General features: G+C 35.6%; 2 protein-coding genes and 1 pseudogene across 3 annotated transcripts; 2 read left to right on the forward strand and 1 right to left on the reverse strand.

The window, feature by feature from the left end:
- Positions 1–35,681: 35,681 nt before the first annotated feature.
- On the forward strand, positions 35,682–37,534 carry LOC149533050 (cytochrome P450 94B3 pseudogene; annotated as a pseudogene). The gene has a single exon (XR_016357130.1). The product of XR_016357130.1 is annotated as a cytochrome P450 94B3 pseudogene (transcript).
- A 4,843-nt stretch (positions 37,535–42,377) lies between these two features.
- On the reverse strand, positions 42,378–43,085 carry LOC149533051 (histone H3.2). Its single transcript, XM_089805358.1, has one exon. It carries the CDS (start codon positions 42,982–42,984, stop codon positions 42,574–42,576), a length of 411 nt encoding a protein of 136 aa, XP_089661484.1. The 5' UTR covers positions 42,985–43,085; the 3' UTR covers positions 42,378–42,573.
- A 23,600-nt stretch (positions 43,086–66,685) lies between these two features.
- LOC149533052 (protein BIIDXI-like) lies at positions 66,686–69,610 on the forward strand. Its single transcript, XM_089804267.1, has 3 exons — positions 66,686–66,956; positions 68,281–68,793; positions 68,967–69,610. Exons 1-3 carry the CDS (start codon positions 66,821–66,823, stop codon positions 69,548–69,550), a joined length of 1,233 nt encoding a protein of 410 aa, XP_089660393.1. The 5' UTR covers positions 66,686–66,820; the 3' UTR covers positions 69,551–69,610.
- Positions 69,611–72,089: the final 2,479 nt, after the last annotated feature.

Raw genomic sequence — 72,089 nt, forward strand, 5'->3', positions numbered from 1 at the left:
CGAGTCATTTGTATAACATATATCCCAAATTTGACCATAGTTGTACTCCAAATACTCCAACACTACACCTAAATCTCATACTTCCTTTAACTTTGTCCCTTATTTTAGTGTAACATTTAACCACTTATTAACCCTAACCATAACACCGAGTGTCATATAAATGAAATTGTAAACCTTGGATCCTAACTTTAACTCTTACTCTATATATGATTGTACTATTCATTTAGTAAATTATATACCTTAGCCTAACCCTATATGTACAAGTAATTAGAAATAATATTATATTTTTTATAAGTGATAATATGTATATACACATACCCAGAGAGAGAGAGAGAGAGAGAGAGAGAGAGAGAGAGAGAGAGAGAATACCTGTAGACAAGAAGGAGCTCATATTATGTTTCTTATAGAGGCATGTTTTATGTAGAGAGTGAGAAAAAGATATTATGAGGTGTATCTAGAGAGAGAGAGAGAGAGAGAGAGAGAGAGAGATTAGGGGTGTATCTAGAGAGCATAAAGGGAGAGAGAGATTAGGAGGAGTATCTAGAAAGTAGGGTGGGAGAGATAAGTGGGTGTATCTAGAGATTAGAGAGACAAATTAGGGGGCATTAGTAGAGACTACAAAGAGAGGGTATATTTAGATAGTGGGGGGAGATATTAATGGGTGTAGTTAGAGAGAGAGAGGGAGAGAGAGAGGGGGGGAGGGATTACATTATTAAAAAGGTTAATAACTTGTATCACAATAGCACTAATCATGGGCACTATAATAGAACTAACCCATATTAAAATTTAACCTGTCAGTTATCCTAACACCAAGGTAAAGTGTAATAATAGCACTAACATTAGCTATAATATGATTAGTAACCCAAAAATTATCTTAACTGCAATAATAACATAAACCCTAACTCTAACTAGATAATTCTAATTTTAACCCTAACCCTAACCCTAACCCTAACTCTAACTCTATCTCTAACTTTAATTCTCCCCCTAACCCTAACCTTAACCCTTTATAATCCTAAATCTAATGCTAATTCTAACCTTAACCCTAATTCTAGCCTTAACCCTAAGCCTTACTATAACTCTAATCCTAACTCTAATTCTAACTCTAATGCTAATTCTAACCCTAAATCTAACCCTAATTTTAATCCATATTCTAACTCTAACCCTAATTCTAACTCCAACTCTATCTCTAACCCTAACCCTACCCCTACCCCTAATTCTAACCCTAACGCTAACTCTAACTCTAACCCTAACTATAATTATAACTCTAACTCTAATTGTAACCCTAACACTAACCCTAACTCTAACCCTGATCCTACCCATAATCCTAATCCTAACACTATATATAATGTTAATCGTAACCCTAACACTATATGTAACTCTAACTGTAATCCTAACCCTAATTCTAATCATAAACCCAATCCTAATTCTAACCCTAACTCTAACTCTAAACCTAAATCTAACCCTAAATCTAACCCTAACTCCAACCCTAAACCTAAACCTAACCCTAACCCTAGCCTCAATTCTAGCCCCAATTCCAACCCTAACACTAAAACTAACACTAATTATAACCCTAACCCTAATGCTAACCCTAACTCTAACCATAACCCTTATGCTAACCATAATCCTAGCCCTAATTCTAACCCTACCTCTAACTCCCACTCTTGTTCTAATTCTAATTCTAACTCTAGCTCAAATCCTACCTCTAAATCTATCCCTAACCCTAACCCTAATTCTAACCCTAACTTTATTTGTAACCCTAATTCTAGCCCTAACCCTAATTGTTACCCTTACCCTAACTCTAGCACTAACTCAATCTGTAACCCTAATTATATTTGTAACACTAATTCTAACCCTAACTCTAATGCTAACTCTAACACTAATTATAACTCTAATTCTACCCCTAATCCTAACCCAAACCTATATAACCCTAATTCTAACCCTAACCCCAATTCTAGCTCTAACCCTAACCTAATTCTAACCCTAACTATAACTATGTTCCTAACTTTAACCCTAAATATAACTTTAACTCTAATTCTTACCCTAACCCTAATTCTAACCCTAACTCTAACTCTAATGCTAATTCTAATCCTAACCCTAATTCTAACCCTGATTCTTACCCTAAATCTAACTCTAACTCTAAGTCTAACCCTTACTCCAACTCTAACTTTATCTCTAATTCTAACCCTACCCCTAACTCTAACACTAACTCTTTTTGTAACCCTAACCCCAATATTAACCCTAACCCTAACTTTGACTATAAACCTACCCCTAATCCTAACTTTAACACTATATATAACTCTAACTCTAACAGTAACCCTAATTCTAATCCTAATCCTAGCCCTAACTCTTACCCTAACTAATTCTAACCCTAACTATAACTTTAACTCTAATTCTTACCCTAACCCTAACCCTAACCCTAATTCTAACCCTAACTCTAACTCTAATGCTAATTCTAATCCTAACCCTAATTCTAACCCTGATTCTTACCCTTGATCTAACTCTAACTCTAAGTCTAACCCTTACTCCAACTCTAACTTTATCTCTAATTCTAACCCTGCCCCTGGCTCTAACTATAACTCTTTTTGTAACCCTAACCCCAATATTAACCCTAACCCTAACTTTGACTATAAACCTACCCCTAATCCTAACCCTAACACTATATATAACTCTAACTCTAACACTAACCCTAATTCTAATCCTAATCCTAGCCCTAACTCTTACCCTAACCCTAAATCTAATCAGGTAACTTTAACCCTAACCCTAATCTAACCCTAACCACAATTCTATCTCTAACTTTAACTCTAACTCTAACTTGAACCCTAACTCTAACTCTAATTCTAACTCTAACTCTTATCCTAACACTAACACTAACACTACCTCTAATTTTAACTCTAACTCTAATTGTAACCCTAACCCTAATGCTAATCCTAACCATAACCCTAACACTAACCCTAACCCTAACCCTAACCCTAATGCTAACCCTAACACTAACCCTAACCCTAACTCTAACACTAATTCTAATCCTAACCTTAATTCTAACCCTAAATATAACTGTAACTCTAACTCTAACTCTAACTCTAACCCTTATTCTAACTCTAATTCTAACTCTATCTCTAACCCTAACCCTAACTCTTATTCTAACCCTAACACTAACCCTAACTATATTTGTAACCCTAATTCTAACCCTCACCCTAATTCTTACCCTTACCCTAACCCTAACTCTATCTCTAATCCTAACTATATTTCTAACCCTAATTCTAACCCTAACCCTAATCCCAACTCTAACTCTAATTTTAAACCTAACCCTAACCCTAACTCTGACTGTAACTCTAACCTTGACCCTAACTCTAGCTCTAATTGTAAACCTAACCCTAACAAGAACCCTAACTTTAATTCAAACCCTATCCCTTACCCTAATTTTCATCCTAATGCTAACCCTAACTCTGACTCTAACCCTAACCCTAACCTTAACACTAACCCTAACCTTAATTCTAACTTGAACCCTAACCTTAACTCTAACTCTAACCCTAACCCTCACCTTAACACTAACCTTAACCATAAACATTAATTTGTCCCTAACTCTAACCCTAAATCTAAATCTACCATAATTGGACTCTAACCATAACCCTAACCCTAACTTTAATCTTGGCTCAAAACTTTTCCCTAACCATAACTCTAGAACCTTAACCCTTACTCAAGCCCTAGCCCTAACCCTAACCCTAACCCTGGCCCTACTATAACCCTAACCCTAACCATAACCATAAGTCTAACCCTAACCTTAACCATGAGCATAACTCTAACCCTAAACTTAACCATAAACATAATTATATCCCTAACTCTAACTCTACCATAATTAGACTCTAACCCTAACCCTAATCCTAACTTTAATCCTAACTAAAACCCTAACCCTAATCCTAAATCTAACCTTAACCCTGACTCAAACCCTAACCCTATCCCTACAATAACCCTAACCCTAACCATAACCATAACTCTAACCCTAACCTTAACCATGATCATAACTCCAACCCTAAATCTAAGTCTACCATAATTGGACTCTAACCCTAACCCTAACCCTTTAATCTTGACTCAAACCCTAACCTTGACTCTAACCTTAACCCTGACTCAAACCCTAACCCTAGCCTTACTATAACACTAACCCTAACCATAACCATAACTCTAACCCTAACCTTAACAATGACCATAACTCTAACCCTAACCTTAACCATAAACATAACTCTAATCCGAACCTTAACCATAACCATAACTCTAACCCTAACCTTAACCATAAACATAACTCTAACCCAAACCTTAACCATAACTCTAATAATAACCATAACCGTAACTCTAGCCCTAACCTTAACCATAACTCAAACCCTAACCCTAACTCCAGCCCTTACCCTAATGCTAACCCTAACCCTTATTCTATCCCTAAGGTTAACATTAACTGTAATGGTAACTTTGTCCCTAACCATATATCTATGTTTTACTATAACATTTACATTACAATATGCCAAAAAGAAAATTACTTTTTTTTAACCATAATCCTACCCCTAACTCTAACCCTAAATATAACCCTAACTATAAATCTAACTCTACTATAATTAGACTCTAATCCTAACCCTAATCCTTAGTTTAACCTTCACTAAAATCGTAACCTAACCCTAACTCTAACCTTAACCCTAACTCAAAACTCTAACTCTAACCTTAACCCCTACTTTAATCTAGATGAAAACCATAGCCCTAACCCTAACCCTAACCTTAACCCTGACTCAAACCCTTACCCTAACCTTAACCCCAATGTAACTCTATATACAACCCTAACTCTAAATATAAAGCTAACCTTAACCATCACCCTCAAACTAACCCTTTCTCTACCCCTTTCTCTAACTCTAACTATAAATCTAATTTTAACCCTAACCCTAATCCTAATTTTAACCCTAATTTCAACTCTAACTCTGGCCCTTATTCAAGCTCCAATTCCTACTCTACCTCTAACTCAAACCCTAACTCTAATTCTAATCCTAACCCTAACTATATTTGTAACCCAAACCCTTATTCTTACCCTCACCCTTACCTTAATCTGAACCCTAACTATATTTGTAACCCAAATTCTAACCCTAATCCTAACATTAACTCTAACTCTAATTCTAAACCTAACCCTAACTATAACCCTAACGAGATTCGTAATCCTAAAAATAACCCTAGCCCTAACCCTAATGCTAATCCTGACTCTAATTGTAACTCTATTCATGACCGTAACTCAAACCCTATCCATAACTCAAACCCTAACAATAGCCCCAACACTAACACTAACCCTAACCCTAACTATAACTCTACTCTTCAATATAACATTTTACGTAACAATATGCTTAAAATAAAACTGAATTAAAGTGATGCAAATAAATACCGTATATAGAATTAAAAAATAAAATATTCAAGAATAATTTTATAGTAAGTTTACACTATTACATTTTTATAGTAAGTTTATACAATTGTATTTAAAAAGAAATATATAATTCAGCACTAACCTTAAAAAAATAGAAAAAATTTTAAAAATACTTTTCCTATTGCGCCGCGATTGCCACTAGCTTATATATACCTCTATATATATTACGTCGAGAGTAATCATTCTCGAGGCACCTATTTTCATTTTCATAAATCTTAATTGTGATTAAAATAAGCTTGGGATTAAATGAAAGTAGGTGCCTTGAGAACGATTACTCTCAACGTAATATATATAGAGGTATATATAAGCTAGTTAAAATTAATTGGTTTGCTTTGTTATTATTCAGCTGATAGGTTGTCACTTGGGCGAGAGCCCACCGAAAATTCCTCACACTATAGCTTGTGTTGGATCGAAAGTATCAATTATATGAAATATCAATCATATTCATCATATATGTGTTTAATTAAGAATGCAAATAAAATGTACATAACAACAAGACACATAAACACATATGTTTATCTTGGTTCACCACTAATCATGGTTACATCCACAATAAGAGTAGAGGAATTATATTGATGAAATGGAGTGAGTTTACAAATAGATGCCATCAGCGTTTATAGATCACAAGTGATCAGCTGAAGAGACACAATACAAGTGGAGGGAAAAAACTCATGACTGTTGGCCTTCAAATACTCAACAATCTCCCACCTCAAGACAACAGATGCATCAGTTGATCACTCATTACCCTACTCTACATGCTGACCTACTTCCTTTTAACAAGGCCAAGAGAAATCTTGACACATTCAAACTTCTCCTTGGCAAAAAACTTCATCAACATGTCTGTCGGATTGATCTTTGTATCAATTTTGACAACCTTTAGTTTCCATTCTTCTACCACATAGCGAACATAGTGAGCATGCTTGTCAATATGTTTGGAGTGTCGTTGAGAGGAATAATTGTGAGCCATAAAAATTGCACCCTGAGTATTAGAAAATAAAACATAATCATCTTCTTGCCGATGTAGATCGTTGAACAAGAATTGCAACCAAATCATCTCTCTAGCTCTTTTGAAAAGAGCCAAGTATTCGGCTTCAGCAAAAGAAAGTGCAACACAATGTTGCAGCCTTAAGGCCCAACTAATTTGGAAGCCCCAACAAATATGACAGCATAACCAATAGTAGACCTACATTTTTCTCAATCTCTAGCAAGATCTACATCATTGAATCCTTGCAGTTGAGCATGATTTCTACCAAAACATAATGCATAATCAGAAGTCCCCTTGAGATACCACAATATCCACTTGATTGTTTCCCAATAAGGCTTCTCGAGATTGCTCGTGAATCTACTAACTACTCCCACCGCATGAACAACGTCAGGACATGTAGAAACCATAGCATACATTATGCTACCAATCGCTAATTTATAAGGAACATTATGCATAAAGCCCTTCTCTTCTTGTGTTTTGGGACACAAATTAGAAGTTGGGCGAAAGTGAGGAGCAAGAGGAATAGGAACATATTTTGCTTCAGCCATACCAAACCTCTTTACAACTTTGTCAATGTATGATATTTGTGACAAAGTAAGCACATTTTTATGTATATCTCTAGTGATTGTCATTCCAAGAATCTCTTTCTTTAACTTGCTGACTATTTGAGAAGAAGAACTAGCAACTAACATGTCATCAACATAGAGTAGAAGAATGACAAACTCACCACTAGAAAGTCTTTTATAGTAGACACACAGATCTGATTTGCACCAGGTGAAGTTGTGTTCAGCCATGAACTGATCAAATTTAATGTATCATTGCCTTAGAGCTTGCTTAAGCCCATCAAACTTTGCTTTAGCCAATAATAGAGATGTCATTTCCCTTTTTGAACAAAGACTTTTGGTTGTTCCATGTATAATTTTTCATTGATGTCACCATTTAGAAAAGTTGTCTTAACATCAAGTTGTTCTAGCTCAAGATCCCAAATGGCTACCAATCCCAAAACTGCTCAGATTGTAGTCATCTGCACAACTGGTGAGAAGATTTATGCAAATTCTAGCCCCTTTTTTCTAAGCATACCCTTTGACAACTAATCAAGCATGGTACCTCTTTCTATTGCCATCTTTCTCTTTCACCTTATATACCTAACGGTTGTTAAGAACTTTACGGTTGGGTGGCAGTGGAACTAAATCCCAAGTTTTATTGGTTTTAAGAGAACTCATATCTTCTTCCATTGCAATCATCCACTGATTTATCAGTACTTCTGCAAGCATCTTTGAAATTAGCTAGTTCAATCTAATCATAGATTAAAATCTCAGGCTTTGCTTCCTCAGAATAAAGTAACTCATAGTTTGAATACTTGGCAAGCATCCATCTCTGCCTTGTAGATCGCCTTAAGTCTAAAATGTGATTCTCATTCTCATAATTGCTTCTTACCAATTCATAGTCATTGCACTTTGTGGATGTGCTAATTGTCCGAGAGACATCCAAGTCTCATTCCATATGACCATGATGTGTTTTAACATTCAAAAATTCACACATATGACTTCTTAAATCTTCTTTTGATTGTTGTATAGTAGGGAAAGTGCTAGGAGGGACAAAATTAGTCTCATCATGGACTAATGTGGATGAAATACCCAATTCCACGGGGTTCTTAGAATAATTTTTCATCTTATTTGTAGATGACCAAGGCCGAACAGGGGTAGTTCTATTATTAACCTGCGAAAGATGGTTGGCTCCAGTGTTAGTGTCCACGCAAGATCCACCATGGACATTGTTTTCATTAGGCATGGATGAATGGAGTTGTTGAGAAACTCCAGCGCCATATTTGGAAGAATTTGGCACCCAAGAAGATGCTCCATGATGGTGAGAGAGGTTCAAAGGAGACCAATTATTTGGCAACGACTGGTGAGTGTGAGCAGCTTGTATGGAGCAGTCTACAAGAGCTTTTCAAAACCATCTCCTCTAGCATGTCGATGAAGATCTACACCCTACGTATCATAATAGTGAACTTGCAATCGATGCTCTGCCTGATTGCCATGAAGTCTAGTATTCTTTGTCTCTGCCTGATGTTGGGAATGATCAAGGCTATGATTGACACTCTCATTGCCAACATTTTCATCCCGTGTCTTAGACCCATGTGGGTTTATTACACCATGGTTTGCATCCAACATAATGTTGTTGGAACCATTATAGTGATATATTTTATAATATTGTTCCCTGTGTGAAAGAGTATTGTTCAATGGCAGTGAGCTTCCCTCAAACAATTCTTCACACTGTTGATTAGCATGATAAAGATCCATGCTATCAGAAATAGAGGATGAAGATAGAGAAGGATTTGGTGCCAAAATGGAGGTAGGAGTATAAACCATAGGCTGAGACTGTGGATTTAATGAAGAATTATTCTTATTAAATAAAGATATAGGAATAAATTCTTCAATAGGTACTTCCTGAGATGTTGATTGAAGAGCTGGAAATTTTGTCTCATTAAAGACCACATCTCTACTCCACATAATATTCTTTGCAATAGGATCCCATAATAGAAATCCAAATTGATCTTCACCATAGCCCATGAAGATACACTATTGTGATTTTGAATCGAGCTTGCTCCTTGTTTCTTTAGGAACAAATGCTTGACACCCAAACACTCAAAGATGTGAGTAGGAAATCCTTCTACCCAACCATTCCTCTTCTGCAATTCCAAAATCCAAACTAGATGAAGGACTTTGATTAATTAAGTACACTGATGTATTGCAAGACTCTGCCTAGAATTCTTTGCCTAAACGAGCATTAGATAGCATGCATCAAACTTTCTCAAGTATAGTTCAATTTAGTCTTTCCACTGCCCCATTTTCTTGAGGAGTGAATGGCACAACTTTCACCCATCAAATACCTTGATCTACACAAAATTTATCAAACTCCAATGAACAGAATTCACCTCCATTATCTAATTTTAAACATTTGATTTTGTGCCCACTCATTTTCAACAAGATCTTTAAAAACTTTAAATTTTGAGAAAACTTTAGACTTTCTAGACATCATATAGATTTTCTAGTACAATCATCAAGAAAGGAAATAAAGTAATTTGTGCCTCCATGAGAGATTACCTCTATCGTGTCGAAGACATCTAAGTGCACTAACTCCAATGTTGTTGTCTTCTTGTCATGGTCATTCTTCAAAAAGCTGACACGTTTTTGTTTCCCATGAAGACAATGCTCATAGAATTCTAAATAGGTTGATTGGAGACCCAGAATTTGATCTTGATTAAGCATAACCTCTAGCTCCTTTTTGCTCATATGGCCTAATCTTTGATGTCAAAGTGCGGCATCACTGTTTGGAATAGTCATTGTAGCTCCCACCTCATCATTTATTTCTACAACATATAGGCTACCAGCTTTATCCCCTTTGGCGATAACTATGGAACCCTTGGTAATTTTCCATGTGTCCATGAGAAGTGTAAGAAAACCTTGAGCATATAACTAACTAATGGAAATCAAATTTCTTTTCAATTTGGGAACATGCCTAACATCCTGAAGCAGCAATTGAGCACTTGCTTCTATTGATAACAAAATATCACCCTTTCCTAAAATTTCACAAGCTTTTTTATCACCTAAATAAACATTCCCAAATTTACCTTCCTTGTAGTTTGTGAAAGCTTCACTAGAAGAAGATGCATGAAATGAAGCCCTAGAGTCAATTACCCATGAATTTGAAGTTTTGTCACTTGTCACAAGAACCAAAACACTGTCACCTAATCATGAATGATGTTTGCTCCACTGTCCAAAACCTTATCTTGAGAAGTTTTATATTTTTTACAGCCCTTTTTAACATGACCAGCCTTTCCACAAAACCAACAATTGCTTTGTCTACCTCGAGACTATGATCTTCTAGCTGATTATGACATTCGATTGTTGTTATTTCTGCCTCTATGTTGAGTTCTTCCTCTATTTTTTGTACTAGCCATCATTAGCACATCATCGAATGAAGACTCTTTATTGGTTCTCCTCATGTCTTCGCTAAGAAAAGTAGAAACCACATCATCATAGACCAACTTGTTTTTGTCGGTAACAGAAGTGTTGACCGATGTTACCACACCATTCCAGTTGTCTGTAAGGAACATAATAAGATGATTAATTTATTTTTGTCATCTTGAGGCATACCAATGGAGTGTGCCTGACATTAAAGAGTATTCAACTCATTTATGTGATTTGACATCTTTGTTCCCTCCTTCATCTTCAACTTGTAAAGCTTCTTCATGATCAAAAAAAAATTGTTTGCAGTAGATGTCATTTAGTACATACTTTGAAGCTTGTCCCATACCTCCTTTGTTATTATTTCATTTTTCACATTAAACAACATGTTCTTAGACAACAACAGAAAAATACTTAACATTGTCTTTTCATCATTTTTATTCCAAGTCTCATCTGTCATGGAGGTTGGTTTCTTCGCTTTACCTCTAATTGTTATTACAAGATCATTCTTGACCAATAATGATTGCATTTATACTTTCCACAAACTAAATTCTTCCCCAAGAATTTCTACACTCTTGATTCCTCCCTGAATTCAAAATTTGATCACCGAAATTGATCGCAAGCTCTAATACCAATTGTAAGTTAATTAAGAATGCAAATAAAATATACATAACAGAAAGACAAATAAACACATATGTTTATTATGGTTCACCACAAATTGTGTTTGCGCCCACATTGAGAGCAAAGGAATTATATTGATCAAATAGAATGAGTTTACAAATAGATGTCATCAGCATTTATAGATCACAAATGATTAGCTAAAGAAACACAATATAAGTGGAGGGAAAACACCATTGATTGTTGGTCTTCAAATACTCAACAATATGTTCTATTAGTGGTAACTAAAACCTCCAAATTACTAGAATATTATTGATCCTTCCATTATGATAGAATACAATCTTCCTTCTAGACTCTTCATCTCTGCATTTAAATATCAATCTCAAGTGATCAAAACTGTGACAGTTTTTCACTAGTTAAAGAAAAAGTGGGTTGTATTATCGAGTTCATGTTTTAATCAGGATTTGGCATCAATTAGTTTATTCATTCCCAAGTTTTAATCAAAAAATTGGTTTCCAGGAAATGGTCTTTCAGAATTTAAGAGAAACACCTCAAACACCTTTTATGGTTACTTAGCTTCCCATCCAAGGAGATATCTCTTCTACTCTTCTCCTAAGAATCAGATGGAAGTAGTCCAAGTAAACCTTGTTCCTCTAATCATCCAACAAGAAACTCCTACACCCCACTACTTGTAACTAGATATAAACGGAGGAAGCCATTATGGGATCCTATGGTATTACCTATATCAAATTGAGTAATTTTGGCTAAATTTACATTCCTCAAAATTCCTTTGTCCCTAATAACACAACATAGACATCACATACCATTAAACTAATTGTCAGAAATTATAAAACCATGTGAATACTAGATGTATATAGGCATCATATATTTATGAATACCCTATGCCTTGGTTGATACACAATCAAATAGCAATGTGATAAGAGTTCTAATGCTAAGATTATCAATAGATTCATCCAACTTAAAACCATCATTTAACGAGAAAAAAGGAGATTTAACAAAAAATTGCTCACTCTTTTGTTTTAGTGTTCTGTGGTGAATAGTAGTCAATCATGTTTTCAAAATATGTCTTATCATTCAATAAATTACAAGCTGAAAATTTTTATACATCAATGGGAATCTCAACTTTATGGTGCTTTCAAAAAGGAATACCTCATCAAAGTGATCATCATTGACTATGAGGAAGTTAAATCAACAATCCATTAGTGGAGAAGAGCTTTAGGATGTTTACCCTCTTCATTTTCTCAATATTTATTTCCAATTTCTTTGATTTGGTTCAAACTTTAGGTTGTCCTCTTCATTTAACTATTGAGGAATATTACATAAATTCACTTATTAACAAGAAATTACATAATTCTTTAATGTAAGTGAATGGATAAGAGGAATTTTCTCTATTTCTACTTGAAGAAGAAAAATAAATTACAAAGAGGTGTATGGGGCTACAAAATTGAGTTTTGACATAGAGATTACAAGGCCTTTTACCATGACAATGGAGATTCATAGGGATTTGTTCAAAAATAATGTAGCAAATCAATTTCTCTAGAAAATTTTGTGCTCTCCATTACCTCCTTAATCATATCCACCACCCTCCAAGAACCTCACATAAAGACATTGAATCTCTTCCAAGAAGAAAAAAAATGATTAATATAGCTATTTTGTTTGTGTGTGTGTGTGTGGAGAGAGAGAGAGAGAGAGAGAGAGAGAGAGAGAGAGAGAGAGAGAGAGAGAGAGAGAGAGAGAGAGAGAGAGAGAGAGAGAGAGAGAGAGAGAGAGAGAGAGAGAGATATTCATATTCATATACATATACATGTGCATGTACACTTATGCATGCACGTATACACATATATACATGCATATATGCATGGGTATATGGTGTAGAAGCACCTGAGTGTACCAAGAGGTCAAACATCATAGTATGATAAATTTGATTGTTTAGTTATTTATGATATATGTTAGTCCCCCTTATGGACCCCCCATTTAAATTTCAAAATCAAATTAGTCTTCCTATTCAGAATGGTTAAAAATCAAGTTTGTGTCATTACATAATAATCTTCTACAAAGAGAAGCATTTCAGAGATTATTATATTCAAGTTCAAATGGTTTCACAAAAAGGTTCATCAAGTTTAAACACAGGTCATTGAACCCCTTGAACTAGTTAAAGGTTCAAACTAGTTCAAAAGGTTCAGAGTTTCACCAAGTTCAGAGTTCATGTTTGAATACTTGACTCATCAGTTCAGATAAATTGGTTCAAATAAGTTCAACAAGGTATAAAGGATTCAAAATGGTACAATTGTGTTCATTCATGTGTGAACTATTTCAAAAAAGTTCACAAGTTCAATGGTTCAATCTGGTACAATTAATTTTGGTTGTTTAGCAACTTCCCTCAAGCTCAAAAGTTATTATTCAAGATTCACAAGCTCCTCCAACATTTCTACTAGGTGAGAGGCATATGACTAGGAGTTGGTTAGCCTTTACAAATAAGGCAAAGTTAAAGAAAAGAAAAAAGGAGACAAGTTTTTTCAATATAAAGAAAATATTAGAGGAATATTAATTTACTATTGAAAATATTTTTTTTAAAATCAGTCTTGCACGAAATGATCCAAATTGTGGGGGAAATTGAATTTTTTCTTCATCAAATTAGCATGCATCAATTGGGAATAAACTTTATAAAATGGTGTCCTATGTTTTAAATGGAGAAAGACATATATTTGCTAAGTGGAATGCATGATTTTCTCATAAAAATAGTCATATTGTGAGGGGCATAACTTTCAAATCAATCATTGGATCATGCTCAATTTTGGATATGTTTTCAAAACCCTAATTATATAAATCCTCACAAAATTGATTGTCAAATTTTGGATAATTTTGTGAGATATGAATGATTGTGTGCAGCACTATCAAAACTATCGATGATAGTCATTAAAGGATAACAACACCTCATCACCAACATGTGTTTCCTATCACTTTAAGATAATGTTTGATTTTAAATAATATAATGTATGTCAAGGGAGATATGTCACATGTTACATGTATAAAAGCACACCTTATATGCTCATGACATTAAAAAGTTATGATGAGACAAAAATCAACAAGGATAATATTCTATTTCAAGATTCAGTTATCAAAATTAAATCATTCTCTCATGAAACTTATTTATTGTAAAGGTTTGACAAGGAGAAGGGTTCCGATTCTGGTAAAAATACTTATGTGTTGTAGAGGAGAGGAAACAATTTTCTACATATAATTATAACCTGGGGAGAGTGCAGATTTTCTTTTTATGCAATTGTTGAACAAGTTATGAGTTTGTGAGCTCACCTTCTTTAGGTAGTGAATAAATGAAGGAAGCTTTTGTGAATTTTTTTATTGCTCCCTTTAGATTATATTGAATTGTATTTTGGATATGATTATTTTCAGCACCATTGGCAAATGTAAGTTTAGTTGATTCTGGAACTTAGTTTTCAGATTAAGCTAGTTGTTGAAAGGGATATGTACTCTTTGTGCTTTCCCTTTTAAGTTGTATTTTGTGAATTTGATAAAGTGATCTATGTGTCAGTTTCTTGTGTTCATTTATCTTTGTTTAGGTCTTTCACATCTATTTTGTGTTTACTGGTAGATGTTTGTGTACCTTATTTTATTTCAGGTTAAAAGCATTGATGTAGTTAGTTTTGTAATTTCATTGCAAATCTTGTACAAGGAGTTGTACCCATGATAATTCATAGGGTGCTTATGTATTCCAATTGCAAAGCAACTCAACTATTAGTAGCATAATCTTGTCTTCTCAATCAAGCATTTGAGAGTCATTTTTAAGGTTTTTTTTGTAAAAGACAAATATGTTTACTAAAAATGTATTGAGATCATACAAAGTGTTTGAAGTCATAATATGTCATGATACAAGTTATGTAATACAAGATGTATAAGATGTATAAGCTGTCCATTCAGGACCTAGATTGGTCAAAAGATCAGAATGATGTAACTCTGCCATTGTAACGCCCCGCCAAGGGATCCAAAAGAATTAACCTAAAGTTTTACTAAGTTTGCTAAACTTTTTTTTTTTTTTTAACAAGAAGTATAACGTACACATCAAACACATAGTAGCGGAAGCAATAACATGTAATCATTGACAACATACATTGTAAGTTACATTTCTTAAAGATCCCAAGACGTTGAGTCACGTTTAAATCCACTACACAAGTCACAAGGTATGAAAGGTTTAAAAGAATATACATATGTAATAATAGAAATACATCAACCTCCATGAATCCATGATACAAAGTACAGTAAAGATATATACAAAACTATTCACCATACTTGATACATCCATACATCCATAATGATAAAACATCTATCATAAAATCTAACCATCCATCATAATAATCCAAGAACATAGTGAAGGTAAATGCCAATCACGAACACTCCAGCCACGGTGACCATGGAACGGATCTCAATGGTAAGAGTAAAAGCACTACCACCCGACCGCGTGGAACCTAAATGGTCCACTCCCATCGCGCTGAGGAGATAGTCTCAAGTCCCAAATAGGATAACAAAACCTATAATCATAAATACTCTCTAAGTCTAGGAAATCCTATAAGTATGCTAACTCAAGGGTTCCTAAAAAGATCGACATCTAAATCCCAGAGGTACCACAAGACACGTAGGAAACCTAATATGCAAGCGGGAAAGTGTCATCGCAAAAGTCACGTAGAAGTTACCCGAGCAATCCCTTAGGAATCTCGGGTCCCTACTGATCCCTGCGGCCATTAGTATCCTCTCGTACTGACGAGGCATACTATGGAATGCAAGGTCGTAACCAAGCGTTCTCTCTACCCCATCCTAGTCTGTACTAGCACTCAAGGCATGGGAGAGAACATACAATTATCTTATTAGGTTCATTTTCCCTTATTTAGTGTAAATGTTTTCACTTATTAAAACAACTTACAATGGGTTACTCCAGGCAGCCTCTTAGGGCCCCGATCCCCATTGCAAGCCACTTCCCAACTCTACACATAGATAACCTACCCTAGGCTCATGAAATCACAAATCAAGAATCATAATAAAATCACCTCAGTCCTATACAAGCAACTAAAAAACATCATAAAAGATAAGCCACAAAATTACATCAGTTCTTCATGAGCAACAGATAAGCATCCAATAATAATCATATGATCACGACAGTTCTCTATCAGCAACTGAAGGCATCAATGATAAATCACAAAATCCAATGGTTCTCCAATGAGCAACCAGAAAGTATCCCAATAGTAAATTACAATACTGATTGAAGACTCCAAAATGGTCAAGTCAAAACATGACATCATCAAGAACATAACAAACACTTCAGTCCTCTCAAGCGACCGAAAAGCAAACCAAGTATAACTGATCGAGACTCAAAAATGGTTATCAAATATAATTGATCGAGACTCGAAAATGGTTAAGTCAAGTATCTCAAATACATACACCTCAGCTTCACACAAGGAAATTGGAAAGCAATAACAAACAGTAAATACATCCATCATAGAGCTTACTATCACATTACCTTGGTTGGTTTGAAAAGATCGAGAACAAATCATCATAACATCACATTCACAACCCCGAGCCTCTGGGGACAACCTAAACTGGTCAACGCTAAACCAACCCCATAACACTCAAACATAAACAATATATAGAAAACATCATAGTCTCACAATTGGTTTTGATTTGAAATATACAGTTGAGTTAAACAATAAGGTTTCAATTTTCAGTGTTTATTTTCAAATAAAAAGTTTTATAGTTCAATTTAATTGACTATATACTATTGAGGTTTCCATTTCTAGTTGAACGTATGTTTTAAACAGATAGAACCCATAGTTCACCTTTACAAAGTAACCCGTTCCTAACTCCAAATGAAACACCTAATTACCCTTAATTGATTTTAAGTCAAATTCCTAAAACAATCTAAGGTAATAATTAAATTATTAATAATCCTTGTTGATTATAATAATCTGAGCTTCCATTAAAATCGATGTTATAATATTAAACTTGCTTACACAAATATTCGATTTAATTAATCTTAATTAAGTCAAACTATAACTAAGATTAATTAATGATACATAAAGAATCATATTATATTTATTAATAATTTATTTATTTATAAAATTATTAATAAATAATAATAAAATTTCAATATAATTTAAAATTTAATAATTTTAAATTATCTAATAACAATATTAAATAAAGTAATTCTATTTAAAACGTTTTTTTTTTTTTTTTAAACGATTTATAAAAATTTAAATCGTAATATTATTTTTTTTAATAAAACAATGGCATTTTTAAAGGCCCGCCGGCCTGCCGTCGACCTGCGGCCGCAGGTGTTACTGCTACCGCAGGCAGCAGTACCACCTACTGCGGCAGCGTGGGAAAGAGTGTGGGGCGTGGGAAGTGGTGGCCCCGCCCCACCCCAAATATATTATTATTATTATTTTTTTTATTTTTTTTTTAAACAAATCTCCATTTTCGATTTTAATAAAAGTATTAAATAATTAATTTTATTTTAAATAAGATTTATTTAATTTTATTAAAACAATAAATATATATATATATATATATAATAAATAATGTTTATTTTAAATTTAGTTTGATTTAATTTTCATTAAGACAATATCCTCCAAGGAATATATATATATATATATATATATATATATATATATATATATATATATATATATATATATATATATATATATATATATATATATTTTTTTTTTTTTTTTTTTTTTTTAAAACTTAGAACTTTCAGTTTTACATTCAAAATCCTTACCTAAATAAATCTTAATTTCTAAATCGAGAAAACAAGGGTTCTAATAATTCATCCAGTCTCCATGGATACAGAAATTATTGACGAACAATTAATAAATTCACAATATTGAAAGCTTAAAACTTTCATCACAGAGAATTCGGATTTACAAATCCCAGACACGAAGAAGACAGGAAAGGATAATTGCGTATTTAATCGATAATCAACAACACAAGACCCTACCTGATCCTGATGCTATTATGAAATCCCCTGGAACTGCAAGAGAATTCGCTCCTCTCAATAACCTTCTTCCCAAAATCTTTCTTTGGTATTTGCCTTCTGAAAATCGCTTCCAAAAGATGTCTCCCCAAAATTTTCCGTCCAACTTCGTATCTCCCAAAAATTGCCGTCCAAAAACGTGTCCCAATTCGTGTCCCCCAAGAATGAACCCCCAATGTTGTGATAAGCAAATTTTCTCCTCAAACTGGAGCACTTAATTGTGCGTTCACCCGAGAAGACTCTTTGCACAATTGAGTTAACTCCAAATTAACCTTTATTATCTTTTCTTATTCTTTTGCATTCAACTTTCATGCACATTAAGTTGAATTATTAAATAACTTTATTTAATATTCCACTTGACTTCTATTTTTAATCTTTATTACTTTTAATCCCATGCGCACTTTATGAAATTAAAGTAACATTATTATTTTCACTTATTTTATCTTTTAATAAATTTCTTTTATTTAATCTTATGCATAAGTCATGCGAACTAGAATCTTTTATTAAATAATTATATTTTCACTTTTTAAATTATTTTAGAAACTAAATTGATAAAAATATTTATTAACTCAAATAATAATAATATTTAGCATTTATTTAAAAATGAACTCTAAATATATTATTATTAAATTAACTAAATATTATCACGTTCTAAATTTAGACTTAAAGCTTTTATCTCCAAATTTAATTCTTTTATTTAATTAATTTCTCAATTAATTAAATATTAAAGATATCATAATAATTCTCTATTAAATTAAATCATTAATTAATCTTTTTAATTAGACTTAATTAATAGAAAACACATCAAGGACTCATATAACAACATACGAAAATCCTACATAGAAAAGCATATACTAAATCAAAACAAAAAGGGTTATAATCACGAAATTACATCTTTTGATGCATTTGGAGGGTACTTAACTTAGATACTTGTCCTAACTATCAATTAGGACAATTGGCTAAAGGGTTTAGAAATTGGACTTAAGAGTTTATCTCCCCTCTCTTACCATTGAGACAATGCGATAGGGTACGCTCATCCTGGCAATTCAGGGAAGTCGATACCCGGTACCTACAACCTGCATAAAATCCACGCATGTACAAACACAATATTCTAAGCTAAACAGACAATGGCAGGAAGTGGTGCATCGTGTAGATCCCGACTAGTAGGTGACTACGACTCCCTTCCTTAACCACATCAGAAACACCATATATAAATAAAAACAAACATGCACACCATACACATGCAGTATGGGGTAAGTATCCATAAGAAAGCACGTGTGATAATAAACCATCTAACTAATCATCATCGATAACTGAAAACATTGAATAATCATCATACATGCATGAAATATAGAGTACCAAGTAATCTCATCATATAATAAACTGAGTGTAAAACAACATCTGATAATCTCTAAAATAATAATACTAATCATCAAACATAAATTGGCCTAAAAGAGTTTGGCAAGGATGACAGAAATGCGACTTAGGGGCAGGCACTACAGCCATGAAAAGGGAAAAACATGCAAAGAATGTGGTTGGATCCCATTTGATTGTATTTTGATATTTTATACAAATTCTAAGGTCTTTTTTTTCGAAGATGCAAAAGTTGTAAAAGTGCAACTTTGCAAAAGTTGCAAGAGAGAAAATGAATAGTAATAGGTTAGTGGAATAGTTGTAAAATTGTCAAGAAGTGTTATAAAAAGAAAATATTGGTTGAGTATGTCATGGTGTTCAAGTTGGAGAGTGAGATTCGTAAAAATTTTATCATTAGATTCTCAGACTATCAGTAATATGTAGGTGTATGGTGATAGTCATAAAGATTGTATATTTCTAAGGTGAAGAATCTTCATGTACTGAAGAAGGAGAAAGGTGTGTGATAACCATCAATGCATTTGTTTGTTAATATATATTTTTTAATGGATAAATTGCAATTTTGATATTTGAGAGCAGTATGTGGAGAATCCCTATATCAGATCGAATTTCTCACTATTTTTTTAGCATCTCTTTGATTGTAATGATATGAATGATTAACAAACCCTATTTGAATGTAAGCTATGGTGAATAATCTTTCATTAAATAACTTCTAATTGTTATCCATGATGTATGAAAGAAGATCCAACTAATTCTCTAAAAAGTATCATAAAACCCTTATTTGTAGACTTGTTCAAGAGGGTTTGTCATTATCTCATGAATCCACAATTGGAAAGTTTTTCTTCTTGGTTGGTATGAAAGTATACTCATAGTGGTTCCTCATGCACTTGGTCTTGCATTATATCATTAAGGTATGTGTGAGAAAACGGAAGTCTTAACAAGCAAAACCAATAAATTCCTCAATTTGACAGTAAACAATAAAGATTGTGTTTCTTTTTTGAAATGGTATCAATTGGAAATTGATTGCAATGGAATAAATGTCTAAAAGTGTTAGAAATTAAATTCCAAAGGTGTTAGAAAGTAAATTCCACCAAGATAACTGCAAGGAGGGGGTGAATCAGTTATGCAATTAAAACAACTCTCAATATCCTTAATTCCAAAACATGTAAATAGTAGATGCAATAACCATAGAAATATCACCATATACAATAACACTAGATTTTTTAACTAGTGAAACCCTTGATCAGAGGGAAAACCCTAGTGGGGATGGTACCCATAAAATGATGTACTACTATAAATGTTCCTTGTAAGAGGATGGACCATATTAGGAGCCAATGACATGCATTCAGTATATATCAATCCATGTTAGGAGACTTTGAAACCCTATTAGGAGATACCAAACTTGTTAAGAGTTGTGCTAACCTCATTAGGAGTCATTAAGGAAGACAGATGGATCCACTTTTCAAATATCTTTTGGGCAAGACTGCCTAACTCACTATTCAACTGGCCTTAGTACTATCTTTCTCACAATAATACAAGTATACAACTATCCAACAAGAACTTCTTACCAAATAAAATCACTTTTTCCACTCAATGTGCCTTAGTGCACCAAATACTTCTCTAATCAAAATATATTCACCATTAGGCTCACTGGGTCTCACATACAAGTTTGTATACTCATATGTACACCAATATCCATGTCGGATGATTACAACCAAGGAAATCATTGTTCCTTTATACTAAGTCCTAAAACAAAGTATTGAGTTTTCCCTAAGGCTTTCCCAGTTTATAATAATGATATAGTACCAACTTAAGATATTACATTAACACATTACTTTATATCTTCACACTTTTCACAATTACAAATGATTATCAGCTCACAATCTTCCCAACTCTTCACTCGATGCTCATTTAGATGTGCACATTTGACCACAAGATCTTCATCCTTTCTTATACATCTATCCAAGTGCACATGACCAAATTATATATTTTTATGATATACAATCTAAAAAATAGTAACTGTTATAGAGGAACTCTATCTGAATGCTACCTTCACTAAATCTTCAATAACTCTGTATTATCTTCATATTTCCATACATGCTCTTAACTATAACATAAAAAAACTCTTTAGAACATTATCCAAGGTTTACATAAGCTCGGCTTCATTCCTCAAGCCTCACAAAACTAACATCTATTTGTTGTACCTCTAGTCTCCATAGGATAACTAGTATGTTGACATCAATGACAAACTCTATCATGAATGCAACACATAACCTTTGTACCATGTCTCCAAAAATTCTAGGATACTCCCCCATAGGGATACCATCAGCATCCATGCTTAAAAATCTCTCCATTTGGAATTTATGGCAACATAGATGAAAAAAATATGAGTTCCATGAGTACCAAATGTATCTACTACAATTGCTCCCCCATTCATGCTAACCATGAATGTCCATTGTATTGTAACCATCATGCATAAGGAAGATGTTTATCTCCCCCATACATCAACATATTTTCAAATCCTCATCATCGATCAAATCTCTCTCTCTCTCTCCTATTGTCATCGATCAGTATACAAAGATATTTCATGTATTTCTCTCTCCAAACATACATACCAAATAATGGTTCATGTAATGTTCTCCCCCATTGATAATAATCAATATGAAATGATTTTTTTCATGTATTACTCTTCTTCCCCATTGACATCAATGAAAAAGGTATCATTATGTCAATTCACTTCATAAGATATGCAATAATATCAAGTGTCCAAAGATATTATTATGTATTAATACCAAGAGTCCTTAATGACTTAGCTAAAACACAAATACTTCCCCATAGAGGAATCATAAAGCATCCAATTGAAATAAAAGAAATAGTGATATATTGGTGTAGGAGCATCGAGCTTGGATTTTGGTGGATTTATGATTTTAATGGTTATGGATGTGTTGGAGACACATTGGAGAATCTTTCCTCATGATTGCATAGAGATTGGATGGATTGAGTTGGAGTTCGTGTTATTTTTACCTTGTTGTTGGAACTATGTTTTTCTGGTTTTTGGGTGCCTGTTACAAGATGTGTAACAAATTTTTCACAATGAATGAGAGGATGTGCATTTCAAAGATTAAAGAGGGCCTAAATTAATATCTCTAGTTAAAGGTTCAAGTTCTCATTCCTTATATGTTGGGAGATATTATAATTCTCTTAGATTATCGATTTCTGGCATTTTTGCACAACAGTTTTATGTGCTTAACTTTCAGGATGGATGTGCACTTATCCTTGGTGAATTGGCCTTTTTTCCTTTAAGGTGTTGTAGTGGACCTAAATTTCTACTGTTATTTTTAAGCACGAGTTCTAATTCAATTGGAGCTATAAGATATCATGATTTTTCTCGAATATCGATTTGTAGACATTTAATTGTTGTTGCAAGCCAACTTGTGGCTCTTCAAGTACTTAATTTTAGTTTTTAGAATTTTGGGCCAACTTGTGGCTTAGATTAGTATAATTAGGGGTCTTTTGGAGTCTTTTAGTCATTTATGATGGAGTGATTCATTCAGTTGAGTGTGGGGAGCAGCTGAAGAATGAGATTTTCCTGAGTCTGTGGGCAAATCGCTGAATGTGAGGTAGTTTATAATAGGATTTTGATTCAGTTGGAATGAAGGATAGATTTGAATTTGAAGAGCTAGAGTTGTGGCTTAGGAACCATAGGATCTCTTGGTGGACCTAAGGTTACAAGTGTGGATTCTTCTTGGTGTTCTTATCCAGTTGTGTATCTAGACTAGCTGAGATTGGTTTTGTGAGTTAGATCTTTTTGGATCTTGCAGAACTAATTTTTTAATTGTTGTTTGTATTTGGCCCTAACCCAGAAGACCTTATAGCCAGGCATATTGCATTTAATCAGTTATATTTATGAACAAATTATTGTGAGTTGGTATCAGATCTTGCATTGTTGTTTCTTGTTGTTGTGTTTTCGTTGTGTGGTTATATTTGTTGGGGGCTAGGACATCTCCTTTGGAGATTCTCTTGCCTTGCCCTGTGTCATATATTACCATGGGACTAATGCAATCTCTACATAAAATACTCAAAAATAGGTTAGGGAATAACCCCAAGCATACCTCTCAAGTACTCAAAAGTATCCTTTAGCGAAGGTTTTGTAAATATTCCTGCTACCTATTCCTTTGTGCTAATATATTCCAATCTAATCTCTTTCTCTTCAACTTTCTTTCTCAAAATGTGATACTTAATAGATATATTCTTTGTAATTGAATGTAAAAGTGGATTCTTTAACATACTCATTGTACTTGTGTTATCACAATGTATGATAACAAGCTTATTAAACTCAATCCCAATATCTTTCAACATTTGTTTCCTCCAAATAATCTAATCACAATTGTTTGTTGCTGCTACATACTCTTCTCTTGTCATACTCTATGAGATATAGTCTTATTTTTTTTAGCATGAATATTGATTATATTCATATGTGGGAGTATCCTATCATTGCTAGAGCATTAGGAAGATTTTGGCATGATTGTGTGTTGCATTCGTGACTATATTTGTCATTGATGTCAAAGTACATGTTATTCTGTAGATGATTGAGAGAGCTATAGACTAAGATTGAGGTCAATTAGTTCAAGGAGTTTTATTGAGGCTATGCATAGTTGAGGATGTTTCCTACTAAGTTTTATAATTATGTGGTTAATTATACATGTAAAAAGATTATTACAGTTGACTGTTATTTGAGATTTATTGAAGATAGTTCAGACAAAGTTCCTAAGAAGCAGTCACTAATGTTTTGATTATATCACCTAACAGAGATAGAATCTAGTTAATCCCACTTGTACAAAGGTATAATACATGAGGATGATGGTGTGGTTGATCATACTAAGTCTATTGTTACACGTATGAAGGATTGTGAAGACTGTGAACCAACAATTTTATGAAATTGTGAAAAGATGTAATGTAATGTGTATCATATTATCTTAATGTGGTCCTATATTGATTGTAAATTGAGAAAGCCTCAAGGATGACTCAATAATTACTTTGAGGATTTGGTATAAATGAAAGCTATTTTCCTTGGATGTATGAGTAGAAAAGTGTGATTTAAGTGTATGGATGTGTAATGCAAGTATGTGAACTTCAATGTGAGATCTAGCAAACCTAATATTGAATATTTTGAGATTGAAGAAGAGTTTGGTGCAATAAAGGAGCGAAGAGCTAGCAAAGAGATTGTATTTGGAAAAGAGGTTGTTGTGGACAGTTGTAAATATTGTATTATTATATGAAGGATAGTAAGATCAGTTGGACAGTGAGTTCAGGGATCTTGCCCCTAAAGTTTTTTGGACAGTGGGTCCTTTTGCCTTCCACAACTCCTAACAAGTTTGGCACAACTCCTAACAAGGTCAAAATCTCCTCACAAGGATTCAAAATCTCCTACTAGGGACTGATATGTACTTAATGTATTTTATTGACTCCTAATAGGGTTCATCCTCTTGTAAGGAACTTATCTATTAGTACATCATTTTGAGGGTAGCATCCCCACTAAGGTTTCCCCTCTGATAAAGGGTTTCCCTAGTTAACAAATCTAGTGTTATTGTGTATGGTGATCTTTATATGGTTGTTGCACTTATTGATCACATATTTCAAATTTAATAAGGTTGATGAAAATTCTTTTAATTGGATAAATGATTCACATCCCTCCCCCCTTAAATTATCTTGGTGGACTTTACTTTCTAACAATTGGTATTAGAGCATCAAGTCCTTGAAGGATAAGATTAACAACTTAAGGAGATCTATAGTGATTCATTTTAGAAAAGAAAGTTCAAAGTTTGATGGAGTTAGCTATGACAATTGGAAAGAGAAGATGAAGACACATCTACTATGGATGGGTCCAAGATATTGGTTGATCACTAAAAATAAGAAGGAAATAGTTGATGAAGACAAGATTAAATCTTGTACAGAAGGTCAGAGAGATTTATTTATGTGTAACATGCTTTCCAGGGAAGCACTTTTAAAAGCTCTTCCTAAAAATGAGTGTACACAGGTAAAATCATTAAATTTGGCAGAATAAAATTTGGAAAGCTTTGGAATCTATTTTTGAAGGTGATATGCATGCTAGAAAGGTTAGACGACATAATTGGATTTGTTTATGTTGAGAAGATAAAATGATGGAAGATGAATCTATAAGAAGTTATTTTGGTGAAATATCAGAAATTGTTGCAGGAATTAAAGATTGTGATGGGAAGAAGGATGGAGATGAAATTATATGGAAAATCTTGAAAATTTGACACCTACATATAAGCAGATAGAGCAGATGATTGAACAAGTCATACCTTGCACAGAAAAGTTCACAAGAGAAGCTCTTCTTGGAAGATTAGAATCATCTAAGATAAAAGAGCCAAGCTATTATTGTTTACAAGCTTTCTCTACATTTTCATTTCTACTCTAGGTGGACAAACTAGACTCTTTTGCAATGATATTCTCATTACTTCAAATAAAATCTCATCAACCATAACTCTTCGATCTTCCCATAAAGTTTAAAATTAGATGAAAATATTTTCATAAAATCCATTATGTATTCAATAAACTATCAGAGATCACACTCTGAATAGATGTTCCAAACAATTCTATCATCCTTAAAATTTGGAGTGTATTTGGCTTAATCTATACTTTGTCACTTGCCATGTTTGTAATAATAGGAGTAAACACTAACTTAGTATTTTTCTATCACATCAAAATCTAACAAGTAGATAAAAAAGGAAAAAATACAAAAGGTTTAGAGGATAGGATGTGCATCGTGATAATAAGAAATATTACTATGCACCACCCAAAATAGTCACCAAATATTCCACCCAACTCCCATCATATAGAGAAAAAAACATTGGTTAAGGAAAATCTCATGTTAACCATCACAATGAAATATTTAAAAAATAAAGTTTACATTGCAAATGTGGTGATTAATTAAATTTTGGATCCCTTTGGAGATATATACTGCACAATGTTTGTCATCTTAATATTACCCCCAAATGGGAACCACACGAGAAATTCATCCAAACAAGCTCCAAACCAAAACCATCATACTGGCACATCACACTACCAAACATACATGAGCCAATGGTGCGACACAACCATTCTGAAACTATAACCATGTCCTCAAAGTGACTCGTGCATCACCCTAGAAATTTTGATGAGGTGACCTCCCATTGATCCTAGTCTTTGAAACCATCCAATTCAAAATTTCCTACCAATAACTTTAAAACATTTGATTACAAAGCATAATGATCATCTCATCCTATCCACAAGCCTAAGAAGATAATGGATCCAATAAATCCAAACATTTATTTTTTGTTATCCATCATGGCTATTATTGGTGTTTCACTCCTCAAATAAGAGTCTTTATAAATTTTGTGGCAAGAAAATAAAGTTTTTCCAACATCGAAAGGACCCAGTAACCAACCCTATTGTAGCCATTACATCAAGAACCTTATTCCCTTCTCTAAAAAAAATCATCTCAAATTATTCAAGTCTCATAATAAGTTACAATTGTCAATGAAAATATCTTTTGAAGTCTAGCCCAAAGTGTTGAAACCTTTAACAACATCAATAATCTAGGATTGTTATCGTTACTTTGAAATAGAGGACCTATTAAAATGAGTTGAACCTATAATCAATGCTAAAGGGTGAGACACACATTGGTCTGCATAAAGTACCATACCAAGAGATCATGTGAGTGTATAGTTAATGTCTAATAAAGGAGGAAGTGTAATACGTACTCTAGGGAATTGCAACCACATTATTAAACACATAATACTTTATGTATTGTCATAAATTCTACTCCTTAATAGGTAAGTCCCATTTCACACTCTCCTAGAATTAATTTTAGCTTTCTTGCTCCTCTATGTATTATTTGGGGTCATATGAATTATCTAGGACCATTTCCATAAATTTATTAATACTTAATTTTAAAAAATAATAATATTTAATTTTAAAAAATAATAATATTCTAGTTTAAATCTCAACACACTCCTCTTTAGGCCCCTATTTTAGTGTGCCCTTTATTTTAGTTTATCATAAAACTCAAATTGGGTTTTATCCTCTTGTAATGTCCAGTGTAATTAAATCCCTGCTCCAATTTCATCAAATATTTGAGCCAATTTGGACTAGATTATTTTGATAACTATAGATTATGTCCATGATTGGGAGGATAATTTACAAGCCTTGGTGTTCCCAAATATATTCTTGAGATGGAAATATGATCTTTGTAGGTAAAAATCCATTTAAGTCAAAATATCATATAAATGTTAGCTAGCAAGTTTGTCATTTGTAATCAACCATAAGGAGATCAAGTGTATTCTACATGAAGATGAATATCTACAACAAGTATTCTAGGGAAAAATATTATATGCTACTAAATTGAGTTCAAAGGGAAAGAGAGATGCTAACAAATACATGAAATGTTTATACCTTTTTCTAGTTACACAAAATTTACAAGTCTTTAAATATCACATAAATGTTTAGAACATTTGTAATTGTATGACTCAATATATTTTTCATCAACCATGCATATTTTATTAACACATACATGTCAGAACAAAATAAGAAGGTGATACAGAGGAATGGTGGTGGTATACTGAACACAAAGAAAGTTAAAAACTTAAGAGACTTTGTGCCTATCAACAACTTTAAATTCTTCAAGGAATTAACTTGTTCAAGACTGTCACAATATCCCTAGATACTGGTTTGGATTCATAGACACCCAACTAACATTGGATACAGAGACCTTTAAGACTCTATCATAGTGCCATACTCCTATTTCACAGGCTTTCTCAAATTGAACTTAGAAAACCCAATATTTTTCCTATCAGTCCTGCTGCATACTAAAATGCCAGTGGTTTAGTCTCCTCTCAAAGTACTTGGCAACTTAAGTTCAGCTATGAACACCCTTTTCAAAGTATAGTAACATATCAAAACCTTGTTATGACTATTTTGCCAATGTTTCAATCTAAGACCAATGCTCTGTTTTGGCTATATGAAAAATGACTAGGTTAACAAAGGAAGTTTGACCAATGATATCCTATCGATTCCAGTTCTAGAATCCAAACCCGATTGACTTAGAGATTCCTCAATGCCTGATCTTCACCCAATCCAATCTTGCATTCAATATGTAAATGTGTTCCAAACCTAAACTCCACTCCACATTCGGGCAGATCACCCACTACAACTCCTTAGTGCCCAATTTCCAAAGACTCTTCTCACTTTCCAGACTGTGATCACTTTATTTCACTATTTATGCATATGCATGGTTAGTGATTTATAATACATGTTAAAATTTCATCCCATGAAGGTTAGGCCTCTACGTTCATTGGATGTTCCTTATTCTATTTCAAACCAGGCTATAGTGGTTAAAAAGAAATGCACGGTTCTGCAACAATTATAGCAGTCAATCTAAAAGGACAAGAAACTCATCTGTTGAGTATTATATGATCAAGAATCAATAACAACTATATTTAGAAATCAAAACATTCAAATAGGAATTCTAAAGGAAAAGAATTGTGTTGCAAACCAAGAGTTTTATTGCTGTAACTCACAAATTGACACCCTATACACCCTACTATCTCGTAACAGAGACTCCATCTTATACAAAAGACTCCAAATAACTAAAAAAAACTAATTCAACCACCTTGCATCAGTTGGATTGAATAAAAGGAGATAAACTACTAATTCCCTCTATAATCTAAATAGCCGTTGTTATTTGAAATTTTGAATTTTTAAAATAGATTTACTTAACATTTTCTAAATATTCCTAATGTGTTCATCTATCCCATAACCCAATCTATACTTCTTAAAACATTAACAAAGCTTGGACAACATTTAGTCCATCATAAACAACTATTTGTCCATTGAGGACATTACAAGTATGAAATTGCATTATTTTAATATCATTATAAGTTGTAGAATCCTCCAATTGATTTGAAGCCCTTGATGATGCATTCTATTATCCTAATCATCATTAAGGTTCATGAAAGTCTCCATGTTCTTTATCTTTTGCTTAAATGTTTGAGGTGCTTCTGCACCATACACCCCACCATGGAAAGAACTCTTGTCCCAAGAGTGGAATTGGTGTGACCCGTTGCTCCTTGTTTCAAACTATTGTTGAGTGAGGAAATAGTCTCTCAAAGTGATCTGCTCCTTCATTTGAGTTCCTACAGTCACAGACCAAGGTTTAGATACAAAAATATTTGGTTTAGATTGTCCTCTTGCCAAGCAGGACTGTTGCTACACAATAGACTGCTGAAAAGTCTTCATTGATTGTTGCCTTGTCACCATATCACCTTCATTTGCCTACCCATTCAAAGGACACTTTATTGCTCCTATCAAAATGAAAGGTAGTTCAACCAGCCCTGCCACAATTGGACTGTCTTACACTTGGCATTGCTTCCAACCAGTATCATAATGTTGACCCTGCATTGGAACATCTCCACCAAAGCACATAACCATAGTTTTCATTCTACTGTCAATAAGTGGGGTCAATTTATATCTAACCCTGCCCTTATGCACTATATAAGTATTTGTGAAACCATCATGTATAGTCCTCCTAGACCATTGCCAAGGTCTACCTAAGATAACATGTCCAAAACTCATTTCCATGCATGACATCAGATAAAATACTATCAACATATTTCCCAATTGGAAAATTTAGAATAACTTGCTCATTCACAAGTAGGTTTTGATCCTTACTCACCCAAGTAGCATAGTATGGATTTGGATGTGGAGAGGTTTGTAAATGCAACTTTTTGATGACCTCCTTTGAAACCAAATTATGTGAAGCCCCTGAATCAATAAGCAAACTAAAAACCTTACCTTGAATCAGACATTTGGTTTTGAAAATGTTGGTTCCTTGCACAGGTTGTCCACTTCCAACCAACAAATGTTCACCTTCTTCTGGATAAATTTCAATGGGTTGTTGTTGCTCATCCTTTCTCGGCTCTTCATCAACCAAGTGCATTCTTATATCTCTCCCTTTCTCTTCCTGCCATTTAGGACCCCTAAAGGATTGATGGCCTACTTCATTGCAATTAAAGCATCTCCCTGTAAATACTCCACTTCCTCTTCCTCCACTTCTTCCACCTCTATAACCCCCTCTTGATTTCAAAAAGGTTTTATCCTTGTCCTTATCATTGTTACTCTGAAAATTAGTAGTACCTCTTCCCCCTCTTCCTCTCATGGAAGATCCACCTCTATTGTTGCTCTACTTTTCTTGTCTCCTTCTTATCTTCTCTTCAGCCTTCAAGGCTAACTGATAACATTCATCAATCGACCTCGGGGTAGAAAGACTAAGGTCATCCTGAATGTTGAGCCTCAGTCACCCCGTATACCTTGAAATCTTTTCTTCCATCTCTTCATCATGATCCACTCTAATATCGAGCTTGTGGAATTCCTCTATGTACTTCTATACATCCAACTCCGTCTGCCTAAAATCTCTCATCTTCTTGTACAATTGTACTCTATAATCCTTTGGCAAAAATTTTGCCTTCATTTTTTCCATCATAGTGTACCAAGATGTGATCTTGGGCCTATTATTCTTCCATCTATCTGCTTGAATACAATCCCACCACAACAAAGCATGTCCCTTCAACCTAGACTTTGCTATCTTCACTTTGTCCTTCTCTTCTATCCCTTCACATTCAAAGCAATTTTCAATTTCTCCAAACCAATCTATCAATTCTTCATCATCCATCTTTCCTCCATACATAAGCAAGTCTGTCCTTACCCTTACATCTCCACTTTTTATAGCCTTCACTAGTTTAGCCATCCTTGCATCATCAGGGTCTATTGGTTCCTCTGCTTGGGGTCTTTCTTCTTTTTCTTCTTTGGGTTCTCCTTCCTCTCCTTCATCTCTGATTCCTTCATCCAATCTTATGCTCTTATCCTTCTTCTCTAGTGTTGACAGCCTCTCCAACATAGACTTTATCAATCTATCCTTTTTAGCATTCTCTTTGTCCCTTTGTTCTAATGATGCCCTTAACTTTTTGTTATCTGCCACTTGTTCTTTCACTATCTTTGCCAACTCCATATTTGTCAACCTTGCAGAAATCTCTTCTCCTCCTTCAGACATGGCTGCTTGATCAACTTGGTACAAGAATCTCCTCTAGAGCTACTCCTCCCAGGATAATTCAACTGTAAGAGCTTTCTAAAGGATTCAAGGACCAACTTCACAAGACCAATGCAATTTCCAAAAAAAAAACCTTTCCCCGGCTCTGGTACCACTTGATGCAAAGGAATGGTGGTGGTATACTGAACACAAAGAAAGTTACAAACTTAAGAGGCTTTGTGCCTATCAACAACTTTAAATTCTTCAAGGAATTAACTTGTTCAAGACTATCACAATATCCCTAGATACTGGTTTGGATTCATAGACACCCAACTAACATTGGATATAGAGACCTTTAAGACTCTATCATAGTGCCATACTCCTATTTCACAAGCTTTCTCAAATTGAACTCAGAAAACCCAATATTTTTCCTATCAATCTTGTTGCATACTAAAATGCCAATGGTTTAGTCTCCTCTCAAAGTACTTGGAAACTTAAGGTCACCCATAAACACCCTTTCCAAAGTATAGTAACATATCAAAACCTTGTTATGACTGTTTTTCCAATATTTCAATCTAAGACCAATGCTTTGTTTTGGTTGTATGAAAATGATTAGGTTAACAAAGGAAGTTTGACCAATGATATCCTATCGATTCCAGTTCTAGACTCCAAACCCAATTGACTTAGAGATTCCTCAATGCCCGATCTTCACCCAATCTAATCCTGCATTCAATATGTAAATGTGTTCCAAACCTAAACTTCGCTCCACATTCGGGCAGATCACCCACTGCAACTCCTTGGTGCCTAATTTCCAAAGACTCTTCTCACTTTCCAGAATGTGATCACTTTATTTCACTGTTTCTGCATATGCATGGTTAGTGATTTATAATACATGTTAAAATTTCATCCCATGAAGGTTAGGCCTCTACGTTCATGGGATGTTCCTTATTCTATTTAAAACCAGGCTGTAGTGGTTAAAATGAAATGTACAATTCTGCAATAATTACAGCAGTCAATCTAAAAGGACAAGAAACTCATCCATTGAGTATTATATGATCAAGAATTGATAACAACTATATTTAGAAATCAAAACATTCAAATAGGAATTCTAAAGGAAATGAATCATGTTGGAAACCAAGAGTTTTATTGTTGTAACTCACAAATTGACACCCAATCTTGATGTCACTTCCGTACACCCTACTGTCTCGTAACAAAGACTCAATCTTATACAAAAGACTCCAAATAACTTTAAAAAACTAATTCAACCACCTTACATCAGTTGGATTGAATAAAAGGAGATAAACTACTAATTCCCTCTATAACCTAAACAACTGTTGTTATTTGAAATTTTGAAATTTTCAAATAGCTTTACTTAACACTTTCTAAAGATTCCTAATGTGTTCATCTATCCCATAACCCAATCTATACTTCTTAAAACATTAACGAAGCTTGGACAACATTTAGTCCATCATAAACAACTATTTGTCCATTGAGGACATTACAAGTATGAAATTGCATTATTTTAATATCATTATAGGTTGTAGAATCCTCCGATTGATTTGAAGCCCTTGATGATGCATTCTATTCTCCTAATCGTCCTTAAGGTTCATGAAAGTCTCCATGTTATTTATCTTTTGCTTAAATGTTTGAGGTGTTTCTGCACCAGAAGGTTAACGATTAGGTTCATCGACATATTACCTACTCTTTAGAAAGGACAAAGAAAATAAACAATGAGAGTTCTTTAAAGAGGAATTACTTTGTAGAGTTCAACCCTATAATTTAAGTTTACTTGTAAATGTAACTTTAATTAGACTCGTGAAGAAGGGCACGTCTCATTCTCATTTACATACAATATTAATAAATAGGATTAGAGGTATGTCTAATTTTTATCTATTAAAGTAAGGATATGACTAAGGGCACATACAAGTGAAACTATGAACAAAGGTGCATCATGTTCCCATCCTTTATCTATAGATTATATGTGATCGAAATTGACTTTATAAATACAACTTCTATTTGTCTTATTAAGAGGGCACATCACATTCTTACTCACTATTAATTATATTAATAAGACTATGAACAAGCAATTATATCATTCTCATCTAGTAATAGTGTAACAAGCAAGGCTCTTAACAAGGGCATGTACAAGTAGACTCTTGAATAAAGGTGTATGTTGTTCCCATCCACCAAGAATTTCTATACATCCTACGTGATTGAAATTGACTCTTTAAATACTATGCATAAAGGTACGTGTTATTTCTATCCACCAAGACTTTTATATGCATTGTGTGGTTGAAATTGGCTTTATAAACACAACCACTATTAAGGTCATGAAGAGGGATATGTCTCATTGGATTATCCACTATCAATCTAATGAATAGGATTGTGAACAAGGGTATATATTATTCTCATATGTTAATAATGTAACAAGAAAATCTATGAGAAATGGAACATGTAAGGAAACTCTTAAATAAAGAAACATCTTGTGGGACTAAAATTGACCAAGCACCAAGACTTTTCTAAGCATCGTATGTGACTAAAATTGATATTATAAACACAACATCTATTAGGGTCATGAAGAGGGGGACATGGAAATTCTCATCTAATTTAGTAATCTAATATATAGGATTATGAATAAGTGCATATATATTGTGAATATAAACACTACTAGGGTCATTAAGAGGGGAGCGACTTATTTTCATTCACTAGAAATCTAATAAATATGGATTATGAACAAGGGCCTGTCTCATTCTTGTCTGCTAATAATATAGGAAGGGCACATATAAACATGATCAGAAATAGGAGCACTATCTAGGTCATGAAGATGGGCACATCTCATTCTCATCCAATAGCAACCTCTAAATAGGACTATGAACAAGGGAATATCTTATTATAATTTATTAATAACATAAAAGGAGCAATTACATATAGGATTGTGAACAAAGAAAATATCATTCACATCCCACCAATATTATAACAAACAAGACTATTAAGCAAGGACATGTGTCGCTTTAAAAATACATCTTATTTCCATCCACTAATATTACAACAAACAAGATCATAAATAATAGCATATCCTTCTACATCTTCCATTATCATATCAAACAAAATCATTAATTAAAGCATATATGACTTCCACTAATAACAAACAATACTATCAATGAGAGTATATATTACTTCCACTAAGAAACAATACCATAAATAAAAGCAAAGCCTACTTCCACTAATATCACAACAAACAATATCATAAATAAAAAGCACAACATACATCTAATAATAAGTACCATAAATAAGAACACATTTTACTTCCATCCATTAATATCGAAACAAATAAAACACCATCAAAAGCATCTACCTCATTACCTTCTACTAATTCTATAACAAACAAGACATGAATAAAATCTCCAATGATAATAGGACAAACAAGACCCATATAGCAATGCCCCTATGACAAAAACAAGACCCATAAATAAAAGCACACCTCATGACCAATCCATAACAATGTGACAAACAAGACCCATATAGCAATGCCCCTATGACAAAACCAAGGCCCATAAACAAAGGCAAAACTCATGACCAATCCATCACAATATGACAAACAAGGCGCAGACCCATATGGCAAACAAAAGCCCATATGACAAACAAGGTCCATATGCATGAATAACAACCCAAAAGCAGAGCGTGAATGAATGTTGTGGGGGTTGTGTTAGGTAAGACCTAGGCGTATGGGACCAAACCTAAGAGAATAGATAAAAATGTCTTCAAGGGTGCCAAACCAAACCAAAGAGAATAGATTAATAAGTCCCCAACCATATAAAATAATGGAGCAATGCCTTTGTTCCTTATATTAAGCCGGCTCCTGAATAAGATAATCCCCACTTTACTAGATCCTTCCTAACCCTTTAGTGGTTAGAATAATTCTCCACGTGGGGCAATAGACAAGACTTTCCTTCCCAACAAGGAAGGACCATTAACCCTCTAAATCCTCCACTAATCTATGGGAAGCCCCTAGCATTTTCCAATTAACTAGCACGGGCCATTGGGTTTACTCTGTGGGTGTCCGACATGGCAGGACAATGACAGGTGTCAGCACCAGGAATCCCCTGTTTCTTTAATCTGCCGTACGTATGCAACGTAATATGCGAGAGCCCATTGGAAGGCGTAACCTGCCTGGCGCACTGAACCGCTTGGACTTTACACGCTTTGGCAATGATCAAACGGTGCCCGAAATGGCACAGGCCAAAGGTATCATTCCTCTTCCGCAAATGGCCAAGGAAAATTAATGATTTCGGAGCACAAGAGGAAAAAATAAAAGCTGTCACGTGAAATCTATTTATTCCAATCCCCCCCTACATTCACATGCTACTAAATCAGAACCAACCGAAGGGCGCAAAAGAGTGTGTGTGAAAGTACTGAGAAAGAAATCGGAAGCGGCCATGACTGGCTCAGTTCATGATCTTCTCTTACTACTCTTCCTCATCCTCCTGATCTTGTGCGGCGGGTGGGCGAGTCGGTTGAGGAAGAGTTCATCAGGTGGATCGTTTTACGGTCCCCCGGTGTACCCTCTGATTGGCTCGGTTTTCTCCCTGTGGAAGAACCGGTGCCGGTTTTTAGAATGGTACAGCGAGATGCTGGCAGATTCTCCGACGCAGACGATCGTAATCGGGCAATTGGGCGGCGGGAAGACGGTGGTGACTGCGAATCCGGCGAATGTGGAGCACATTCTGAGGACCAAGTTCGAGAATTATCCGAAAGGCGAGCCCTTTACGGCGATCCTACACGACTTGCTCGGGCGGGGGATCTTCAACGCGGACGGAGACGGGTGGAAGATGCAACGCCGGGTAGCGAGCTACGAGTTCAACACGAGATCTCTCAGAAACTTCATAGTCCAGGTCGTCGAAGAGGTCACTGACCGGCTCATCCCGCTGCTCCGGGAGGCCTCCACGACCTGCAAGTGTCTGGATCTCCAGGACGTCCTGCAGCGCTTCGCGTTCGATAACATATGCAAGGTGGCCTTCGGGGTCGACCCGGCTTGTTTAAACGGGTCCTTGCCGGTCTGCGAGTTCGCCCGGGCCTTCGACGCCGCGACTGATTTGTGCGCCCGGCGAGCCGCGGGGCCGATTTCCGGGCTCTGGAAGGTGAAACGGGTGTTCAACGTCGGGTCGGAGCGGCGCCTCGCGGAGGCGGTGGAGGTCGTGAATGAGTTCGCGATGGATGTCATCCGGCGCCGGAGAAAAGAAATGGGGTGTGGGAAGAAACAGGATCTGTTGTCCCGGTTAATGGCTCTGGCCAACCGGCCTCACCTGACGGCCATCATGGGTCCCGACGCCGGCCATCTTTCCCACGAGTTTCTCAGGGATAGCATCGTCAGCTTCATTCTCGCCGGCCGGGATACCACTTCCGCGGCTCTCACCTGGTTTTTCTGGCTCCTCACCACTCATCCGCACGTAGAACATGCCGTTCGCCGTGAAACCGCCCGGGTGGAGTCGGGTGTGTTCACGTACGAGCAACTGCAAGAGATGAATTACCTCCACGCGTCGCTCTGCGAGGCCATGAGACTCTACCCGCCGGTTCCTTTCGATTCCAAACACGCCCTCCAAGACGACGTTTTGCCCGACGGGACTCGCGTTAACAGGGGATCCCGGGTCACTTATCATCCCTACGCCATGGGACGGATGAACACCATTTGGGGGCCCGATTGCCTGGATTTCAAGCCCGAGCGATGGTTAGATCAAAACGGGCTCTATTCCCCGCGGAATCCCTTCATGTTTGCGGTTTTTCAAGGCGGTGTTCGGGTCTGTCTGGGGAAGGAAATGGCCTTCATTCAGATGAAATACATCGCCGCTTCCGTCATTTCCAGTTTTAGTCTCCGCCCGGTTGATCCATCCCGGACGCCCAAATGTGTTTCAAGCTTGACCGCTCGCATGGTCGGCGGTTTTCCTGTTTTTGTAAAAATTGCCAATCGTAATGAAAATTCCTAGTGTTTTTTCCGTTTGCCCCTCTGGTTTGGCTGCAAATTGCAATTGATTCGGTTCCTCCATTGTTGCGAATTTTGCTTTTCCTGCTGCTTAAGAGTACTGGAACGAACGGAACGAATTTGAGGAGTTTTTTTCCAAATTTGGGTATGGCCCCATTTAGTAGGAACCCGCTTTCCTGTCATGTTGCTGTAATTTCGGTTAGATGAATCAGAAATGCAGTACGTGGCGGTTGAATCGCATATTATCATTCATTGTATATAGTCCCCCCCGCCCACTTGTCTGTTATCTACTTATTAATCTCCGTGGGGACCAATCGTTCTGTGAGTTTAATGATGAGTTCGTTACAACTTACGGCTAAACGTTTTGTTTAGCGTTTTAGTTCGTTCCGGCTTTACTGAAATATAAAATGTTCGAGTCTGTGGAATCTGTTTGTTAATTAATTTGCTTGATTTTTTTTAGTGTGTATTTTATGTCTTATTAGGTTGGTTTTTTAAAAAAAATTGATAAAATGTAGTTACAAAGAGTTGCGGCAAAAGATTCCAAAAAGAATCAGCTGGAAGTAAGATAGACAACTAGCAACAACAATACATACGAAAGGCTGTAAAAAGAGCAGCAACATGAGCCTTACAAATTAGGTTGGTTGTTTTTTGTCATGACTGAAAAGAATTATTAGTTTGTTTGTGAAGTCACTAATCAAGAATGGTATTCATTGCTTTGAGGGGTATTTCAGTCGCCTCAATTGGAAGAACATAACTGAAGGTTAATTTTTAAAAATATCTTTGAGAGGTATTGAGGCTTGAGTCGCCTCAATTGGAAGAACATTAATTGAAGGTTAATTTTTAAAAATAGCTTTGAAAACCATGAGTTTCAATTCACCCTATGAGAGGTTCATTTGGGAATAGTAATTACAGGCTTAGAATAATTTTGAAAATAGTAATAGGTAAGACAAGATCTCATAATGTGATGGGAGGTCTTGGATTCAAGTTTATTCAAGCTTAATAAATAATAATAGTTGATCTTGACTTAAATTTTATTATAGTTATTAATATGTATATTAGATCATGTTAAAATTTTGATAATTAGATAAAATGTGATTAATATTTGAGCAATTGAGTTAAAATTTAGATAATTAGATAAAGTGCGATTATTATTTGAGTATTTAATATATTTATGGAATATTATAGGTGAGAGTACACTTGAATACATCCTAATGAATGTGATTTGACAACATTATACAAACAATAACATTATAATTAGTTTCAACAATTAATAATCATATCACATCGAATTTATACTAAAAAATTAATATTAAAGATTATTAAATAAATCATTCTATTAGATATTGAGCATATTGATTATCGCTTTAATTTTATAAATTAGTTTTGTTTCAAGGATCTTATAATTTCTTCAATAATATATTAGATTGATATAATGTATTCTAGTTTTAAAACTAATTTTTAAATAAAAAGTTGGAACTTATTATCTTAGGTCTATGTCATTAGAGATGTATTTATATCAATTATATCTCTGTTGTCTTGTTACAAAATATCCAAAATTTGTAGATATATCAATTCATTTTTTATTATAAATATTTTATATCCATGTTATTTAATTGGTGTTCATTATATGACATGAAATGAAATATTTTCTTATATGTACATTGACTAAAAATAACAATTATTAGTCATTATTTTCATAAATAATAAGTTAAAAAGTCTTTTCACCTTTTTGAAGGATAAAATAGATACTTGATTGAAAGTAAATTAGATGATCAATTATTTGTATTTATGTTGTCTTTCTTAATCAAGAAACACCTCTTTATTTTATCAATTATCAAATAAAAGTCTAGAAAAATGAATCACATGTCAAGTTGATTTTTTGGACCATGAGTTAAAGAAAAGAAAAAATAGTCCATTGTTCCCACTATTAACCTAAGTTTTGAGGTTTGATGGAAAGCAATTCTACAATAAAATCCAAAAAACTCCAAGCTATAAGTTAAAAATCAGAAAATGTTTCCTAAAAGTCAATGAATGAGAAATGTCTATTCTAGTGAATTTGTATTGCATTATTATTCCATCAAATATTATAAAAGATTGATGAATATCTAAAATTGAAATTTTATATAAGAAATAATTGAGATATTTAAAGAAGTTGAAATTTATCTACAAATTCAATATGGTCTTTTTAATCTAAATTTTTAGAAATAAATAACCAAGAGACAATTTGAATCCATACTGCCAAATTCGTCTAGGGAACAATCCCGACCTCATCCTTTCTTCATGTCTTTGGACCTTGCACTCAGCAAGACTTGATCCCTGGTGGGCTCTTTGTGAGCCATTCAACTTCCCCGATGGACCAAAGGCCCATTTTTATTTCAATCGCACACCTTTTAATTTTTCATAAGCTAGACAAATTTTAGAATAAATGATTTGATGCATACATAATTGGGCCGTCGAATTTATTTATTTTAACTATAGAAAACATATATATTTAGTTTTCAATAGGTCCTTGTTGCGTAAGGCATATTACCTCCAAAAGGGTAATGCTGACTGTATACCCATTGCAGAAGGGAAAAATAATCCCCCGTCAAACTCAGCGCCAAGTCGAAATGAAAGATATTTTGAATAAGCTCCGGATAAGATTCATCCCTTTAGCGGCGTGCCTTTATCTCTATATTTATGTTTTTTAAATAATTAAAGATTACCATATTGTATATCTAGAGATCAATTATTTGATAACAAAACTTACATATAAAAAGTGAAGAAGTGTAAAGCAGTTTTTATCAATGTTTGACATGATATTTTAACTGTAATTAGTCAATCATATCTTTCATTTGTTCTTGATACTTGATTTATTTGGAATTTGTGCAATCTTATTGATTTTTTGGATAATTTTGTCTCTTATGACCATGAACTTCTTCAACATGTGCACCTACAAATAAGATATGTTTTGGAACCTACTATGATATTGTATTTCCATTAGGTAAAATGGATGATCAATCAACATAGATACTTTTTATTCAAGCATATTCAATTGTAAAAATCAACTAGTTTGTCTTCTTGCATTTCAAAATAAATGATAATAGAATTAGAGTCTCCCTCAAAATCAAGGGATACATATAATGAATACTTAAAGTAAGTTGTAATGTTGAAATTGACTTTTTTTTTTAATAATATTAAATATTTATTTTAATAAACAAATGGTTCTTTTTTTTTCTTTTTTTTTTTAAAAATACAAAGGGTTCATTTGGCAACAAGAATACAAAGAAAAATAAGCATATGTAAATTCTTAAAATTTTGAATTCTTTGTTTGGATGCACCAAATTAGAATTGGAATACAAAATAAAATAGAAATACTTATTCCTATTCCAATTTTATTTATTTTAGAAAACATAAATTTTGAGGTCCACAAATTCCCCATCAAATTTTGGCTAAACCAAACAAAGAACAAGAATACATAGCCTCATTTTTTATTTCAAAATAAGTATTCCATAATAGCTATTCCTACTCCCCTATTCCTATTCCCATAGCCAAACAAGCCATAAGGGCCCGTTTGGTTGCAAGCATAAAAATTGAGAATTAAAATAGAAAATTTGAATGAGAATGGAGAATGAAGAATAGGAATGGAAAAATGCAATTCAATCTTGTTTATCCCTTGTTTGGTTATGCTAAAATATTTGAAAATATTGAAAACAAAATTCCAACACTCACCCCAAGTCAAAGCAAATTTGAAAATTTAATCAAATTTGAAAAAAGTTAAAATGAATGCAAAAATAGCAATTCCAATTACAAGTATTTTTTAGAATGGACAAAAGCTCATTTTAAGGCTAAAATGAGAAAACATATTCCTATTCCCTATTCCACACACCAAACAAAGAATACAAATCATATTCTAATTTCCTATTCCTATTCCAATTGTATTCCAGCAACCAAACAAACCCTAAAAGTGTCATAATTCAAAATACATAAAAGGAATAGTAGTTGCTCAATAAGTTTCACACAAACTAAAGGATATTTGTAAATATGTCAATAATTAATTCATTATTTTAATTTTTTTTATTATGATAATAATAAGTCAATGACACTATAAACTTAAAATCTATGGAACCACTAGCTTCTTAAATTTTTCAGCTAAAATGTTAATGTTGAAACAAACTAAACACTTGATGAAACCATTTACCTTAAAATATTCTTAAAAGATCTCAACTACCACCCACTCTAATTTTAAGGATGCCCCCTCCATTGACTATAAAAATATAATATGGCTCCACAAACTTTTCCTTTATAATAGAATTTGTTTAATTTGTTTCTTTAGAACTATATATATATATATATATATATATATATATATATATATATTCATGAAGCCACTAACTCAACAATAATTTCTTAAAAGTGTTACAAGCACTAAGGGAGAGGACCCATTACATAAACACATTCCAATAATTGTAAAGGAGTTGTTAATACCTTAACTTGCTTATTTAATAACCAATATTGACTTTATAGTTGTTTTTGCTAAAGATGATTACTTATGATCAAAAGAAATGCCCTTCTTTTTTTCTAAAAGCAATCAATAGTGTGATTCCACAACAACTCTATAAATATAGGAGCTTTAATGTACTACAATTAGTCTCACTTTTGAAACTTTAATTATGAACAAAAAACTTCCCAAATAATTGACTATGAAAAAATAAATGTAATTTGAAATTTCCACAAAATTTTAAGAAGAGTAAAGTTACTTGATCCTCTCCCATAACATGAGAACATAAATTTGTAACTGAAAGGTGACAAGGGTATACCATTTTATACAAGAATATTCCAACGAGAGGTAATATTCAGCATCACCGCATTAAACTCACTATTGAACATAAGTGATCCATTGTATTTCCCATACAACACTATTGCATTTATAAATCCGGACACTTACATCTGATTGCCAAAATGTACCAGTGACCGAGGTGTGAAAAAGGAACCAGATCCAAAACCCGGGCACAAAATAAAGGACAAAGATTGACTGGAAGACGAACAAAAAGAAGAACTAGGGTTTGAGAAAAAGATCAAGCCCTTTCGCCACGGATGCGGCGTGCGAGCTGGATGTCCTTAGGCATAATGGTGACTCTCTTGGCATGAATTGCGCAGAGGTTTGTATCCTCGAAGAGACCAACCAGATATGCCTCGGACGCCTCCTGCAGAGCAGAAACGGCAGAGCTCTGGAACCTCAAATCTGTCTTGAAATCCTGCGCAATCTCCCTCACCAACCTCTGGAAAGGAAGCTTCCTTATCAGGAGCTCAGTGCTCTTCTGGTATTTGCGGATCTCACGCAGGGCAACGGTGCCGGGCCTGAATCTGTGCGGCTTCTTCACTCCGCCTGTTGCCGGTGCCGATTTTCGAGCCGCCTTTGTTGCCAATTGCTTTCGAGGAGCCTTTCCCCCCGTCGATTTCCTCGCCGTCTGCTTCGTCCTTGCCATTCTTATAAATCTTGCTGTTCCTGCTCCCGCTTGCTCGTTAACCTTTTAATGGAAGATCGAAAATTTACAGAGAATTGAGATGCTTGTTTTGTGAGAAGCGGTGTAAAGATAAATTATATATACAGGGGGAGCAGCCCGCGCTTTTTCAAAATTGTCGATCGGCCATTGAAATAAAGAGGGAGGGAATCTAGACCCTTCGATCTGGCCCTTATCGACGGCTCACACGCTTTCACGCTCGATCCCCGTTAATTGCTTTTAATTTTGAGGATGGAAATGTGATGAAGGTTGGTTACGGTGAAAACACACGAAGTCATGGATTGGATGTCATTGTTTCCCTCTAAAGATGGATGCTTAGAAATTCTTGTAGTTTTATGATTTTAATATTTTTACCAATGACTTAAGATGTGGATATAAATGCAATGGTCAAGTTTCAAATAAACTTTAAAATGAAATTATAAGATTTGTTTAAAATTTTACAATATTATTAACAAAGCATGAACATAAGTTCATTGTAGATGCAAAATGAGTACATCCCTTATATGCATATGATGAAATATAGACAAAGTAAATTGATATAAAATGTTGATAAATATCAAATAATTGATATGAAATGTTAATAAATATCAAATATTAAGTTATGTTGGGTATTTATTAGATTTTGTTCATTGTTTTGGAGGTTAAGTTAATTAGATAACTTTTGTACATGTTTAAATCTCATCATCGTAGTAGGGTTGTGTAACTTAGGAATTAGATTGTTGCATTTAAGAGTCGTTTATGTAGTCCCATAAGGTTGTCTTAAGTCTAATGTTGGGAAGATCGTCATTATTTGAGAAATACATTACAAAGATTTGTCAAAGTAGTACATAGTGTGATCTAGCATGGCATGTTATGGCTTGAAAAAAAAATGTAAAGTTCTTTAAATTATGGGGGAGGGGGGGAAGAAGTTTGAATGAAATTGCTAATTTGTGTAAGTAATGGTTTTCTCATCAACAATTTCAAAACTATTGGATGGCAAAATTGATGAATTCATTTCTATCTAAGTAGGCCATGGGATAAAAAGAATTATGATATTTGATATTGCATTTTCAAAGTTAACTTTTTTGTTTTGTTTTGTACGAGAAGGAAGTTATATTATGAATAAATGATCATTCTAACCAATATGGAAAATGTTAGTTCTTGCAATAAGCCCTCTTATTGTTTTGTTTTTTATGATTGTAAAATATAAAACAACAAAGTCATGATGTTGCAAGGGTAGCTATAAGTGTTAAGAAATAGTGATGGATTATTGTGTTGCTCTATTGGTGCCCAAGAAACAATACAATACATGTCATTAACTCTTAAGCTACCAGCATGAGGAGCATAAGTTCACTCTTTTAGAGTTTTCTCGTCATTTAATGGTTTCTTCAAGTGTATCTCTGTCTTATAAAATATTTATATGGTTACTTTTGATATGTTATTGGCAGAGGGAACAATGAAGGGTGTTTTGCATGTTTGCAAGAAGAAATTTTAAGTTGATAAACTTGCATTAGATCATAGCAACACTGCTAACTAGTGTCAAGCAAGGATAATCTTGACTTGTTGGCCTTCTTGTTGTATCGCACTAAAATATCAATGGTTCTTTCTATTTTGGTTTATTGTCATCATGCATCAGCATCATGATGCATGGTTCATAGTTACAAGCTAAACTATTATTTCCTTGCAATATAAGTGTTGAAGAGTGTTTTGACACACTCATTAACATGTAGGTAGAACACCAAATGTATCACCTCTTGAAAGGAAACCAATCTCAAGAGATCGGTAACCCCAAGGTCCCTTTATCTTACATCATAACAATAATGGATAATTTAGTAATGTATGCAGGTATACATGTATGAGGGGTTGTCGATGTCAAGTAAAAAAGTAGTTAAATGCATGTAAGGAGATCAACAAATAATAATAATAAATGTACCTATTGCGCAAGATTGGACACTTTTGGCACTATATCAACAATGATACAACTTGTAAATATGAAAAAATGGATTTATAACAAATTATTGAAAATCCACTCCTAAACTTGTCAAATATTTTTTTTTTAAAGGAAAAAAAAAATTATTAGGTTAGTTAAAAAGAGATTTCAAAAAAATGAAATAATAAACAACAGTTAAGGACATCAATGATTCAAACACTTAAACTTGTATAAAGAATATTAGATTTTATCTCTTTATTGTGAAATTACAAATTAGAAATGCATAATTTACAAAATTGTTATGTTATCTTCAAAGGGAACAATAATGAACGATTTCTTAAAATTTATCAAATTACAAAGTCGTACCTGTAGAACCAGAATCAGTATGCAAAGAACATTAACAAATAAAGTAAACATTCACAAACCAAAAACTAAATTCACATATATGCTTAGACAAAGGAAGAAAACAAAAAGTGCAAACCTCACAAGAAAAAGCACTCCATGCTTCCTTGATTCTGTAGATGTGTCCTTTTGCTGTGGATGTATGCTCAAGATGCTCAAAAGCTTGCTTCAATGGAGATGGGTAATGGCAAATTGGTAGCTTTGTGAGCTCTCAATTTGGCATTATAAGGGTAATATTGATGGCTTTGGTTCTCAAAATAGCATGGTAACTTTAGCTCAAAGATTGTTGATGAAATGGCTTGGGATGGGATTCAATTTATAGGCTAAGGGGTAGAGGGATGGAGGGCTTAGATGCAAGGATGGATGAAGGCTTAAGGAGCGCTAAGATGCACTCAAAGGGGAGCACATGGATTGTGCTTGTTTAGCACCAATGGGAAGGTGACACTTGTCACAAGGAGGATGAGTGTGAGAGGGTAGGGTAAAGGGTTGGTTAAAGTCATGATGAGTGGGGTTGAGTATGTAAGAGGGATGTAAGAGGAATGAGTGTGGAAGAGGGAAGAGTGTGGAAGATGGATGTAAGAGTCATGAGTGGGCTTGTAAGAGTCTTTATGTTTTGTAAGAGCACTCATGACTTAGTGGTTGAGTTTTTTGAGAGGAGACTTTGGTTTGGATTAGGAAAGTCTTAAACTTGTTTAAGGAATGTGACAACATTAGGGGGTGGATTAGGCTTGGGTTTAGGATTAGCTTAGGGATGTTAGAGATGTGCAAGTGGATGGCATTAATGAGGGTGGGTGAGTTAGTGGCTAAGCTTGGTTAGTATGGGTGGATGGGGTGGATTAGGCTAAATGGAGGATTAGAGATAGGTTAGGGGTTTTTGAATTTGAGGATTTCATTTATCAAATAGATTTATTTAATAAATGGAGATTTTTGGAATTAGATAGAAGAATAGGATTTAATTGATAAATAATAGATTATTTGATTTATCAATTAGGACTATAGCTGATTAAATTAATCAACTAGGGGATGACAAAGGATTAATTAAATAGAAATTTAATTAATAATGCCTTTTTAGATAACTAAATAGGATTACTAAAATAGTGTAATCAAATTTAGGTGTCTACATTTTGCCCCTCTTTGACATAGTGTTGAGACAACACTATTTCAAAGAAGTTTGAATGAAGACGACACGAAGAAGATGTTTTAGCAACAAGGTTGCCCCAGTCTCGGATAAGAAGAGGAGAGACTAGACTTAGATGATGCCCCCTCAAGAAGGCGGTGGGGAGAGAAATGAGGCTCGATGACTTCTTGAAAAGTACAAGAAATTGAGAAGAGCTGAGACGCAGGTTGGTGAAGAGAAGGGGCTGAATTAGCTCAAACTCTCACTACGGGAGAATGATAAAGGGAAATCAGAGGCACAATAGTAAAGCAAGCTTAAGACTTTCCAGGATTGGGGGGGGGAGATGGAGGAGCAGAGCGCTATAAAAGGAATCCATTGAAGCTTTTTGAGCGGGAGGATACTTCAAAGAGAAGTACCACCATGTAGTTGAGCACTAGATTTGCTATAGGACTGTTGGTTAATTGCCAAGGTTACCAAGAACATCAAGGCCTTTTCACCAACCGTCCAGAGGACTGACGAACTGACTCAAAACAAACACACAAGGATTGCCCCAGTATCACACATGAATCCCAGAGGAAGCAGCGTGGAAACGACACTAGGTAACCCACAAGCAGAAAAAAGAAAACAAGCAAAAGACCTGATCAAGACCTTATGCTCTAATTGCCCCATTCGCAGCATACCATGATATGGAAGATCATGGCAACCTTGAGGAGGGAACAAGGAGATTGCTTGGAAAAGATATTTCAAGACCCAAAAGGGAAGATCCCAAATCAAAAGAAAGTGAAAATCCAAAAGAGAACTGTTTGCCAACGAGATGGGTAGGACGAGGTACTAACGGACCAAGATCAGACATGAGGAAAGCTATATCCTGCAAAAATCTATCAGAGAGCACCTAAGCTGATGGATCTGGATGAGTGATGCGTCTGGCAAGCTGAACTAAGAAGGATAACACTTTGGTGACAGGAGATCTAGCTAAAGGATGCATTGGAATATCTAACCAAGGTGTGCGATGTGTGCAAGATGTTGACCAAGGATGAACTGACACGAAAGCCGGATAGATACAATGATACTAAGCTAAAGAGGATGTACAAGCTAACAGACCAAGATATGTTACAAATGTACAAGTTTGTTCATGTGAAGGATGGGGTGTCTATAATAGTTGATAGGTGGATAGGTAGATGGTTTGTGAAAAGCTTAAGGAAAATGGGATTTTGTGTGTGCATGTGATAGGATACATGCTAGGATACAAGATTATTTACAAGCTGGAATATGGTACAAGCTTTGGACAAGATTTGGATATATACAAGGTATGGTACAAGATTTACAAGGTATAATACAAGCTTTGGTACAAGATTTACAAGCTGTACAGGAGGTATTGACAAGCTCCATCAGATTTTGGATATTTGATTGGAACACCAAGGGAACAAGCAGGTGTTTTATGGGATGGTGGGTGGATGGATGAGGGATAAGATAGTGATAGATAATGGATTAGTCTTTAGCACACAAGGCGCCTGAATTACCAGGTTTTCACCAAGGTACCTATCCAAGGCGCTTGAATTGCCAAGTTTTCACCATTGGACGCTTATTTCTCTTTACTATTTTTTTCTTGTATTTTTCAAAAGCTGGGTATACCAAGGATCTTCAAGCATAGAACTTCTTGAGATGAATGATGTTAGTGGGATCATTCAAGAGTTCTCCTTCTGGTGTAGATAATTGATAGGCTCCGAAGCCAAAGGAGGCAGTAACCACATAGGGACCAAGCCATGTAGGTTCAAACTTGCCTTTCTTTTCTCGATCTACTTGGACTTTCATATTTTCTTTGAGGACCATGTCACCTGGCTGAAAGTGTCGTGGGAGCACCTTCTTGTTGAAATTCCTTTTGAGACGAGTTTGATAGACTGTGAGATGGTCATAGGCTTGTTGTCTCTTCTCGTCTAAGAGATCTAGCTGGGTGAGTCGAGCTACTCTGTATTCTTCATCTGAGATTTGCCCTCGCAAAGATATGCGTAGTGAGGGAAGTTCAACTTCTATAGGTAATACCGCTTCAGCACCATAGACTAGGGAGTATGGAGTTGTGCCTGTGGATGTACGGAAGGAAGTTCGATAGGCCCATAGAGCCGGATTTATTTGAAGGTGCCAATCACGGCCGGAATCATTGACAACTTTCTTTAGGATTTTGAGGAGGGTTTTATTAGTTGCCTCTGCCTGGTCGTTACCTTGTGGGAAATATGGGCTAGAAAAACGGTGATGGATGCGGAGGGAAGTGCATAATTCTTCCATGTTGAGATTTTCAAAGTTACCTCCGTGGTCAGTGAAGATGGTGGATGGGATGCCGAAGCGGCAAACAATGTGGTACAAGATGAACTTGGAGACTTGAACTCCTGTAGCTGAGACTAGGGGGACTGCTTCCACCCACTTAGTGAAATAGTCTGTAGCTGTTATTATCCATTTATGTCCATCAAATGAGAGAGGGGTGATAGTTCCAACTAGATCAAGGCCCCAACAAGCGAAAGGCCAAGGTGGTGCAATAGGCTGTAGATCCTGTGCTGGAGCGTGCACAAGATTTGCATGCTGCTGACATGGGAGACACTTTCTGACAAAGTCACAAGAGTCTTCTTCAATGGTAGGCCAATAGTAGCCTGCTCTAAGGATTTGTCGTGTTAGGACAATACCACTCGTGTGGGCACTGCAAAGTCCAGAATGTACTTCTTTTAATGCCATCGCGGCCTCATTTTCATCTAAACATCGAGAGAGAGTATCGTGATAACCCCGACGATATAGGGTATTGGCTATGATAACATAGCGGGATGATTTTCGGATGAGGTTCTAGCGTTGGGTACGTGTGAGGTGAGGGGATATGATACCATCGTTAAGGTAAGCGTGAATTTCATGGTACCAAGGGGAATTTCATGGTACCAAGGGGATTGGGGACCAACCAAGATATAAACACGGTTTGAATCCTCATTCACATAGGCAGGTGTGAGGAGCTGCTCAACTAAAAACTCATACTGCATAGCTTCTTGGGGAATTTCCAAGAGTGAGCCGATAGTGGCCATGGCATCTGCTGCCTTGTTCTGCATTCGAGGCACTTGTGTAAACTGAAGCTTTGTAAAATGCTGAGTCAGCTGATCAACTAGCTCTTTGTAGGGTAATAGCTTTTCATCTTTGGTTTGATATTCATTTAAGACTTGTTTGATGATGAGTTGGGAATCACCAAAGACTTGTAACTTAGTGATATTCCATTCTGCAGCTATCTTTAATCCTGCTACAAGAGCTTCATATTCTGCTATATTGTTGGTGCTAGGGAATTGTAGCTTGAAGGCTTTTGGAATGTAATCTCCTTGAGGTGTAACTAATAATATTCCTGCCCCTGATCCATGAGAGGTGTATGAGCCATCAAAATAAAGCTTCCATGGGGGTTGTTCTTCAATTAGGCAGATATGCTCATCTGGAAATTCTGTGAGCAAAGGATATGCATCTACTAGAGGTGCATCAGCTAGGTGATCTGCTATAGCTTGCCCTTTGATTGCCTTTCTGTCCACATATTGGATGTCAAACTCACTAAGTAGCATAACCCATTTGGCCAAACGGCCTGTAAGTGCTGTTCTGGAGAGCATATACTTGAGAGGGTCAATCTTGGAGACTAGTTGGATGGTATGACTTAGCATATAGTGGCGAAGCTTTTGAGTTGAGAAAACAACTGCCAAACAAGCTTTTTCCATAGGAGTGTAATTGAGTTCATAACCAACTAGGGTTCTACTGATATAGTAGATGGCTCTCTCTCTGCTATAATCATCATGTTGTGCTAGAAGTGCCCCTAGAGCAGTAGGTGTTGCTGATATATACAAGATCAAGGGACGACCAGGAACTGGTGGAACCAAGATAGGGGGATTGGTGAGATACTGCTTGAGCTGATCAAAGCTGCGCTGACATAAAAGATCCCACTTGAAGTTCTCATTCTTCTTTAGCAACTGTGAAAATGGTGTACACTTATCTGCAAGTTGGGAGATGAAGCGCTGGACAGATTGAAGTTTTCCCTGAAGAGAGCGAAGCTGTCGTAGTGTCTGGGGAGGAGGCATGTCTAAGATAGCCTTGACCTTTTTGGGGTCAATCTCTATACCCCGTTTAGAAACTATGAAGCCTAGAAGCTTGCCAGATGTGACCCCAAAGACACACTTCTTGGGATTTAGCATGAGATAATATTGGGCCAACCTATCAAAGACTTTTTCCAGGTCAGCAAGATGATCCATGAAGGTGTGAGATTTGACCAGGATATCGTCCACATAATCTTCCAAAATGCTATGGATAAGATCATGGAAAATGGCTGTCATAGCTCTTTGATAGGTAGCCCCAGCATTCTTTAGGCCAAAAGGCATCATGGCGTAGCAAAAGGTTCCCCAGGGGGTAGTGAATGCTGTCTTATGCTAATCCTCTTCTGCAATCTTGATCTGATTATACCCAGAAAATCCATCCATAAGGGACAGGATTTCATGTCCAGCTGTAAGATCTACAATCATATCTATGTTGGGCAAGGGAAAATCATCCTTTGGACAAGCTTTGTTAAGATCTCTAAAATCAGTACAGATTCTGATGTCACTGGAAGGCTTAGTGATAAGGACCATGTTGGAGATCCATTCTGAGTAGTCGATAGGTCGGATAACCTTAGCAGCTAACATTCTTTCTAGTTCAGCTTTGACTAGTAATGCAACCTTGGGGTGCATTTTCCTAAGCTTTTGTCTGACGGGCTTGATCTTTGGATCGACTGCAAGATGATGAACTACAAGCTTTGGATCGAGTCCTGGCATGTCCTGATATGACCATGCAAATTGGCCAATGTTCTCTCGTAAAACCTCAAAGAGGAGGTCAGCTTGGTCTTGTGATAGGGATGCAGCAATGTGAACAATTCTAGGGATCTCTAAAGAACCAATGTTGACTTCTCTAGTATCCTCTATTAGAATAGAAGACACCTCTGATCGATTATCTTGAGGAGGCAATACTAAATCCTCATGTTCTGCTTGTGGCTCTGGATTTTCTTACTGAGGGGTTCTCTTCGCTGCCTTAGCTAGTCCCAGATTTACCTTAGTTCCAGTTTTGGGTGTATCGAAACTAGGTTGGGGATTTTCTCCAAAATACCCCTTGGGATCTAGCTTGTAGATGTAGGCAGAATCTGGCTTTGTCTTCTTATGAGGAGTTTCAGCTCCCATGAATCTTAGAAGTGCTTCCTCTGATGGGAACTCATCAATATGTATGACACTTGGTTGGTCCCAATCTATGAGTTGTGGATGAGCAAGTGGTAGGTCAATGAGATGGATGGATAGTTCTCGGAGAATAGAGTCTCCTAGGAAGATTTGGTCTGGGATATCGTTGTAGGCTCTCTTTTCAACTTCCTTAGGAATGTCTTCAATTTTGACAAGGTCGCGGTGGATGTTCGAAAAAGCGTGACCATTCTCTGTGGTGCCCCCAGTTGTGGGTATGCCAAAGCCAAGACCTAACTTTATTTCCCAATCATGTGCTTCGATGGGACATTGCATGCCCCTTTCTTCTGGTCCTAGTCCACCTCCTTGATAGTTCCATTTTTTAGTGACGAGCTTATGTTGTTGGGGATACTTTTGGCTGAAGTGATCAAGGCGTGCTTGATTTCTTGGAGGTGCATCCTTATGTAGCCAATTGTTGATATCTGGAGTGAGCTCCTCATGAAGAGGGGTTTTTGAGGACACAAAGGTGGTTGGGCCAAACTGTTTGTATTGAGGAGGTGGAATCTCCTTAGCTTTGTGATATGTTGGCCGTCCATGGGTATGTGGATCAAGTGGGATTGCTCCGACAGCAAATGCATCTGATAGACTATATTCTCCACATCCTTTGTTGTTGATCTTTACAGTAGATAGGGTGGAGGCAAGGATGGTTTCTGCGTCATTACAAGTGTGGGATGAGCTGGCGATGGCTGTGCCGATGTCTATTCCAGGGCAATGGTTTGTATATGAAGCTTCAACCGCATTGCAGTAAGCAAAGGGTTCTGGATCGGCATGGATGGTTACCTCAGTGCCTTGATGCGGAAATTTGATGCACTGATGGTAGGTGGATGGAACGGCCTTCATAGCATGAATCCATGAGCGACCGAGGAGGATGTTAAATGGTAGGTTTAGATCAACAACATGGCAAACTGTCTCTTGAATGACTGGCCCAACCTTGATTGGTAGCAAAATAGTCCCTTATGTGGTCCTTTCCAAGTTGTCATAAGCTTTGATGGTGATAACCTTACTGATCATATCTGCCTCAATATACCCAGCTTGTTTTATGAATTTTAGGGTGCAAATGTTCAAGGCTGATCCATTATCTATCATTACTCTTTTCACAGCAAAATTGGACAGCATAATGGCTATGCGAAGCGGAAGGGTGTGATCTGGCTCAACCGCGGGTATGTCGGTGGGTTTGAAAGATAGGGCACATGAGGATGAAAGGTGTCCAACAAGATTACGAAAATCAGTAGCATTGATATCAGAAGGGACACGGGATTCTATGAGAGCACTGTCAAGGATGTCTTTGTACATAGGACTAGTGCGGAGAAGGTCTAAAATGGATATTTGGGCTGGCATGTTCCCAAGGTGTTCCAAGATATTGTACCGGCTTTTTGATGGAGCTGATGGTGTTGATGAAACTAGTGGGCCTGTGATGTTAAATCGCGCTCTTCGAGTGGTGACTGCACACTCATTGTTTGGTCCTCGGATATTGATAACATTGACAGAAGGCTCTTTCTCAGATATACAACCTATAAGGCTACCATAGTCTATATAGGATGAAGTGTGGTCATTGTTCTTCCCATGCTGTTGGTTTGGCTGGCGGTTGTTGGTGTTGTTTTGGATAGGTGCTTTTCCAAGATTTTGGTTGTTGTGTGGAGGAAAAGCATTTTGATAAATCTGTAAGCCTGCATTGGGAGAGGTTTGGGCACCCACAGTGATTTCCTTCCGATTAATGAGGTCTTGCACATAGTCTTTCAGTTTCATGCATCTGAGGGTGGTGTGACCGTTTACCCTATGGAACTTGCAATACTCATTGTCCTTGTACCATGCAGCTTTGGATTGGCTTGGATCAATTTGCTGGGTAGGAGGAAATTTGATGAGGTTTTCCTTAGCCAATTTCTCAAAAATAACATCCAATGGCTCACCAAGGGGTGTATAGTTTCTAGGTGCAGGTTGGAATCTGGGCTTTTGCCCTGCAGCTACATTGATGGCATTAGCTTGATTGTTAGACCCTTGAAAGTTGGGTCTTTTATTATGGTTTTGATAGCTTTGGTTATTTCGTTGTTGGTAATTGGTAGCTTGTTGGTTGTTTGTTTGATATGGTGGGTTAGACTGGTTTTGAGAAGGACCAACGATATTCACATGTCTGGCATCAGTAACCCCATCTGTTGCAGCATGCTTGTTTTTGTTCCAATACCTAGACTTGTCATTGGAATGTGATTGATTTTGGTTGGCCTCTTTGTAAATCTTTACCACACCATCTTTGATGAGTCCTTGCTCAAGGATCATTCCTTTCTCTTTGATATCCTTATAGGTCTGCAAACAGTTCATGGTCATGTGGTGAGCCAAGCTGGGATGTGCATTATCAATAAACATTTTCACCACATGGCGTTCTGGCAAGGTGCAGGATATGCAGGTGGTAAGGGTTTGCCATCTTTGCAGGTATTCGACAAGGCTTTCTCCACCTTTTTGCTTGGTGTGGACAAGATCAACTATTGACAGCTCTGTTTCAACAAGATGGGCATATTGGGCTACAAATGCCTCAGATAATTCAGCAAAGTTTTTAATTGTGCCATAGGGGATTCTATAAAACCATTCAAGAGCTGGTCCAGCCAAGCTTTTGGGAAAAAGGCGCAAGAGGAAGACATCATTGTATGCCACGTCCTGGCAATGCATGTAAAATTCTTTGATATGTGTGACAGGGTCTCCTTTTTCTCTGAATTTGTCAAATTTAGGTACCTCAAAGTGTTTGGGAAATGGTGTCGTGGTAATGGCTCTGTCAAATGGGTAAGGACACACATTCTCAAACTTGAATGTCTTTGGATCATTCCCTTCTTGGATGGCTTTCAGAGCTGTCTTCATTTGCTCCCACTCTGAATTGATAGGTGATGGTTGGGGTGCTCCCAATGTAGGAGTGCCTTGAGGTAGGTATGTGCTGGATGGGGCCATTGAATATGGATGGTTATGAGGGATTTGCTGATAGGGATTGTACATTGTTTGGGCAGCTGCATGGTGGATGACGGGTTGTTGAGGGGGAGGTGGCACATATTGTTGCATGTGCTGCGAGGCTTGCTGTTGATATGGGATTTGAGGTTGGGATTGAGGAACATAAGCTGGCTGTGGGGTAAATGGATTGCTTTGCAGAGGTAAGGTATAAGATGGTTGTGAGGCTTGGGGAAAGGATCGGAGGGCTTGTGGGGTTTGACCAATATATGTGGGTTGTGCCCCCATTTGGGATGGCATCTACAAATAATTGGTGGTTGGCTGGGGTGGTGGATTACCTCCTAGAAGTGGCATTGAAAAGTAGTTGGTAATTGGAGGTAATGGATTAGTTGGTGGTGGAGGTGGTGAGAATTGAAAGCTTGGGAATGGAACTGATGGGGTTTGATAGCTTTGTGGCTGGATTTGGAAGCTTGGTAGAGTGGTGGTGGGAGCTGGGGTCACTTGGGAGCTTGGTAGAAGATTGGCAGTAGCTTGTGGGATTTGATAGCTTTGTGGAGTGAAGGTAGTAGCTTGTGGATTTGTGGCTGGTGGTATTGAGCTCCCAAGACTTAATGGAAATGATGGGATTGTACTTTGGGCTGTGGTGAACAAGCTGGGGGCGATGAAAGGTTGATTACTTGGCCCCATGGGTGGCATCCCTGTTGTATATTGCTGAGGTTGGCCAAAGATGCTAGCACTGATTTGGGAGATGGGTGGATTTGGAAGGTTGGGTTGGGGAGCAGCAGCAATAGTGAAGGCGGTGAACGGTGAGGTATTTTGAGTAAAGGGGGTTTGGAGCGGAGAGGTATGAACCAAGGATGGAGTGGTGGTGGCTGGGTTGGCTTGCGGCATGGAGATTTCAACTTGGGTGGATGATGGTATGTTTGGGTTTGTTGGGTCATATGGATTGGCTGGAGGCTCTTCTTTTGGAATATATTGAGGATAATTTGGATCATAAGAGCCTATGGGTGGTGGCAGCTGCCCAAACAACGGGTGAGATGGATCTGATAATGGAGGGGGTCTTCCAAAGTCAAAGGTTCCTACATTGTCCCTTCGAAAATTAGCCATGATTCTCTCTTTGTTTTTGTCTATAATGGCGTTTACCAATACTGCATTTCCTGGTTGGTTCATGAAAGCTTCAATGTCAGTAGGTGATGGCATAGCTTGCTCTAGGCTGAAGGATGGCTGAGTGCTCAAGGGGGGTGAGGCTGTTCGATCCAAATGATAGGGCTCCATTGTTTCTTTCTTCTTGGCTAAGCGAGTGACGGGTGGCATGAAAAATGCTCCTAGGGATGAGATGCAATAATGCTGATGGATGCAAAAGGGGGAAGGCTTTTCTATGCAAATGATTTCCTAGGTTGAGGTAAAGCTATATGACAAAACCTAAGGAGGATTGGGTTGGGGATTCTAACTTCAAAGATATGTTGTCAAAGCACAAAAGGTCTGCTTTCCTATGTGCAAGCTTGGTGGTGATTGTGTCAACTTAAGGATAGACTGATGATCCTTTAGGAAGAACACGAGATTGACCACTTGTGGATCCCAACCTTTAGCTCAAGGTGATGAGGGATAACAAGTGACAAAGCTAGATTACCCTAGACAAAGCTCTGTCAAAGGGATAACCTTGGTGAGATTGGTGGATTTGGAAGATTTTAGGAGCGGCAAACTTTTAGCAAGGTGACAACAATTTTGAAAGCTTAGATGTGCGGATTTTGGATTGCTGGCTAGATGGTTTGATTCTAAATGAGATGGATGAGCTAATAATGCTTAAGGGGATAACCTAAGATGGCTGGCTTTTCTACAAAGATGACTCTAAAGTGAAGCTTATCCAAGAAGATGTGGAGAAACAAGGGTGTATAATCATAAAAATCACGCCTAGTTGGTAAGGCATAAGCAGGATTAACTCCTGGATGTTGGCTAAATTTGATGGTGCGCTCTAACCAGGCCTCTTGAAGTGCTTCATCGGTAGCTTTGTCCTCTGCTTTGTGGAGTTTGGCAATTCGTGGGCTTGGTGTTATTTCTTTTCTCTTGGCTGAAAGTTCTTGGTATGCTAGAGATGGCTTGAGTTTGACCTTGTGAAACTTCTGTTTGGGTTTGGGTTGTTCCAACATAAATTCCTGAATCTGCTTGGCTTTGGGAAAAATCTCAGTTGTTTTGCTTCAACTTGTTCAACTTCCAAAATAGGCAGTGACTACGCTAAGTGTGCCCTAAGCTAGGATTGACCAAGTTTGGCAAACATTCATTCAACAAGTAAAATAAAAACAAGCAATAGATAGGAACACCCAGATAGAATTTTGTGGTTCTCAGAATGTGATACTTGCGCCAAGGAGTGTGTATGTTCTACAAATGTTTCGATCAGTCACTCCAAACACATTAACATCCTAGATGGTTTTTTGCAAGGCTAACAATTGGTTTAGCTAGGGAGTCCTCGATATACGCAAGGTACGTGAGGCCCAAATTCGTAGATGAGACCAAAAGGATGTCACACAGCCGAGAGGAGCGGTAACCCACTTCTCCTCTTTCACTTCTCAAGGGTATAAAGTTCCTTGAGGCTTAGCCCGAATGACAAAATCTTGATCCCAAGAGAGGTGTCTTTCGATTCACCTCCCAATTCTTATACTCCGTCAGAGCGCTGGAGTTGAGGTCGTCCAAGGGGTGATGAAATCCCCAAGCAAGCCTCCTAAAAAGAAACAAGGTTTTGGATCCTAATCTTATGCACCCAAGATGGCCTCGAAAGATGACAAGGGGAGAGAAGACTCGGATGACCTTGGGCTAAAAAACACGCTTGTTCTTTTACCAACTGACTCTTATGTGTGCTAATCTAGACTTTGCAAGCACTCATGTTTAAGAGACAATGTTCAATTCCAACTTGAAGCGCCAACAAAAGTAAATCGATCGAAGAATGCAAACAATAAGAAGAGTTAGGGTCAACAAAAGAAAACTCACGCGCTTGGAGGCCCTCCACGTCAAGTATCGATTAATTTTCTTTAAGGCATTCAAGATTGAGTGTGAGTTTGTTTTAAGCCCAAAACAAAAGTGTGTGAGATTCGATTTCAAGCGCGCGCCCAGAGGCTCTCCACGTCAGTTGTTGTTCAATTTTAGTGCCCAAACTTGAAGTGTGATCGATTTAATCTAGAGTTTTGGCCATTTAAGAATTTTGATAAAGTTAAAGCAAACGTTCAAAGACCAAGTGAGTGAGTTAGATTGTGGAACATTTAACACCTTTTTCAAGTAGACCCATCCCCATAAATGGCGCTGAGATTGCAACCAATGGTTAATATTTGATGGGTGATTAGAAAAGAGGTGAGTCCAAGGAACTACTCAAATTGATTTTTGTAAATTTGTATTTTAACTTAACAAAGTTTCTTAAATGTCCAAAAATCAAACTTTACCTAGATTGCATGTGAAAAAGAGATTTGTAATGGTTAATTGATCCTTGGCATTCAAGATTGGGTTTTTTTGTTTTAAGCATGCATTCCAAAGAAAGTTGATTTTAATCCATGACATTCAAGAGTGTGTTTTTGAGCAACATTCATTCAATGAAAAATGTGTTTAACCATTCAAGTTCATTTTTTTTTTTAGCAACATGCATTCAAAGACAAATGGTTAAACATTCAAGTTCATTTTTTAGCAACATGAAAACCTGCAAGAAACATGGTTAGTGGTTCCATATGTGCTCCAACCTGCAATGAGACAAAAAAAAAGCAATTTAGTTAGTTAGCCAAAATCTTCAAAAATGAGAGCTTAACTATGGAAATTTTTTTTAAAACTTTTTGTTGTTGTTTTTTCTACGCGTAAAAATGCTTAAAATGGTCTAAATCCAACGGAACCACTAAAAGTCAAATTTTGATTTATACTTTTTTTTTTTTAGCTACAAAGTGCAGAAATAATAAAGCAGAAATGGAACATAAGCAAGCAGAGAAGACAGTCTGTCAAAATACGAAGAGGACAAAAACAGATTTGCAGCATAGAACACAGGTGACAAGCAGAGACGCCGATTTGCGCAAATGCGAATTTTCGCAGACGACGATTTTCGCAGACGTCGATTTTCGCAAACGTCAATTTTCGCAGACGCGGATTTTCGCAGGTGTCGATTTGCGCATACGCAGATTTTCGCAAATGTCGATTTGCGCAGACGCGGATTTTCGCAGACGTCAATTTTCGCAGACAGAACAGGTTGCAGACACCAAAACTGCGCCAAAAAAGCTGAAAAATGTGATTTTTTTTTTTTTAGATGGTATTTCTTCTTCCTAAGTGCGTTCTTTAACCTGCAAAAACAAGCAAAACACCCTCACAACACACTCAAACAACAACAAACATTAGATGGTTAGAAAAATGACATATAGATGAAAATAGATGATTAAATGACCCATAGTGGGGTCCCACCGGGCGTGCCAAAATGTAGAACCAGAATCAGTATGCAAAGAACATTAACAAATAAAGTAAACATTCACAAACCAAAAACTAAATTCACATATATGCTTAGACAAAGGAAGAAAACAAAAAGTGCAAACCTCACAAGAAAAAGCACTCCATGCTTCCTTGATTCTGTAGATGTGTCCTTTTGCTGTGGATGTATGCTCAAGATGCTCAAAAGCTTGCTTCAATGGAGATGGGTAATGGCAAATTGGTAGCTTTGTGAGCTCTCAATTTGGCATTATAAGGGTAATATTGATGGCTTTGGTTCTCAAAATAGCATGGTAACTTTAGCTCAAAGATTGTTGATGAAATGGCTTGGGATGGGATTCAATTTATAGGCTAAGGGGTAGAGGGATGGAGGGCTTAGATGCAAGGATGGATGAAGGCTTAAGGAGGGCTAAGATGCACTCAAAGGGGAGCACATGGATTGTGCTTGTTTAGCACCAATGGGAAGGTGACACTTGTCACAAGGAGGATGAGTGTGAGAGGGTAGGGTAAAGGGTTGGTTAAAGTCATGATGAGTGGGGTTGAGTATGTAAGAGGGATGTAAGAGGAATGAGTGTGGAAGAGGGAAGAGTGTGGAAGATGGATGTAAGAGTCATGAGTGGGCTTGTAAGAGTCTTTATGTTTTGTAAGAGCACTCATGACTTAGTGGTTGAGTTTTTTGAGGGGAGACTTTGGTTTGGATTAGGAAAGTCTTAAACTTGTTTAAGGAATGTGACAACATTAGGGGGTGGATTAGGCTTGGGTTTAGGATTAGCTTAGGGATGTTAGAGATGTGCAAGTGGATGGCATTAATGAGGGTGGGTGAGTTAGTGGCTAAGCTTGGTTAGTATGGGTGGATGGGGTGGATTAGGCTAAATGGAGGATTAGAGATAGGTTAGGGGTTTTTGAATTTGAGGATTTCATTTATCAAATAGATTTATTTAATAAATGGGGATTTTTGGAATTAGATAGAAGAATAGGATTTAATTGATAAATAATAGATTATCAATTAGGACTATAGATGATTAAATTAATCAACTAGGGGATGACAAAGGATTAATTAAATAGAAATTTAATTAATAATGCCTTTTTAGATAACTAATTAGGATTACTAAAATAGTGTAATCAAATTTAGGTGTCTACAGTACCAACCAAGCGCATATGAAAAACAAAATTATCATTAAATATACAATTTGATTTGACCAACCAGGTTATCCATCATGACAAGCTAGCATTCAACATCAAATCCCAACTAATTATATGGCTTGTAAAATGTCGTGAACACATAGGGATCTTGAATATGGTTTTTTTATTCAAACTCACAAAATCATCATCTAATCACATTAAGAATACAACACCATATGTTTATAGAGTTCAAATGAATATTTTCCAAACCTTATTACATTACGGATTTAGTTTTCAATATACTTTTAGAATGAGAACTATGTAAACTTATAACTAGGGATTTTGTGCATTCTTCTATTATTTTGTGGGGGGGCGGGGGTTGAATTAAAATAAAATACAATATTTGGATATTCGATAGCTACTCTTAAACTATTACATAATGGATAGGCAATAAGTTTATTAAGTCCATACTCAAAATGACGAAGGATGCTCCCCTTAACACCTTCAATTTGTAGATGACACCTTTTTAACAAGGGAAGCTTCAAAAAGAGAAGCAAAAGTTATGAGAGAGATTTTGAATTTGTATGGACGAGTTTCATGATAGAAGATTGGTCAGCAAAAGTTTAAGATTTTCTTTTTTAATGCCCCAGAGAAAATAATGAGATAGTTGTAGAATCATAAATATTCGTGCAGGAATGTTACTAGGTAAGTATTTAGGGATTCTCTTATTCCATGGTAGGAATAAAGTTGATTTATGGAAAAGGGTTAGTAGATAAGTATTTGCAAAAAATGGAGGGATGAAAGGGGCGTAGGTTGACTTCAGTAGGGCGCATTCTTAGTTTGAAATATGTGGTCTTTGTCATCCCTATTTTTTCAATGATGTGTATAAAGATTCCAAAAAAAGTGATCAAATCTATTGAGCATAAAATGATATATATTTTTCGGAATGGAGTGAGTGAAGGTGATAAGTTACCATTATTAGCTTGGGATAAAATATTCAAATAAAAGGAGTAGGGAGTGTGTGTTTGAGGGATTGGAATCTAATGAATGAGGCTTTGGGTTTTAAACTGATTTGGAGCCTCTATAATTGTTTAGATCAATTATGGGTGAAAATTTTAAGGGCCAAGTACTTAGATCCAAAGGCACGTGAGAATATTTTGACTTTTCGAAACCATCAACTAGGTATTCTATTTGGAATTTCATGATGTCTTGTAGGCATTTCATCGCTGATCATATCTCTTGGAAGGTTGGAAATGGTCATAAGGAAAAGTTTTAGGTTGATTCATGGAATGGATATCCTACTTTATTGGGTATTTGATGTAACGACCCGCCAAGGGATCCAAAAGAACTAACCTAGAATTTTACTACATTTGCCAAACATTTATATATATATATATATATATATATATATATATATATATATATATATACACGACAATTATAAAATAGCGAAAGCAATAACATACAATCATACATAAGAAAACATAACAGATTACATTCCTTAAAGATCCCAAGACATTGAAACACATTTAGATTTAAATAATACTAAGTCCAATAAATAACACATCCACATAAAATAATAACTACAAGTTCGAATCCATTTAAATAATATACATTTGTCCTGAGTGCCACCTGGAAATAATCGAAATGCACAATCATCCACTGTGCATGTCATAGGGTATGAGAGGCTAAAAGAATATACATTTATAAAATAGATTACATTATCCCTTCCGAATCCATGAAACGAAGTAAAATAGAATACAACAAGTAAAATCATCCATCATATAGATATAACCATCCATCATAATACACAAAGATAGAATGAAAGGAAATGCAGAACAAGGAACTCCAGCGATGGCATTAATGGACGAATCTCAATGGTAAAAGTAAAAAGCACTACTTTTGGCATTTAATTTATGTTTGGGCATTTAATTAGTGTTGTAGCCAACTTGTGACTCAACATATATTTAATGTAAGGGATTTAATTTAGTTTGTAATGAACTAGGCCTACTTGTGGCTTAGTTGGGTATAAGTAAGGGGGTTTTGTGGAGTCTTTAGGCAGTGTGGGTAGTGTGATCATCCAAATTGGAGAAGAGGATGAAGGGTAGATGTGAACTTTGAAGAACTAGTATTTGCGGCTTGAAAACTAGAGGATTGCTTAGTGGAGCTAAGGGTACAAGTGTGGATTCTTTTTGGTGTTCTTATCTAGTTGTGGATCTAGACTAGCTGAGATTGGGATTGAGATTGCAAGTTAGATCTTGCAAAACTGATATTGCATGTAATTAGTTATTTTATGAATAAAGAGTTGTAAATTGGTATTAGATCTTGCATTTGTGTTTCATTGTTGTTGTGTTTCTGCTATGTGGTTGTTTGCTGGGGATTAGGACATCTCCTTTGGGGATTCTCCTACCTTGCACAACATCACATATATAAATCCTTTAATCAAAGTGGCATTCTAATGGAATGTTCTAAATTCCTCTAACATGACCACTCCTAATAGGATGATTAAATCCTTTAATAGGATCACATTTAACAATGTGTTTTTTAACGTTTAACAGGGTTGGTTCCTAAAAAAGCTCACTTCATAAGAGTGAAAATTTGGTGATATGTTACTGGTAGTCTTTTTCCAAATTGGGTTTCCACGTTAAATCCTAGTGTCATACTTGTGCGGATGTCATTTGAGATGTTTTACTATTAATGTTTTACATTATGCAAGTTTGATAATTATTAGGATAGTGGACTACAAGTTTATGTAATTGATTGTTTACTATAGAGACCAAGATATTGAATGTTTAGATCTAAAGTATTTTAAGTGTTTGAAAGTTCAATTGGTACATCAGGACCTCGGATAATTGATTCACTCCCCTCTTAATTATTCTAAATCATTCCAACAATTTATACCTAACAAGTTTATCACCGAGATTGCTAAAACCTTTGACAAGGTGGTCTTTATGGTACTTAGAAGTTCTTAATTTAAACTCACCGTAAATCCTTTAACATGGTGAATACTGTATTAGTGGGATTGAATCTCTTAATAAAGTAGTCTTCAATAGGACTGTTGATACTCTTAATAGGGTATTAGACACTTTTAATAGGGTGTAGTCATTCAGAAGATGACATTATTGTAAGTTCTTAATAGGGCACATTATTGTTGCAGTGATAAGTTGTGGGTATCATCCCATCACAATTTTTCTCTCTATCCAATGGTTTTCTATGATACCAAAATTATTGTGTTACGAGTTAATGAGTTTATTGTTTTTTTAGCTACTTTCCATTACATCACATAAAATGAATGTATTAATTACAAGTTACACAAACATATTATCAGTTTAAGTGTTTGACAAACTATTGGTTTATGTTACGAAAAGAGTTCAAAAATGAAAATGTATAGGTACTAATTCATCCCCCGCCCAGTAGCTTACCAATAGATAGGACATCTAATTTCGATACCATTGTAATATTTCTAGTTGAATCTTAAAGAAAATTTAATTCAATTTGTCTAATAATAATGTTCAAGTTTAATTATTTTACACATACCTTATAAAAATTCAAAAGATTTCAACATTTGTACAATAAAATTTATATACTATACTTATAAACCGATCTAGATGAATGAAAGGGCAAAAAAAAATTAGAACTTCTTACTATTAATGGGTTTTGAGATACGACATGTTACTGGGTTGGTAGAGACAACATTATAACTACCAATTTTAAACCCACAACATAATCTTCAAAGTTACTCAAATTAGAAGTTGCTAAAATCTACGACCAACTACAAATTGTGCAAGCTAGCTAAAGTTACAATCTACCACTATGGACCTTATTCAAAATACCTAGTTGACATGTCATACATGAACAAATGTATTTTTTCCTCTAATACTGAAAATCAAAAGGTTTTTTGTCCTCCAATCTCTAGCAAACCCAATGGTTTTTATCCTTACATTTGGTTACTCAAACATAAGTGCTACAAACAAGTTTTTGGTTATGGTTTCTATGTAGAAGAGTGCATAATGCTAAATGGGCATTTCTAACTCTTAATATTATCAGAAGTGACTATAGATATGAATTCTACTCAAAATGGTGACTCAAACTCAAAGCTGGACCAAGGGTAGTGGAAGATGCAACCACCATATTAATGAAGCACGACTACCATTCACCATTGCCATTATGAATGCATATGAATCTATGCGGGCCTTATAATTTGAAAAATGTTTTGAATAGGATTAAGATACATCTAGAGTCATTACAATTTCTAATCTAGTCATTGATGAAATTTCAGGTCGTACATGGAGGTAGTTGGGAGAGAAGAGATAAATATTTAGAGTTTCATAGCTTTTGAGTCAAGGATATCTCATAAATCTCATCATTATTGCTTATAAATTTTTGTGAGTGCCATTAAAATCCTCCCCTAAGGTATGTGAATAGAGGAAAGTTTGAATTCACAATTTTGATGAGATAAGATAGTTTAAAATGTTGGGAGTTGGAGTTCATGAACTACTCATACCTTGAACCAAATTAAGTGTATACTTGCACCTCCAACTTTAATGTAATGTGATAAGGGGTTTATCGAGCATCAAAGTTTGTTCATGTTTAGGAAGAGATGTATTTGGGTAAGGGGATGAACAAGAGTCCAATTGTAAAAATTTGTGCAAAGGAAACAAAGGATTTTGGGTTTGCCAACGACTAATAATATTTACTCAAGTAAAAATAAGTCCACAATTGACTTTGGTAAAGAAAGTGTAAGCAATGAGTCAAGAGATGGGAATTAGTGATGACCATTAAAAGGCACCCAAGTGAGAAGAAGATTAAAACTCTAGTGCCTAAAGAAAACTAGACTAATGATTGGTATTTTAAGAGAAAAGACACTCTAAGAAGGTAAACTCTATTTTTAAAAAACAACAACACTATAAAACTCTTGAAAATTAGTCACAATATTTAAAGGTAAATATCTAATGGCAAATGAACATAAATATAAATTACTAATAGTAAGACCATAAATTTTTGGTTTCCTTTGATTGTTTAATAACATCTTTAAGAGCCTTTACTAGTATAGACCATTAGTTTGATTTATTTACACCATAAAAGAGACTATAATTAAAAAGAGAGTATTAAGAAATATATGGTATTTGACATCAAATTTTAGAATTATGTATTAGATTTTTGTATTGTACTAACATTGTTAAACATTAAACTATTTATTGATTTGGCGAACTATTGAATACAATGATATTTTTTGTACATGAGCTTAAATATTAACACGATTAAAAATGTTAGGGCACTTGCTGATTGCAAATCAAATCTAATAAACACCTTGATATAATGTGATTACCAAAGTGGGAGAAGAGAGCCTCAATGTTGAGTTTGTTCCAGTAGTTGCAGTAACATATGTTGAATTAAGGCCCAATACTTTTGATAGCATACCACAAGTGGTTGTCACTTCAAAATTGCCAATATTGATCTTGAGTGTTCAATTGAATGAATTGTATTTCATAGCACTAAAATGTTACATGTTATGTGGTGCTATATTAGTTCACCAATAAAATATGAGTTAAAGTACAACTTTTGGTCTACCCTTTTTTATAGTCCTTTACAACACCTTAATTAAAAGTGTGTTTATCTAGGATCATATTTGATAATCTAGACCTAAAAGCTTAACTATAAATAAGGGCTTGACAAATAACTTACTTTAACAATTTGAGAATGATTTAAAACTAATAGATATGATTTTAAGAAACACAATATAGGAGTTCTCAGGTCCAAAATGCTATCCCCTAATTCATGTTATTATATGATAGTTTGAGTTGAACCTAATTGATAGCTATATCCCAAAAATTGCATTGAAGGTAAATTATGATTAGTAAATAATGAACCTCACTTGGCGGATGGAGTTTGGGCTCTTATCTCTATGTGTGACTATTAATTTAATATACCAAGCTAAAATTCGAAATATTAGCATTGCATTTCCTTGCTTGACTTGGATCAAATATCAAATTATGTAATTTGTAAACATATAATATAAGAAAGGTGACTTCCACAATTGATCACTTTGAATCTGATAGATAGAAGATATTTTCCACTTCAAGTCAAATTATGATATGACAATTATGTTTCCATTGTATAATTTTAGAATCAAATTCATTGAATCATATTTCTCCATTAATAATTCACTACAACCTTCTCAAACATCACCTACTAAAATGACTCAATCACAAGAACAATAGTTGAATCAGTCATTCTCCATTCAACTATTGAGCACTTTGAATCTCAAAATTTGTAGAGAACTATCAGATTGATAACTTTTGGACATTCGCCCAGGTCCACTAAACCCTGTATCGTACACATATTCCTGTCCTGATTGTTAAGGTGAAATCCAAACGCGCAAGAAAGGGAGCCGCTGTAAATAAAAAATTCTTAAATGAAGTTGACAAGTGGAAAGCTAAAATAAGAAGAATAACTTGAATGGATTACTCCGCCATATTCCGCTCAAAAAGAAGTACCTACCAAAAACAAACAAGTGCACTCTTGCAATGCAAAAAAACTGAATTAAAGTAAACTGGGAATTGCACATTAACTTCAAATGGAATATAACGATACGATTGATGAACTTATCACGGAATTCTGAAGGGGATGTTGCTCCTCGTCATCATAATGGTGGAAAAATTATATAGCAGCAATGATTCATGGAGAAGATCAACTGTGTTTGTAACTCGCTTGCTCTGCCTTTGGGCTCTCAGATGGCACCATAATCTTCTTCAAGCAGCTAGTAAGGCACTCTTTCATTTCGCATAAACTGTTTTCATGCATATAATAAATTCAAAGCTCTAAAATGTCTGTGTAAACTTTAGAGAAGGTGGGTCTTGAATTTCTGAGGTATTAATAGTTTGCTTTCTGCCATTAGGGGGAAAACAACTGGGAGCTTAATATCACTATTCATGAATTAATATGGGATGGGGGGAAAATGTTTTTGTTATATAAACTATAGTTATGATATAACTTTCATGTATGGAAATTATGCTTGGAAGACAAGATTTTTGAGAAACTGAGCATGAAACTAATCCAGACTTTTATAGATGGTTCATTTCCAATTCTCTTTCATTTTTATCTTTTTTATTCTGATGATTAATCGCATTAAAAATGTTGATGGTAAAATGACAAATACAGTAGTTTTTAACATAAACTTTGTACCTTTATTGCCCATTTGTTCAGTATGAATAAATACAATAAGCTATGCATGCGAATGGAATCTCTGTGTCCTATTGATTGCTTCTACATTTGGAATGGTGCAATATCACTTGCCTTCTCTGAGTTATAAATATTATATTGTTAATTTTATTATGGAAAAGTTGGGAGTTGAATTTAAGACCTCTCACTTTACTAAAGTTCTTCCCCTGAGCTACCAGCCCTCTTGCTGACCAGATCATTTTCAGTTCATTTTCCAACAATTTCCCTTGTACATTTTCAGGGATCCTAGGTTGGACTGCTATTAATAATTTGGACTCTTATACCGTGATAAACTTTTCTCAGGGTGCTCTATCATTGAGCTTGTAATCCAACAATCATACACCCTGTTTCAAAGTTTAATCTGAAATGTCTTTATCATTGAACTACCAGCCCCTTTGGTGACCAGTGATCTTCCGTTCAGGTGTAGCTCATTTTCCTAACAATGACATACCCTTTTTCAAAGTTTAGTCTGAAATACCTTTTCAGATCATTGATTGTAGGCTTGATTTCACATTGATAATAGTTCATTCTCATAGCAGAGCTTGTCTATTGTTTTTATTGGTACAAAGTCCTCAATGCTTAATTGTTCTTGAGACAAATCTGCTTCCTTAATTTCCCGTTTTATAGTTCATATTGGTGTTTAAGAAAATTGACCTGTTTATATTGGTTGCAAGAATTGTGTTGTATAGTACTCTGTATCCACATATAGACCTTAAATTACTGAATATATCAAAGAATATCTAATACCTTGTTTTACTTAAATATGTGACGACTTCACACAATATATTTTCTTCAAATTGTAAGATCCTGCTGTGCCTTATGATTAAGAGTAAAAATCACTTACAATGCATAGTACATGATTGAAGATCTATTACAGAATGGCGATTTTGAGAATCCTCCTACAAGAATAAAGGTAAATGAAACCAACCAGAGAGCTGTCCTGTCTCCTTCTAACAAACTCTCAGGATGGGAATTTGGAGGTGTTGTAGAATATATCAAAGGAGGAGGATATATATCTTTGCCAGACAATAATGGCCATGGTATTCAGCTTGGTGAGAAAGGATGGATCAGTCAGAATATAAGTTCAAAGCCAGGTTCTCTCTATTTGTTCACATTCACATTCACTGCAGCTGGAACAGATTGCTGGTGGACTCCAAGCTATCTAATTTTATCTGTGCCTCCACAGTCTACAATGTTTTATTTGCAGCAGAGATATGGCCATGAAGCTTGGGAAACCCATGCTTGGGGATTCAGAGCAACCACTCTCAAGTCTGATGTTAAATTTTCCAGCCAGGCTCAGATTTATGCCAATATTTCCTGTGGCCCTCTTCTGGCTGCTGTTTATCTGAAAGAACAGGAGAATTTGGAGAGCGTGTCAGGTAAGATTAATTATAATGTGTTGTGATTAATTATTATTATTTATTAAAATTGAGTGGACTCGAACCCAACATAAGAGGCTCACAATTTACACTTGTGTTATAGGCTCTTGGTTACAAGAGACTCTTGTGAATGCCATGTATCAAGGTATTGAATTCATGTCTATTATTTGCAGATAATATTTTGTTAAATGGGAACTTTGAACAAGGGCCATCCTTCTACCCCAAATCAACAAGAGGGGTCTTGCTGCATCCAGTAGATGATAAAGAAGGAGAAGCATCTTCTCTTCCAGGATGGAAAATACAGGATACAGTGAAATATATAGATTTTGATGAAAGAAGCAAAGGCATTGAAATAGTTTCAGGTCCCACAGGGGGGATTGAACAGAGTGTATACCTGGCAACTGAAGTCAAATATGTTTTGAGATTTGAAGCTGGAGATGCAAACAACATGTGCTATGGTGGATTGGCAGTTGGGGTAAGGGGAGGATCAAGTGCCCACAACTTCACCTACATGTCATATGGCAAGGGTGACTTCATGAATTTCTCAATGGAATTTACTGCATTTGCCCAACTTACAAATTTGTCTTTTGTTAGCCTTTACAGAGCTGAGACCAAGGACCTCACATTTTGTGGACCTGTCATTCACAATGTTGTTCTTGTTCCATCACAGGGTACACTCAAGGCAAAAAAATCTAAATGTATGGCAATGATGCTAGCTATTCTTTTAGGGCTATTAGGGATAAAATCTCTAGCTTAAAGAATAATGATTGTTCAAAAGATCATATAATACAAGTTGCTACTTACACTCAAGGTTTAATCCGGCTGTAGTAATCTACCACTTCCTCTGCTTCCCAATATCTAATTATATAACTTTAGGATGTTTCGGTCACTGTACCTAAAATTTGATGCTGCATTTTTTTTAAATTATAATTTTAAACAGGGTGATTTTTTTCAAGAAAAAAATGGTAATATGGTCAAATGGTTGTAATTCAAGTGGCAAGTAGAGCTGATGAGGATGATGGTATGAGATATAGAAGTCACCCACCAAGATTCAAATCCATAGAAGTACGTTAGGGCCTGGTTCTATGACTGGATGAATGACTTGCATCAAATCTGTTTAGTGAGCTCTCTTAGAGGGTTGTGCTGAAGAATAACACACCATTTTTTGCCATCCATTGTTTGGTTAGTTGTTTGTTAGTGAGCTCTCTTAGAGGGTTGTGCTGAAGAATAACACACCATTTTTTTGCCATCCATTGTTTGGTTAGTTGTCTGTTCCAAAGAGTGATGCTCTTTCTTTGCTACCTATTGGTGTGGTCATGTACACCTAAGTTGGCATTGCATTTGCTTGGTGGAACTGTTTTGACCATTGATGTTTAGAATTGTTCCAGCCAATTTTAATGTAATCTTTTGTATTTATAAAAAAATTGATTGTTTAATTTTATGATGGTGAAATTTGGACTAAGAATGAGTATAAGCACACAAAACAATCACTCAATACAACCAACAATGCACTCCTTTGATTAGAGCATAATGAAAAGAAAAACAGTAAAAATACAAACTCAATAATGAGCACACCTTGCATGTCATTGCAAATGTAATATTTGTGTGTTCCAAAGGCAATGATATCTCTTGTATTTATATTTTGGATGAGACATGTCTCATGAAGGGAATTCAACCATTCATTAACATATACTATTTCATTATTTATGATTGGTAATTATTAGCCAATTGTGCGCTCTCTCTCTCTCTCTATATATATAGAGAGAGAGACACACACACACACATCTCTCTCTCTCTCTCTCTCTCTCTCTCTCTCTCTATATATATATATATATAGATAGACACACACACATATACATATATGTATATACATGTGTGTGTGTGTGTGTGTTGTGTGTGTGTGTGTGTGTGTAGACACACATACAATGTGTATACATTAATTGTCTAATGATCACTAATCAGAATGATTAACTAATAATTATAACAATGTATTGTTGAGATAATGAGTGTTGCACACATTGCATAATATTATTATATTGTATTATTTTATCTTATTATGTAATATTGCACTTATATGGACATGCAATATGTTAAGATTCCCATAAGATATACTTGATGTGTTGTATTATAACATTGTGATAATATTTGATGTAATTATTTAATATTTGAAAAAATAAATTAAACGTTCAATATTAAATGTGGGGCCAATGGGTTAGGTAGCACATGGTTTATGTAGTACCACTTGGTAGTTTTTGTGGGACTTGCTATTATATAAGCAACCACAAGGGTAGTTGTTGGAGGAATGAGAAGAAGAAGGCAAAAATATAAGAGTCGAGCAAAACAAGGCTTGACAGGTTAGCCAAGAGAGCATTTGTGAAGGTTGGAAGCATGACATGGGATGTGTGAATTCATGCTTGTTTATATGAATTGCTTGGTTGTGGCTATGACATTGAAGACTTCCATGATTGTATTGCAATAATATTTTTGTTGAATAGTACACGGTGATAGATGTTTTTGGAGGTTGGGTTTTTTCCCCTCAAATAGGGTTTCCCAGGGTATATCTTATGTCACAATTTTTGTGGGTATGTTATTTATTCTCTTGCATGTGAATTTCAATGACATATTTATTCTAGATCTATTATGGGTTATGTAAAAACGGTTATATTATTTTTTGCAAGTTTCCTTACAAGTGGTATGAGAGCTATAGTTTTATTATTGTAACCCTAGATTGAATCCATGAGAATGCCTGAGAGGATAAAATAAAAGGCAAGATATATGAGTTATTTATTGCAGATATGAGGGTTTTGGGTTTGTTCTTATTATGAGATATTGGTAGATTTTGGGCATGTGAAATTGTTGGACAAAAGAGTTTTTCGAATGTTTCATTTAAATGAGGGTTTTAGGGAGAGCTTGCAGAAATGACCTCTTAGGTAAAAATGGACCTGACCATTGGATTCAGGTTGATGTTTCCATAAATTTTGATACATAATATGCCCTAGTTTGGCCATGTTGAGAGTGAATGAAAGAGTTTTTTAGTTTCAGTCTGTGATGGCCGTCAAATTTAATCCCGTTAAAATTTTCATCGCAAAAAAAATTTGCAGTGAAAATGGTAAAAAGATTGTCTTAATAAAACAACCATAACTTTCTCTCAGGATATCAAATTTTAGACTTCTTACAAGCGTTGGAAAGCTAATTCAAAGCACTGCAACTTGATGTAGGTTTGGTTATGTGATTTTGACATTTTATCAAGTTTTAAGAGATTGAAAGTTAGATGTTATTTATTTTGAGCACAAATT

The sequence above is a fragment of the Cupressus sempervirens genome, chromosome 10 (genome assembly GCF_028749045.1).
Source record: "Cupressus sempervirens isolate cs-2001-9-10 chromosome 10, ASM2874904v1, whole genome shotgun sequence".
Taxonomy (NCBI): domain Eukaryota; kingdom Viridiplantae; phylum Streptophyta; class Pinopsida; order Cupressales; family Cupressaceae; genus Cupressus; species Cupressus sempervirens.

Coding starts and splice junctions, on each gene's coding strand:
- LOC149533051 (XM_089805358.1), bottom strand. CDS start 42,984: ATGGCAAGGACGAAGCAGACGGCGAGGAAATCGACGGGGGGAAAGGCT.
- LOC149533052 (XM_089804267.1), top strand. CDS start 66,821: ATGTTGCTCCTCGTCATCATAATGGTGGAAAAATTATATAGCAGCAAT. Junction 66,957..68,280: donor TAATCTTCTTCAAGCAGCTA/GTAAGGCACTCT, acceptor ACATGATTGAAG/ATCTATTACAGAATGGCGAT. Junction 68,794..68,966: donor GAATTTGGAGAGCGTGTCAG/GTAAGATTAATT, acceptor TATTATTTGCAG/ATAATATTTTGTTAAATGGG.